The sequence below is a fragment of the Camellia sinensis genome, chromosome 3, assembly GCF_055761805.1.
Source record: "Camellia sinensis isolate YWXY chromosome 3, ASM5576180v1, whole genome shotgun sequence".
Classification (NCBI taxonomy): Eukaryota; Viridiplantae; Streptophyta; class Magnoliopsida; order Ericales; family Theaceae; genus Camellia; species Camellia sinensis.
This window is the reverse complement of record NC_138963.1, coordinates 83747494-83819582: the sequence shown is the minus strand read 5'-3', so window position 1 is coordinate 83819582 and position 72089 is coordinate 83747494. Positions and strand designations below refer to the sequence as shown.

Here is a 72089-nt window from a genome sequence, read left to right as displayed (position 1 = left end):
AACCTACTCACCTCAACGTCTGCCGAGATACCGAGCGTCGTCATCCGCTTGGCAGCCGCCGGTCAGTCAAGCGGCGCCGTGGTCGCCCTAGCTTCTCCAGCTGCCAGGTAGTCAAGCCAAGAAACATGCCGGGCTGGCAAAAGAGTTCGCGCGGACCCGTCTGCCGAGCTGATTACCGAGCTAACCACCGAGCAACCTACCGTCACAGCTGACCCAACACCAATCTGGCGTCCGCCACTCAAGCATCGGGGTAAAGACATCCCGGCGACAGCTTCGATCAAGGGCGACAAAGAGCACCTGCTTGCCTACGATCTTTCCAAGGCCCTTCTCCTATCGAGCGACGTGGTCGGCAGCGACCACATCCCTGACACCCGGTTGGTGAAGTCGTCTGTCAAGTCCATGGCCAGGGTAAGCTTCAATCTGCCTTTGAAATTTTCATAAGTGTTTGCACGGTTTCTTCTCTGATCAAGTTTCCTTTTTGCAGGCCATCCAAAAACAACACTTAGTCATGGAGTGCATCCACCGACTTCGGTAAAAGGCAGCCGACACTACCAGCCAAGTCCAAAGCCTCCAAACCGAGCTTGGCTGAGCAAAGTCCTCGCTTGAAATCGCCAACACCGACAACAACCTGTTGCTTGGCCAACTCGACGAAGCCGAGAAAAAGAGGGACGAGCTCCAGGCCGAGCTGGACGCGCTCAAGAAGTCCAAGGAGAAGGATTGTGAAGACGCCAATAATGCCGGCTTCAAAGAGGCGGAAGACAACTGTAAAAAACAAGTCTTCGCCACCCAGGACATATATTTCAAAGCTGGATGGAAGGCTGCCTGTCAACAACTCGGTCAAGGTCCTGGTACTGACGTGTTTGCCTCTCCACCGGCTGTCTTCTTACCAACCTACCTCATTCCATACGCCAATGACGTCTTCAGCGCGCTGCAGGCTGAGACCGAGGAAGGACTCGAAGAAGCCGAGGCAGACGTTGAGGGAAATGACCAACCGAGCAGGGGCAGCCCGGCCAGACTGGAACCGGTGTCCAGGACCAGATAGCAACGGTTAACCTGGAAGCTGATGAGGAATTCCCAGACCTCTCCCCCTTAGCTTAGTTTTCTTTTTTCTTTGTCTGCAAATGTAAACGGGCTAAGTTCCCCACCTTTTGTATTAACTTTTTATCAATGAAAAGCTTTAATTTCATCAAGTGTTTGCACGGTTTTCTCTAACTCTATCTTCAGCAAAACATCTCGGTTTGAACCACCTGGCCTGACCGGAATTCACATCACGGTATAAGTAGCAGAATTGAACTTCTTCAACCGGAATAACCATCTCAGTTGGAACAACAAAGTTGGACAAATCACCAAGTCTCTTAACCGGAGTGAATCATCTCGGTTGGGAATCCTAAGTTGAGCAAGTCATCAACTCTTCCAACCGGAGTGAATCATCTCGGTTGGGAATCCTAAGTTGAGCAAGTCATCAACTCTTCCAACCGGAGTAAATTATCTCGGTTGGGAATCCTAAGTTGAGCAAGTCATCAACTCATCCAACCGGAGTGAATCATCTCGGTTGGGAATCCTAAGTTGAGCAAGTCATCAACCCTTCCAACCGGAGTAAATCATCTCGGTTGGGAATCCTAAGTTGAACAAGTCATCAACTCTTCCAACCGGAGTGAATCATCTCGGTTGGGAATCCTAAGTTGAACAAGTCATCAACTCTTCCAACCGGAGTAAAATCATCTCGGTTGGGAAGCTCAAAACAGAGCAATAATCAAAATGCCAAAGCAAAGAGGACACCTCTATATATTGACAAAAAGAATTACATTCTGAAGTGTAAGCCAAAAAATTCCTTTGCACAAAAAGAAAGCTAAAGCTAGAAATAATACAGTTTGAGGTTGGCCGCATTCCATGGCCGGGGTATTCCTCTACCATCCAGATCCTCAAAGTGATATGCCCCCTTGCCCGCCAGACCGGTTATCTTGTAGGGTCCTTCCCAATTTGCCCCTAGTTTGCCTTCACCTGGCACCAGGGTGTTGCCCATAACTTTCCTCAAAACCTAATCACCTACTTTGAACGGTCTGGGGTGCACCGTTTTGTTGTACTTCCTTGAGAGCTCTTGTTGGTAGGCGGCCACGTGGATGAGGGCCTTCTCCCGACGCTCTTCCACTAGGTCTAGTTCCAAGGCGATGGCCTCGGTGTTCAGTTCGGGCTCAAAAATTTCACTTCTTAGGGTAGACATGCCAATTTCCAAAGGTATGACCGCCTCCATGCCATAAGCCAAAGCAAATAGAGTTTTCCCGGTAGATCGCCGCAGGGTCGTTCGGTATGCCTAAAGGACGATGGGTAGCTCCTTAGCCCATTTTCCCTTTGCCTTCTCCAGTCGTTTCTTCAACCCATCTAGGATGGTCTTGTTTGATGCCTCGGCCTGACCATTGGACTGCGGGTAACCCGGAGTAGAGTTGTAGAATTCAATCTTTAGATCTTCACAAAATCCTCTGAATAGGCGACCGTCAAACTGAGTGCCATTATCAGAGATCAAAATCTTGGGGACGCCAAACCGCGTGACCACATTCTGCCAGACAAACCGCTTCATGTCTTTCTCCTTGATTGTTGCCAAGGGCTCAGCTTCAACCCATTTGGTGAAGTAATCTGTGGTCGCGATGAAGAACTTACGGTTGCCTGGTGCTGTTGGTAGCGGCCCGACTATATCTAGCCCCTACATTGCAAAGGGCCAAGGACTGGTGAGGGGAAGAAGTTTCCTGGCCGGCTGGTGGATCTGATGGGTGAATTTCTAGCACTTTTCACACTTGCGAACATATTTTTGTGCGTCGGCCTGCATGCATGGCCACCAGTAGCCCTGCGAAATAGCCCGATAGGCCAGGAACCTGCCCCCTACATGATTGCCACAGATGCCTTCGTGAATTTCGTACAAGAAGACCTTCACGTTACTCGGGTGCACACACTTCAGATAAGGACCGGTGAAGGACTTTTTATACAATGCTCCAGATGGAGAGAGCCAAAACCGCTCTGACTTCACCCGAACTTTGTGCGCTTCTTTCTTGTCGGCTGGCAGAGTCCGATCTTTGAGAAACAGGGTTATAGGGTCCATCTAGGAAGGACCTAGCGCGGCGCAGAGTACATCCGTCTGCCTGGCTTCCTCTATGCTTGGCTGTGGAAGGAATTCAATTAACAGGGGGTTAGGAGATGTACAATCAACCATTGAAGCAAGGCCGGCCAGCTCATCAGCTCGGCTGTTTTCTTCTCGGCCAATCTGTTGAACTCTGATTGCCTGAAATTGCTTGATGTGTTCCCTGACTAGAGCTTGGTACTTTGCCATTCTGTCATCCTTTGCTTCATAAATCCCAGCGACTTGGTTAACCACAAGCTGGGAATCACTGTACACCATTAGCTCGGAAGCCTTCATCTGAAGGCCGCTCTTGAGTCCGGCCAAAAGTGCCTCGTACTCAGCCTCGTTGTTGGATGCTGGGAAGCCAAGGGTGATAGAATGTTTAATAGTTAGGCCATCAGACGAGATAAGAACGATACCTAGCTCGGCACCGTGACGGTTCGACGCTCCATCAACGAAAAGTTTCCACATCTCCCCCACAAAGAGCTTCCAACATTCTGAAGGGTCCTGAGAGTTTTGAAGGTCGATGAGATCACGGTTGTTCGGCTGTTCGGCTGCACGTTCTGTGCCGACTGGTTCCACTTCAGCCCCTCTTGGTGATTCGGCACTGGACTCGGCAAGTTGATATACAATGCCCAAGTTCGTAGGCGAATCTCCAGGTTGCGGTATTATGCCGATCGCAGGCTCTGTGCTGAGTGCTTCCACTTCTTCCCTCCTTTGTGATGCGGTACCGGACAGAGCAGGTTAGACGATGATTCCCAATTCCATTATCGCATCACCGTGCGGTGGATTTTTACAAACTGAGGGTGTGTCGGAGAGGCGCGCAAAGTCCGCGTCGCCAACTCTACCAAGTTGTTGTGTCTTGGTCGTGCTTGCGTTCACCTCATCATCTGCCATGGCAATGTCGACCGGGCACACCGGATGAGTTTCAGGTGAGAATTCCGCAATGAAATTGGCCAAGGTCTGGGCTTTTATAGCAGTGCGCGGCTGGAACTTAACATCAAATTGACCCAATTCGACCGCCCACTTGAGAATTCGGCCAGAGAAGTCTGCCTATTCAAACGAGGCCTTAAGGGGGAATTCGGTCAGAACAATGATGGTATGGACGTGAAAATAGTGCGCCAACTTCCTTGAAGCCATCATCAATGCTAACGCAAGCTTTTCCAACGGCAAGTATCTCGACTCTGCCGGTAGCAAAGTCTTACTGACATAGAAGATTAGGAGGTGCTTAATTCCTTCAGCTCGGACAAGCACCGCACTGACTGCATGCTGTGAGACGACAAGGTAAAGATAGAGTACCTCGCCTGGCTTTGGTGTAACCAACAGTGGCGGAGAAGACAGATACTCCTTGAGCTCGGCCAAAGCCCAGTTATAATCTTCGTCCCACGAGAACTTTGATTTCAATGCCTGAAAGAAAGGGCGGCAGCGATCTGATGACTGACTTATAAATCGATTAAGCGTGGCAGCCATCCCGGCCAGATGCTGCACGTCCTTAGTCGAGCTGGGCTGTTTCAAATCTTGCACAGCACTGATCTGAGTGAGGTCTGCTTCGATGCCTCAGTTCGGAACTAGGAATCCCAAAAATTTTCCGGATCCCACGCCAAAGGCACACTTAGACGCATTCAGGCGCAGCTTGTGTTTTTTGAGAATGGCCAACATTTCGGCCAAGTCGGATAAGTGGTCTCCTGCATGCCGGCTTTTAACCACCATAGCATCAATGTAGGCCTCCATTGTCCGCCCAAGCAAAGGAGCAAACATCTTGGTCACCATCCTCTGAAAAGTTGCCCCGGCGTTCTTCAAACCAAAAGGCATGACTCGGTAGCAGAAGAGTCCCCTTGGAGTCGTGAAGGAAGTAATCTCTCGGTCGGGCCCATGCATGGCAATCTAGTGGTAGCCGCGATAGGCATCCAAGAAGCTGAGCCGATTATGTCCAGCCGTCAAGTCCACAAGCTGGTCAATACGAGGCAAAGGGAAGCTATCCTTCGAACAAGCTCGGTTAACTGTCTTGTAATCGACACAAACTCGCCACTTTCCATTCTTCTTGGGCACCACTACTGTGTTGGAAATCCACCGAGGGTAGTGCACTTCCTGAATTGCTCGTGCCTCAAGCAAGTTTTTCACTTCCTCTACAACTACCTCGGCGTGATGAAGCGCCGATCTCCCTGTTCGCTGAATGAATGGCTTTGCTCCGGGGAAGACATTGAGGTGATGGTAGATAAAACTTGGATCGAGGCCGGGCATATCGTAAGCCGACCATGCGAAGACTTCGATGTTGGTCATCAAAAACTCAACCATCTCGGTCCTTTCTTGGGCCGTGAGGCTGGAACCGAGCAGGAAGAACTTATCCGGCCGCTCCATATCAACTCGCACCTCCACCAATTCCTCAACAGCTTTGTCCTCTGCCTTGGTGCCCACATCGTCAAGAACTCCCTAGTCTTCCGGTCCTTCTATCATTTGAACGAAGCCTTTGGCAGCTCGGCTCCCGTTCACTTCCACGAAGCATTGTTTGGACATGACTTGATCTCCCCAAATCTCCTCGATTGCCCCCACAGCCGAGGGGAATCTCATCACCTGATGGTAGGTCGACGCTACGGCTTGCATGGCGTGAAGCCATCCCCTTCCAAGGATTAGATTGTAAGTAGAAGGAACTTGTAACATCCAGAACTCCACTTGCTTGACCACGGATCCCGCTTTGACTGGCAGAATAATCTTTGCCAAAGGCCACTCCGGTTGTGAGTTGAAACCAACCAGTAGCGAAGTTGCCGCAGCCAAGTCTGTCTCCCGGAGCTTGAGCTGCTTGAACGCGTCGTAATACATGATCTCGATCGAGCTTCCCTAATCGATCAAGATCCGTTTGACATCGAATTCCTTGACGCGGAGTGTTACTACTAAGGCATCGTTGTGCGGCGTCTGAATACGCTCTAGATCCCTTGAGGTGAAACTAATCACATCTTTCTTTGCGGTCTTCCCTCTCTTGATGGCAGGCTGTACTGACAAAACCTCCCTCATATGTTCTGCCTTTTTTATCATACCCTGGAGTTCGCAAACACGCTCTGGTTCCACTATGCCGTGGATGACATTAATAACTCCTTGTGGTGGCGCATCTCGGTCATCCTGTACCCTAGGCTCAACCGGAGCTTGGTTTGCCTTTACGCCCCCATCAATGTAAAGGTCTAGGTGTCCGGCCGCGACTAGCTCTTCCAGGTGTTGCCTCAAAGGCAAACAATCCTCAGTCCGGTGGCCTCGCTCCCGATGAAATGTACAACGATACCGCGGATTGTAGCCCTTTTGTCCATCGCCCAACTTAGCAGGAAACCGGACATACTCCTTGTCTCGGATTTCACTAAGTATGCAATAGATCGGAATCTTGAAGACCGTGGTTATGCCAGTCCTTGCCTTCAACCTTCTGTTTGCCTCCGCTACGTCATCTCGGGGGTAGTCATCTCGGTCATTCCGACATCCTCTACCCCGATTTTTGCGATTCGAGCCACGGTCTGATTCCTCTGCTCGGTCACTTGAGCGGCTGGACTCTTGCCCAACTGCGTGCACTTTGCCTGCTGTCTTCTTGTCTGTTACTACCGAAGTTGCCTTCACGGTAGATGCTGATGCATCATCCTCGACTCGAATGTGCTCATTGATGCGCTGCATGAGCTGGCCCATGGACGTCAGTTGGTGCATGGTAAGCGAGTCCCGCAGTCTATGTCCGACCGGGAGACCACACTTGTATTGAGTGATTGAAAGGTTGACCGGGCAATCCAAGATCTCGTTGAAGGTCTCCCAATATTTGGAGTTGTACGCCTTCAATGTGTCGCTCGGTTCCATCTTGACACTCAGTAGGTGATCAACTTCTTTTGGTGTTTTGGTGTTGGTTTTGAAGTGCGTGACAAAGGCTTCGGCCAGCTGATGCCACCTCTCAATACTCCCCTCCGGCAGCCTTTCAAACCACTTCAAGCCCAGTTCGTCCAAACTTGACGGAAAGATGAGGCACATCAGAGCATCATTCCGCCTATGTCCGGCCATGACCTGTCGGAAATGACTTACATGCATGTAGGGATCGGTCTTTCCGTCGTACAATATGAACTTCGACTAGTGGAAGCCCGACAGGAGAGGTGTTGTTTCTATTTTCAAAGAGAAAGGGGTGGCACTCAACCTTGCCAAATCTGAATCCACTAGGAGTGGCGCTGCTTGGCGGGGTGGAGGCATTCTGACCTTCTCGCTGGCGTGAACCCCGTAGGATAACCGCTGGAATGCCGGTATCCTCTGAGCTTCCCGCCGGCAAGCCCGCTCCTTTAAGACTGCCCGTAAATCCTCTGAATGAGGGGAGTAAGAGTACCTCGACGTCGTCACTGGACGTGAGGGCTGGTAAGTGCTATCTTGTGTGCTAGACTTCTCTGTATGCATGTCGGAATCACCAACCTTGTAACTTTTGGTAATAGAAATGGACGGAGTGCGTTGCTGACTCTGATCGCTTGAACGACGAGGTTGGGTGCGCTCACTGTGGTCTCCCACTCCAGCTACACCCTTCCCCTTAACATACCGCTTCAGCTCTTCCATCTCCGCCGCCATTCACCAGATGACGGCGTCCTAGTCTTTTAGCTTGTGTTCCAGACGTCTGGCGTGCGATTCTCTCCGTCGCCGATGACCGTCGGGACTCCGTGAATGACCATGACTCCTACCGCGCTTATCTCGCGCGTCTCCCGACCCTCCTCCTGGGAATGTCTCCAGGTTCGCCATCGGAAGGATGTCGGGATGCCCCTCTCTCCGTCTGCCTGACTCCGGAGTAACTCCGTCGATAGCGGACAACGAAAACTCATCGTTGTTCGCCATGGACGGCGATCAGATGAGCGTGGAAGATAAGGTTTTGTCTGCAAAGTTCCCACAGACGGCGCCAATTGTACGGGGAGCAAATATTCCAGCAAGCCCGTACTCCTTTCTTCCAAGCTTCGTTTTTGTCCGATCGCCTGAAAGCACAACGGCGGTGAGCTACCCGGCGGTGTGTGGTTGGAAAACCCCTCTGACGACCAAGTTAGCACACACCTTGGGATAGAGGGAGAGAGAGGAGAGAGTTTGAGGGTAAGAGTTTCTTACCAAATGTTCGTCCGTGCGCGTATTGGGGGGCACAGACATGCTTATATACCTTCTGCGCCCCAAATCTACTCTAAGTGATCTCTCGACACGTGGCTCTGCTATCCCATCCGTCAGTACAAATCTTGCTGAGCATCACCTAATCCCAACTGCCAGCCTACTCTGCTGGGAGCTCGGCAGCCGGTCAACGTTATCTCGGCTACCAACGACCATTCCACACTTAAGCCCAAGCGCTCCATAACCGAGCTACTCCAGGCCATGTTCAATATCGACCATGCTCGGCTACATTTCGGCAGAGCCGAGCTCGGCTCAGCTCATGCTGGTTGGACGTCGGCGCTCCCACGAAGCTAACTCTCGAACCGTGGAGCCCAGTGAGGCAGCGAACAACTCAGCTTAGCCCTCACTTGACCGGTCCTTGTGCCGTGAAGCACCGCCTTGTCAGTGCCTACCCTTGACCGAGCAACATTCTCTAGACAGGCCCAAAACTTCCACGGCCCAATGTGTTCAGCCCAAATCTGTCCGACCGTTACCACGGCCCAATTTCAGATCATAAAACTCCCTCTCAAGCCTCATGAGTTCGAACAGTACCTTCCAATTCAAATTATGAGCTAGAAGAAATTCACTTCCTAATTTCAAACTTTATTGTAAGAAAAGAATACAATGGGACAAAAAACAATTTAGTTTATTTTCTTCTTTTAATTTATCTTTTCTAACATGCACTTTTGGTACTGATATTTTTAGGTAAAAATATGTTACAGAGACTAACAAATTTTATAAATTATTTTATATTAACTGATGTATCATATAACATATGAACTTCAAAATTTAAAATACAACTCACTTCAAAAATTGGTAGTTGCCATATCCATAAGTTAAAAATGAACTTCAAATTTAGGAGTAATTTCAATGAATCAATCTAAGAAAAAAAATTAGGAGTAATTTCACATCAGTGTATGTTTAAAATAATATTTTTAGATTCGTGATAAACTTTATAAATATCAAAATTAGGTTAATTTAATAATTATAACTACATGATTTATTTGTTAAAAATTAAATATATATATATATTTAGTCTGTAGACTCAAGATCTTTGCATTGCACCAGTTTCAAAAGAGACCTATTTGGTGATCCTGGAATAACACGCTGTATACCATTCACTTTATGACATCTAGATCACGATTCATTGTATCTTTTTATGGTTTAAAAGTGGAGCATTTTATTCTTTTTTGTTTATATCTTTTTAAATAATGTTATATATATATATATATATATAGATATTAATTGGTATATCAATTAATATATTAATAGATAATGTAATATAATTTTAGAAGTTTTGAGTCTTTGTAATTTGTGTAATAGGTGTGGTCATAATCTTGAAATGACAATATCATAACATATGTCGGTATACTAATTGGTGCATGTAGCACCATCATATATGTTTAAACTAAAGTGCAACTATTGACTCCATCAACTATATATGTGAAATGACTATAGCACCTTCAAATTATATGCTTTTTTTGTTCTTTTCTCTCTCTTTCCTATCCCATACATATAATTTCTAATTTCTAACATTAATTCAATTAAATCACAATTAATTATAAAATTTTAATTATTTATTGTAATTCTCAACTTTTTAATCTAATTTTAAGTTAATTATATTTTGATAAGAAATAATTAAGGCCCTATTTGTTTTGGGGTATAATAGATGGGAGGGGATTAGGATGGAGGTGGGGTTATTTAGTATTGTGTTTGTTTGTAGAGTTGGGAAATGGATTAGGATGGAGGAGGGGATATAGATGAAGGTTGGAAGGGGGATTGAGATGGAGGTGGTATTAGAAAAATAGTGAGGGATTAGAAATTTTTTTATTTTTTTATTTTTTATATATTGGGAATTTTTTTTAAATATTAATGTTTTATTTTTTATATTTTTTTATTTGTTTTATTATTTTATATAAAAATAATTTAACAATTCTTACACTAACAACTTTCATCAAAACAAATACAATTTTACTTAATCTCCTCACTAACAATTCCCTCAGTATTAATCCCTTTACTATGAATCTCATCTATTCTGCCTTTCAAAACAAACGGGCCCTTAAATCCTTAATTATATTGTCTTGTTATGGTCAATTGGTAGGTGCTGCTTAGGCGCTTTTTTTGCAGTTCAATTCATTATCGATCTTACATGTTTATGGAGAAAGCAATTATGTGGCTTATTATTTAGGTTAGCCTTTGACTTTGATTCACCACGTATTTGAACGGAGGAAGTTCTCCATCTTTAATGGCATGGTAACTTTTGAGATTCCTCTTTTGTATAATTGCTTTTCCTATTTTTTTTTTTAAATTCTTAAGTATTTATTATAGTTCCTAACATTTTAATCTAATTATATTTTATGTCACAATTAATCCAAAATCCTTAATTATTTATTATACATCTGAATATCTTAATTTGTTTTTAATTTAATTATATTTATATCAATTCTTAATTATGATTTATTTTATATTTTAAATAAATCCTTAATTATATTTTATATTTTAGATCAATCATTAATTTAATTTAATTTTAATTAACATCTTAATCTATTTTTAGGTTTGGAGAAGATGAGGGTAAATTTATGTTTTTATTGTATTAATTTCATTTTATTTTTTTAGAAAACTAAGCTCACTCTAAAGAATAGTGTGTATGATACATTTTTCGTTAATATATAAAAACTAATGATGACACTTTAATCCAAAATTACATAGGAACTTTACTATATTTGAACCATAAAAAATAAAATATTCTAATCTCAAATTACGAGAGAGCAAAATAAATTTTACCTAGCATTTATCCTGTTATCTCCCACAATACATACAAAAGTGATAAGTTTCACAATTTAACTAACTAAAAAATCAAAAATTAAAACACCGTCTTAGATTACTATAATTTTCACTGTTTAACCCACATAAGCTTGGCCCACGTTTTTCTCTTGTTAGGCTTAAATTGAGGTTAGTAAGAGTATCTTTTAATATCTTTTTATTAAATTTAAATTTAACATCTTTAATTCTTTCATAAAATGTTTATTACATTGAGAATTCACCAAATCTTTTATCAAATTTAAATTTGATGAAAATTTAAAAAGATGTTGAATGTAATTTTCATTATCAAATTTGATGAAAAGAGAAATTTAGGATAAAAATCAATTTTTTTGATAAAAAACAATTGATGAAAAATTGATGAAACAATTAGTGTAATTCATATCAAATTAATTTTTTTTATTCAAATATTAAATTAAATAAAAAAAATCAATAAAAGATCATAGATGCTACACTAGAACAATTGTAATGGGTGATGCACACCATTTACAATAGTATGCATTTTGTGATAAATATTATGCAATTTTTTAATAGAAGATATAACAATGAGTCATTCAAAAATGAAGTTATGCATTTTGTGATAAATAGTATGCATTTTGTGATAAATATTATGCATTTTTTTATTAGAAGATATAACAATTAGTTATTCTAAAATGAAGTTATGCATTTTGTGAAGTGTTAAGCATTTTTGTGATAATGTTACATTTTTTTTATCCAAACATTTTCTAATTACAAAATGTATAACAATACTACAAAATAAAATTTCCCTATACATATAGGTGACAAAAATAATTGACTGCTTCACTAGAAAAGTACAAGGTGTACACTGAGATTTCTTTTTACAAAATTAATGTTAGAGATTTTATACAAATTATCAAAGTTTTTATTAAATGTTCCACACGAGTGTAGGACCTACATTACTCTTTTAGAGGTTTTTTTTGGACAATGCAATCAAAACGTGAATGATGATGCGCTGCTGGCTATTTAGAAGTTTTTTGAAAAGATTAAAATAAGTATGTTTTTTATTTTTTTAGAAAAAAAAAATGTACAGAAAAGTATAGAGATAATGTGACTCAAATAAATGCGCTTATTTAGTTTATGGGCCTTGTTTGGCTAGTGGCTTTTTTAGCTAAAAAAGTCAAAAAGTTATTAAAAAAGTCAAAAAACCAACAACTTATACTAAAAAGAAAAAGATTTTATTTTCTTTCTACTTTTTGTACATCTTTTCGTAAAAAGTCAAAAAGTCATCCCAAACATAGTAGATTTTTTTAACTTATATTTTAGCCAAATAACCAAAAAGTTACTAAATTAGCCTGTTCCCAAACGACGCCATTTTGAGAGAAATATCACATCAATAGAATTTCATAAAAATATTTATAAATTAATAAAAACTTTATACATATTAGTAACAAGATATACACTCAGATTGACACTGTATGTCAATAACAATGTCACAACTTTCTTATGCAATCAAAACGTGAATGATGATGAGCAGCTAGCTACAATGGATCTGTACGGGAAAGGAATAATTCTCCTCGTATAATTCTGTTGACTAAGTCCGCGCTCCTCCGTACGACGTCGTTTTGTCACCTGAAAACACAAACGTGAGCTAGCCGGCGGGTGGGTGCCGGAAACCTCTCCGATGCCTAAGTCAGCAAACTTGACAAATAGACAAAGCTCAATGTATTCAGAAAGCAAAATTGTGTGTTACCTCTTCCAAGGTGATGTTTGTGAGCTTTTATAAGTTTCGAGTAGCACAATCCTAGTAGGACTTTTATTCCTCCATGCAGAGTCCTCCTAGGATTCATACTCCTAAAGGATAATGCTTATTCTTTAACACCCTCCACTGCTTAAACCAAGTGGGATGGTTTTTTTCGTGGCCGAACTACCATATGACCGAAGTACCCACGGCTATGCTGAGCCACAGAATAAGCCGTACTATCATTGGTTCGGTTCTGCCTCTCGTTACACCTTATCTCGGTTCTCCCTTGTATGAACCATGGTGAGTTTGGACCGAACTACCGAGTAGCAAGGTCCTGACCGATCTATCCAGAATACGTCATGACCGGACTAACTCTGAGACCGGACTAACTCCAAGTTGTCCAGACCGAAGTAACTTAACATTTTTTCTGTGCCGGAGTAACTTTATCTCTCTTGGGCCGGAGTAACCTTTCGGCCCTTTTTATCCAGTCTTTCGTATTTTCGGCCATATAGTGGGCCATATAGTCCATCTCATAGCTCGGCCCAATTTTCTCCAAAATTACCCTCTCAGGATCCAATATTTAATTTTCAGACAAATATCATATCAGTGAAATTTTACAAAAAAATAATTATAAATTATTGAGAAATTTTATACGTATTAAAAATTATAATTATAATTTTTTTCATGAATATATATATAACAAACACAAAGGGAATAATATTTAATAAAATTTGGCTAGACTATTATTTTTAAAATTGTCATATAATTGTTAGTTTAGAGATGTATTTTTTTGTAATTTTAGAATTATTTTACTAATAACTAATAGGGCAAGTTGCATCGATAATCCTTATATTTTGAGCTTTATTTTATTTTGATTCTTGTAATTTTAATTAGATAGATTTTGATGCAAAATTTACAATTTTTGGCTTAATTAGGCCCAATTGATTACAATTATTAATATAATTTTTTTAATAAAAATGAACACATGAGCGATATATGTTATGTTTTTATAAAAAAATTATAAATTTATTCATTCAATGCATTAATCTCAACCAACTTATAAGTAATTATTTTGTCTAAAAATTATTATTTTATGTTATCAATTGAAACAAATTAATACAAAAATTAAAATTAAAGAATATCAAAACAACTAACTATTTAATTTGTTTTTATTAATATAACATTTTTTATAAATTTTTTTTAAAATACCTTCGCAGCCCCTTAAACCCATCAATATATATATATATATATATATTTTAATAGTAAATCCATCAATGATTGAGCTAGAGAAAATGCAACATTTCCGCCCATATGTACAGGGGAGAAGATAGTCCAGGGTACAGTCATGTGGTGTCTCAGGTGTATTATGATTGATAGAGAAAATGTTACATTTCTGCTCATTTATAGTGGAGAAGTTATTTCATAGGCCTAAGGCATAGTTATGTGATATCTTAGGTGTAATGTGATTGATGAAGAAGATATGACTCATAATTTTACGTTGAGTGATTGAAAAATAATATAGAGTATAATAATTTATGATTGGTTTGAGACATGAATATATAATGCCCTAGACCTAGAGATGACAATGTATAACATATCCCGTGGATATCAATGGAGACCCGACCCAAATACATGGGGTTTCTCTATTTTTTCTATCCGTTGGATCAGGTAGGTGATATTATTTAAATCTCCATTGTGGATGGATAACCCGCCCATTTCCCCATATCCTTGTCTACAGCTATTTTGTCGATTGTTCAGATCTCTGGTTATTGTACCATTTTGGTGATCTGGTTCTGACTCATGGCCATCCCTCACGATTCTAATCCTTTCGCTGATGGGAAGTAAACCTACAAATAACTTTTCTATGATACAATCATCTCACTACACGCCAATACTTAATTCCCATTAATAATATTTTAATTTTTTTAACTTTCACTCAACACACACCATAATATTACTCTTTTAACCTAACTCACATAACACAATACACACAAACATAAGATGATGTCACTACAGGAAATTACATTTTTATCGAACCAAATTTTTTTGTTGCCAAAGGTTATTTTTTAGTCGCCAAAAGTCAATGGTGACTAAAATTCTTCATCGCCAAAGCCTTGTCGATAATAGTCAATGGCAACGAAATTGATGTTGGTCACTAGTTATCTTTTCTTCGGCTACCAAAACGGACATAGTCGCTAAACATAACATTTTGGCGACCAAATATTTAGTCGGCCAAAGTAATAAGATCAAAATGAAATTCTCTTTCAGCAACTAAAATATTTAGTCGCTAAAACATTTTAGTCGCTAATAATAATACATTTACCGACTAAAAATTTTAGTCACTAATAATAATACATTCAGCAACCAAATAGTTTAGTCGTTGTTAGCTTTCACGACTAAACATATTAGTCACCAAAAGAGTAGAAATTTTCATTTCATGGTATTTTATGACCAAACATTTTAGTCGTCGAAGGATGCCATATTCTTTTGTGACTAAAATATTTAGTCGGCAAAACTTTTTTCCCTCATCTTGATTTATTTTGGCTACTAATTATTTGGTCGCCAAAAGTTTTTTGTTTCTTTTTTACCATTAAATATTTAGTCATGAAAAGCTTTTGCTTGTATTTTTTACTACCAAAATATTTAGTCGCCAAGTATTTTATAATTTTTTAATTAATTTCTTGACCACCTGTATTTATTCCATTATTAGTACAATTCTTACCCTGTATATAAATAAAATAATCCATATATTGAAAAAATTTGGAACCATTCCACAACATGTACACATTTCACTTTCAACTATCAAAAAAATTCATATTTAACATCATATTAATATTTCCAATAGAAATTCTATACAAATCAAGTATAATCCAATCTCAAAAATATAATTTCATATATAACAGAAGATTAATCAAAATTAATATTCAAAAGTTAATCTGTATCACCAAAAACTAATTTGTATCACATCAAAAAATAATTTATACTATGTTAAAAAAGTAATCTGTACCACGTCAAAATGGTAATATGTGCCGCATCAAAAATGAATCTGTACGACGTCAAAAGATAAGTTGTACCACGCCATAAAACTAATATGTACGAAATACTAATCCGTAAACTAAAAATAATATCTTTTGTACTTGTCAAAAAAAGTTGTATCTACAATTCTATGCCAAAAATCATCAGTACAAATATAATTGATTATTAATATTGACTAAATATGTGGCACATTTAAAATTATAAAACAAAAAAACATATATATTCCTCAAATATAAGGTGATTATAACCACTCACAGAATAAAGTAAATACATTGGTTGTTTGGGATGACCTAAATAAATATATTTTTTGTCTTTTTACAAAAAGATGTCTAGAAAAGTAGAGAGGTGATGTGATGGAAAAAAGATAAAAAGATAGATTATTTTTGAGTTGCCAATCTATTTAAGGGTTGTTTGGGGTGTCCTAAATAAGTGAACTTTTTATCTTTTTGGACTAAAAAGTTGAGAAAAAAAAGATGGATGTTTGGATTAACTTTTTGACTTTTTACGAAAAAATGTGTATTAAAAATTGTATAAATAAGTGTATAGGAGACGTTAGTGGATTCGGCCGTACATGTTGGGCAGGCTAGCGGGTTGGTTATGAGATGAGAAATGATTGCCTACTTTTTGGACTTGAATTGGACGTTATTGTTCGGCCCGTGGGGGCTCACCACAGGTCCTGTTTTGCTAATCGAAACCGTTCAATGTGTAGAATTCGTCGAGTATTATATGTTTGTAAGAAATCACGTTGATTGGATATCGATAACTATCTAATCGTGTTAGCTTTTCTTGTCAACTGTTAACTATAACACCATCCATTTTTTATACAAAACTGATTTGATCATGTAGTTAATGAATTTTGATCAACGTGATTTTTTTACAAGCATATAGTTCTGGACGAGTTTTACATATTGACGGTTCGGATTATCAAAACGGGACCTGTGGTGGGCCCTATGGGCCCAACATTTCCGTCCAACTTAGTAATTTTATATATGTAATTCCTTTTTTTTTCCCTCTCACGGTACTAAAGGGTCAATTCAGCCCCGAAAATTATGTAAAGTTTGTTTGATTAAAATATTATGTATATTAATTTTTTAATATTTTTAATTTGTGAATAGTGATAACTTTTTTATTTTTTATAATTTTTTGACTTTTTAACTTTTTTGAAACATCCCAAACTAGTCCTTAAATACCATGTTGTCAAAATCCACAGCCTAGATACTAGAGAATCTTACATGAACAAATATTGTCTACGAATTTGCCCCGAAAGGCTTCTTAGGCCCCGTTTGTTCTAGGCTATAGGGAGGGTATTGGGACTAGTAATACCAAGGTATTACTAATGCCCTTGTTTGTTTGCAGAGATAGCCTTGAGACTATTAGTCCCTTGGTATTACTAATACCCTTGGAAGGGGGATTAGTAAGGAGGAGGTAGAGATGATATTAGAAAATAGTGAGGGGATTAGAAATTTTTTTATTTTTTATATATTGGGAATTTTTTTTAAATATAATGTTTAATTTTTTATATTTTTATATTTTTTTATTATTTTATATAAAAATAATTTAACAATTCCTCGTTATTAATCCCCTCACTATCAATCCCCTCACTAACAATCCCCTCACTATTAATCTCCTCACTATCATTCCTCTTCATTCTATCTCCCAAAACAAACGGGGCCTCACTATCAATCCCCTCACTAACAATCCCCTCACTATTAATTTCCTTATTATCAATCCCCTTCATTCTATCTCCCAAAATAAACGGGGCCTTATAATACAAAGCCATTCCCTCTGTTTGTGGCAAGAATCTTTTAGCAAAGGTAACATAGCATGCAGTGGCTGAGCCACACGGTGACTAGAATCACATGCTCCCTGAAATTTTATTTATTTATTTATTTTTATTATTATTATTTTTTTACATATGTATATAAATAAAATTTTAAATAAAAATAATATTTAGAATAAAATATAAATACTATTTTTAAATTTATGAAAATAATAGTAATTCTTTTATTGAAAATGAAATTACTACAACAAATTATATTTTATGTATAAAAATTTTGTGAAAAAATTTCAATATAAAGGTAATATTCATCATTATTGATATGTAAATATAATTAATCTCACTATATAAATGTAAAAATCACTAGAATGTTAGTTATATTTGCATGTTGATTTACTATTGGTTGTGATATCATATGTGAATAATGACGTGATATCATTATTATATGAAATTTTTACTCAAATTTTGTAAAAAATGATTTATCTTACCATTATATGATTTATTTTCCGATTTAAATATGACTTTTTTACATTATCCATGATACACTAGTTACATGTAATACTTTCTTTTTTACTTTACTCAAAATTAATTGTAAAATTTTATGTGAAATACTTTTGTAATAATTTATTTAAATTTTTGTACTTGATATTAATTTAAAAATTATTATTATCTTCTTATTGTTGGTTATGAAAAAAAAATATTATAATTATAATTAATAAGTGTTCCTTCTGATTTAGTTTTCTCGCTCCGCCATTGATAACATGGGAATGTGTATCCCTTCCAAAATAAACAACTTTCTAGCTGCAAATCATAAGTTGATGTAAAACATGCACATCGTCAATACAACATTTTTCTATACACAAGATAGTAACAACAGAAAGACTTAACGAATGTACTTTCATGGGGGTGACTAAAAGCACCAACTTCCTGTTTGGTAACACAATTAAGCACTTAGAACTGAACACATTTAGTGAATTCACAATTAAGTGCGTTTAATAACATATAATTGTTTACCACTTAAAATCTGAAGATTGTCTCAAAATAGGTCTAAGTCAGAAAGACTCGACTTATCACTAAGGCCATGTTTGTTTGGGCGGACTGGATTAGCATTCCCATGACTAATAGTCCTAGGACTATAAATTTGTTGGATTATGTATCCTATCTTAACTAATAGTCAAGTTTAAAATAATTAATTCCTACTTCAATTGTTTAACCAAACATCGGATTAATAATTTTATTGGACTATTAGTCCAATCCCAAGCTGATGTCTACCCAAACAAACATGACCTAAATGTATTCAACATTTAGTGAAAGATTTTCATTTTCATTTTCATTCTCAACTAATAATACATTTAAATATTTCAGCACTAGATCTGGTGTTTAGTAAACTTTTCAGTACATAAATTTCAATTTTATCAAAAAGACTCAGCAAGGACTTTAGAAACTATTTTGCAATCCTGTGCCTCAGTAACTGAATTAATTCATTTCACTAGTCTGTTAGTTATATCCTAAAAGGAGAACCTTACATATTTTGATAAGTGATTAACATGAAAAAATAAAATCGAAAGTTATTTGACCATAAACCAGTTAAAGCAGAGGAAAAACAAGCAGAAACCACTCAAACAAAAGCCTATATTGCAAGTACAGCAAATAAAGAGGGCCAATAATATAAAAGCTCACTTCACTCCTCAATGTAGCTGTGGCAGTTTGACGTTCAGCAGAGTCAATTGTGAGAAGTGTCTCAATTAATGGTTGTGATGACAGTGGAAAATCTTTAAATGTCTCTGCTATACATCTTTCGTATGATTGTTGGGGCTTAAATATGGTTGTATGTGGCAGCTTCAACTTTTTCCAATATTCTTCAGAAGGAGAGCCACATAGCTTGAATGTTTTGTGCAGCTACTCCACCTAATTAAAAAAAGACGGAAAATATATATATATATATATATATATATATATATATTGTCATGGAAACACTAGGACTCACAAAAACCATTTAATCGTCAATTTTAACATTCAACAACTAAATCAACGTGTATAATGTTATTAAAATCCTGTCCTTTTTTAATTGTTGTATGCAACCAGCTTCGTAAGCATACCCATATCCAGATAAAGCCACTGTATATATCTTAAATTGTGAGAAGCAACAACATCAAATGGTTAAAAACATGAGCATCTAGAGGAATATTATGGTATTATAAAAAACTAACTCTTAATAAAATAAAATAAAAATGAAGCACTAACCATAATGCTTACGAGCATGTATTCCTAATGTTCCGTGTCATGTTCTAACTAACATTGGGGAAGATTCAGTATACCTTATTTGACTAAATTGATGTCGGGCGAGGCTCAATAATATCATCATCACAATAACAAACATCATAAAACAGCAGAAACACCTCTTGCAATTATTCTTTGTGCATTAAAACAAATGGAGATAAGACATACACAAGACACTTTTCAATATCATCAACCTTCTCAAATAGTTAAAACAAATTGTCATTTCATTCATTTGTCAACCAGGACTAGGAGTAGAAAAATGAATTACTCAGAGCAAACAACATAACCTAGTACTCTCCAAAGAGTCAAACTGGTTGAGGTATTACTCAAAAGGGGTAAAGTAAAAAAGTTTCAAAGTTACCTCTGTTCGACCAGGCATGATAGGCTTTCCAGCCAACAGCTTGGCAAGAATGTAACAAAGAATAACACTCAATGGTGTTCTACACAAAATTGGAAACCAATATGATAAATGTCAAATATCTTCCTCAAATCATTCTAGATGATCTTCATACACTATCACCACAAGCATATATATATATATATATTACATTCATCCAAGAAAAGAACTTGCATGCAATTAAGTATACTATCATTTGGTGTCATAGACAAACCAGTTTTTTTTTTTTACAATTCATTTATGTATAGCAGGTTGAGTCTTCTGATCAAATTTTGTTTAGTAGGTTGAACGTTTAAAAACAAAATTTTCTGCAGCAAGTGCAGTAAGGGAAAAATAAAATATTTGAACTAACTATCAAGTATTCTACAAATGGCATAGAAAACCTAAACAAAACTAACTCAACACATTGAAAATACAGTCGGACATTCCCAAATCTTAGAAACACAAACACAACCATTAGCAAAAACAGAGAGAAAGGGAGAGAGGCAAAAGCGAACCTCCAATGACTCATTAGGAGAGACTTGAACTTGACACCTTAACTGTTATGTTCAAACCTCAAATTGAGACATCAAAACCTCATCAATCCTATTAACTCATGTCTGACTCAATTGACATTAATATTAGTCACTTTTGCACCAAAAACCAGTAGGAAAAAGAATACTGTTCATTTTTATTCACATGCCATTTTAATTAATAGGCCTGATTTTCCAATGAGATTACAAATGAGAACAGCTATTCTTCATATCGATCATTTCAAGGGGTCATTAAATTCTTGTTCTTTATTTTATTGAGAAAATAAAATTGATTTGGATCTTCCCCAATCATCCTATTGACAGGAATCAATTAAAAAAAAAGAGGCTTGTTTAGACTGTTGTAATGGTGTTCAAGGGGTGAAAGTCCCCAATCACTCATGTAACTTTCTATGACAATGTTGTGGGTGGAAATGAACATTGGAATATGAATAACAATTGTGGGATACCAAATGATACTAAAATTGAAGGTGTTTGCGTAGATGATGAAGGGGAATGTTAGTCAAATAGTGAAACAGATGGTACTGAAATTGAGACCGATTCAAGCACTGAAGAAGATGAGAATGAAAGTGATAGTGAAACTGATGCAGACCAAGCCCAAGACTTGAAGAAAATAATGAATGTGAAGTTGGAGGTACTGATAGTGATGATGTTGACTATGTAATGTCTAATCCAGAGTCTAAGGAGAGTTCAAGTTATAGTGATGATCTAAGTTGGCTTTTAAAGACTTAAAGGCTGCATATTATTTTCAACTAATATGGAGGCTCAAAATGGCAAAGAAGTAGAAGTAAGAAATGATGAAGTAATTGAGGAATGGTGAACAGATCCAGAAGATGATGAGCAACTTGATAATTTGAAAGGTTCCTTAAATGAGGAGGGAGATGCTTACCCAGAATACAATGAGCAAATGTTGAAAAAACCAAGCCTTGTCATACGAATGAAATTCCCTTAAGCTCAGACATTTAAAAAGTTACTGAAGGAGTATAATTTAGCCCAAGGGTATGATATCAAGTTCTTGAAGAATAAGAATGCAAGGATCACAGCTGTTTGTAGATATGGTTGTACTTGGAGGATTCATGCTTTACTCATTGGTGGAAATAGGCTATTTGAAATAAAAACTCTGACTAGGATGCACACTTGTGGCATGCACTATGACAACAAACAGGTGGATTCTATTTACTTGGGAAAGAAGCTGATTGATGAAATAAGAGACAATACCTGATAAGAATATATATACGTGACCCGCATTGCCTCTGATTTGTTTCTTTCTCAGCATAAATATGCCACTGATGTTCTCACTAAGGTTGGTATGATCAATTGTAAACCATGTTCTTCTCTCATGGCCTCTAAATCCAATCATCCTTCAGACACTTTGGTGCTCTTTTCTCAGCCATCCTTGTATTGAAGTATTGTTGGGGCCTTACAATATCTCACCATTACCAGACTTGACATCTCTTTTGCTATCAACCATACATGCCAGTTCCTGTATGCTCCTACTGTTGCCCATTTCAATACTATCAAGCGATTACTTCGTCACATTCAGGGTACTCTTCATCATAGTTTACTCTTCACTCCGAGCTCTCTGGATTTACATGCTTTTTCTGATTTGGATTAGGCCGGCAATGTTCTTGATCGTAAATTTACCACTGGCTATTGTGTTTTTCTCAGCCCTAACTTGATTTCATGGTCTGCAAAGAAACAATCAACTGTTTCTCGGTCCTCCACTGAAGCAGAGTACAGGGCTCTTGCTCAAGCTTCTACTGAACTTCAATGGCTTCGCATGCTTCTTCAAGAGCTTTCTCTTCCTTCTGTTACTCCTGTTTTATGGTGTGACAACCTCTCTGCTATATCTCTTGCCTCAAATCCTGTTTTCCATGCCCGCACTAAGCATATCGAAGTGGATTATCATTTCATACGTGAGCAAGTTCTTTCTCACAAAGTTGTGGTTAAACATGTGTCTTCCTTTGATCAGGTGGCTGATCTGTTCACCAAACCCGTTCCTGTGGCTCAATTTTCTTATCTTCTTCCCAAGCTTATGGTGCGTTCCTTACCCATTCGCTTGTGAGGGCCTGATAAGAATATACCAAATCAAGCTCAAGCAAGTATAACTCATTGAAAAACAGAGGAGAACTTCCCTCTGTCTAATTGATTCAGTTAGAGAGGTATATGAATGTATAGATTGTATAGACAGTAGCTAATAGTTGGTTAGTTGGTTAGGTTGCACTCTTGTATCATAAATACTGATGTACTGACTGATTGTGAAATAAGATTGAAGATTTCCTTTTCTTATCAATACTGAAATCAATGTTGATTCATTTAAGAGAAGATAAAGAGGAAGATGATGGTCAATGTTAGCAAATAACAAGCATGCAGGGCAAAGATGAGGCTAGAGAAGAGATTGAAGGTGGTTTGGTTGTTCAATTTCATAAGTTGTGGGATTATGCTGAGATCCTAAGAAGACACAATCTATGGAGTAGAATTCAGATTGGGGATGACCCACACACTGAGAAACTTACATTCTAGAGAATGTATTAGAAGGTAGGAGCAATGAAGGAGGGCAGGAGTAATAAAAGAGGGCTTTATAGCTGGTTACAGATGTTTGTTATTTGAAGAGTGTATATAGTGGCCAATTACTAAATGCAGTAGGAAAAGATGAAAATGACAATATATTTCTTATTACGCTAGCATTTGTTGAGATAAAAAAGGTTAGTGGAAACATTTGAGGAGATGCTATGGAATGGACTTTCATTTCTGATAGACATAAAGGGTTGGTGGAAGCATTTGAGGAGATGCTACTGACAACAAACCATAGGTATTGTTTGAGACATATGTTCAACAATTTCAAAGCAAAGTTTAAGGATATGGGAGATATGAAAGATTTGTTTTGGAGGGCTGCTTCTACTGCAAATGTAAATGAGTTTAACTATTGGATGGGAAAGATAGAGGAAGTTGATCCTAAGGTTAGGGAAAGGCAAACAACTATGGAATGGTTAAGGGCTATCAATCTAGCACTTTGGACTAGATCACATTTCTCCATAAGGAGCAAATGTGATGCATTAGTGAACAACTTGTTTGAGTATTTCAATTCATACATTTTGGAAGCTAGAGATAAGCCTGTCATTACAATTTTTGAGTGGATCAAGAAGAAGTTAATGGCTAGACTTCAGGTGAAAAGGAAGGGGATGGAGCAGTATAGTGGTGATATTTGTCCAGCAATTCAGAATAAGTTAGAATTTTTAAAGGAAAAGCCTAGGAATTGCTTCCCAACATGGTGTGGTCAGATGGACCACTTTGACAGGACTTTCATAGTTGACCTAGCATCAATGACATGTATTTGTATGAGATGGGATCTAAGTGGCATACCTTATTCCCATGCAATTAGTGCCATACATGAAAATCATCAACAACCAAAGGCACATGTGCACAACTACTACAACAAGACTTCATATTTGCAAGTGTATTCTCACATGATACATCCAGTTCATGGTATGCATAATTTCATTGCCACTGGAATAAGCCCACTAAAAGCTTCATTGGCTATGAAGCTAGCTGGAAGGCCAAGAAAATTGAGGAAGAAGGTTATTGTCATATTGATGAACCAAGAAACACACACAAAGCAACAAAGGAAGAGTTTGAATGTCACATGTCCCAAGTGCTTACAGGCTGGCCATAACAGAAGATCTTGCAAGAACATAATTCATATATAGAAATTCAAAGATGTTGAGAGTATGTATACAAAAACGTTGGTCTTAAAGTGTGTTAATTTTTAATATTGAATTTATCTTACTCTAATGCTAATAAAATATGTTAATAATAACAGAGAAGGACAAGTGCAAGGAGTTCAACCACTAGGTCACCACCAACCTCTGCAACAAGTCAGCCATCACCAAATGCAACTCAGAGGCCAACCTCTCAGCTACTACCAGCTACCACTGTAAGTACAACCACTCTGCCACCAACTCAGAGACCATCCTCACAAGTATTTGAAGATTTACTATTTTGATTGTTAATTAATTTTTTTCAGGCCTGCCATCTCACATAATTGTTATTTGTTTGGTATCATTTGGTTATTTGTTTATTATTTTAGAGAAGAACTGTAGACACCCCATTTTTGACCGTCCTCAAGACTTGGACATCACCGCTTGAACACCTGGTGATCATCCTTGTTTGTGTTCATCTTGAGTTCTTGGAGGTCTCGGCTACGCGCCTTGCCTCAGGACCTCTCGACTCGACTATTTTGTGTCTAGTTTTGCACCAAACACTTGTGTTTTGCCTTGGAGGGGCAGGGAATGGCTTGTGAGCCATCCCCACACATCACCGGCCATGGCTTGAGGCCACCAGCTGTGTTTTGCTTCCACCGGCCAAATGTTTAGCCGGCCGACACTATAGATGGTCGACCGGCCATCTATTTTGGCCAAATTGCATTTTTGGCTGGTCGACCACTGTTCATCTGCTTTTGTAGATATTTTATGCTAGCTGGCATACACGTGTATGGAGGGATCTCCCTCTTGTTAGCTTGCCTTGGAAGCTTTACAAGATTGAATCCTCTATAAGAGGAGGTCTTTTCTCCCTTTTTTAGGTTAGACAATTTAGACAACATTTTCAGAGCTTGAGATTTAGGGTTGGGGTTTACATATATCATCTATCTCTATATCTCTCTCTCTTGTGTTTAGTGTGTGTTTAGTCTCATTTTTGTGCACAAACACCCACCATCACACCTTTTCTTAGTTGTTGAGGTACCAGAGGTCTTTCCTTGAAGCTTTTGGACTGGTTTGGAACCAAAAGAGCTGCTGGAACATTGTTTGTGAAGAGGGTCTACAAGGGTAAGACTTTTGTCCCCTTTTACCCCATTTTTGCAAAGCTTTTTAGCCTATCTTGCATCTATTTTTGAGCTTAGCATATAACATATAAAAGTCTTGTTTTTGTCTACTCTAAATAGTTTGTTAAGGGTGTTTTAAGCTTTGGGGTTGTTTGACCCCTCTTAAGGCTTGTTTGGCCTTTGTTTTGTGCCATTTTGGTTGAGCTCCAGGACCATAGTGTTTGGGCCTCCTCACCACTGAAATCTTGAGGGATTTCAGAGGTGAGGATGGTGCCTTGAGGTCCTAGGAAGGAGAGGGCCACCCCCTCTCCTTGTTGTCCTTGAAAAGGGCTATTTTTGCCTCTTGAGGGAGCATCTAGTTTAAGTGTGTGTTGACCATGTCTTGACTGATATTTATGCTTATTTTGCCATGAAATAGCATTGTGTTGAGTTGGTTTGGACACACCTTGTATGCTTAGCATACATGCTTTGTAATGCCATGATTTGCCTCAATACATGCATAGCATTTAGACTACCATGCTCATGTGTTTTGGTTAAGCTTTATGAAGCTTATATGCATATTTTGATGTGCTAAGGGACTATTTTAGGTCATTTGAGTCATTCATGTCTTGCTTTGTATAGCTACCATGCAATCCCTCTTGAATGTCTTAAGCTTTGGCCTTTCTAGCATGCCATCCTTGCTTTGTTTCAGTGGTTTGGAATCACTTGGTATGTTATTTCAGACCTCATGATGTGCTTATATGCTTGCATTTTCCATCCCTTTCATGCTTTGAAGAGTTGATGGCTTATGCTCCATGTTTAGGCCCTTGTTGATGCATATTTGTGTGTGTGTTTTCATGCCTTTATTGCATCATTTTGGCCACTGTTTTAGGCTTGCTTGAGGGCTGCCTAAATTAGTTTAAGTCCACCCCTTCGCATGTTGTTGCATGCTCACCTTGTGTGTTGTTGCATACTAGTGTGTTGTTGCATGATTGAATGAAGCCACATGCTTGCTTGCATGCTTGAACATCCATATTGTGTCTTGCATACTTGCAGGTTGCATTTCTTTATGCCTTACATGCTTCTTTACTTAGGTTGTGTGCCTAACCTAGATTACATATTGCATTGCCATGTTGCATACTAGCCTCCATACCTAGGATGCATTGCATTGGCATGCATGCTTCACCTCTTGAGTTGAGTATGATAGAGGTTAAGCCCCCTTTGCTTGATTATGTGCATTACATTCCATATCAAAATGCATACTTGGTTCCTTGGGCCATCATGTATGGAAATGCGCAATTGGTGGTCCGAGAATCGAGAATCATATCCCTTTGAGTCATGAATATGATAAGGGGTGTGATTGGTGCATACATTGCTTGAAATGCATTGCCATGCTATGTTTTGCCCTCTGCTGCTGTCCAAAACAGATTCTGCAGGAAGATTTGGCCGGCCGGCCATCTGTAGTGCCGACCGGCCATCCATAAGCGGCCGATGGATTAATTTATGGCCGGTGACCATTCTCCATGGCCGGTGACCAATTCCCTCAGCCGGTGGTGTTCCACAGAATTCAGGGAAGCAACCCTGAGATTTGTGCAGTCTTCAGAGAAGGATAACAGTCAAAGCAGAGGCAACTTGTGCATAGCAGTGACTTTCCGAGCGGAGCTGAGCGCGCATTGCATTGGGTCCTCTTCCCGAGGCTGTTTATTGCTTTCATTAGATTAGTCAATTTGTTAATTAATTAATTGGTCTGTAATATTTAATTAGCCTGTAGGTTAATTAAGTTGTATTATTCTTTCAGTCCCTCCGAGTGAGGGCAAATTTGTAATAAGTGTGGGTGCGTGTGTGCATGTCTTCCAACCCCCACTTCTTTTTCCCTTTTACTTACCTGCTTTTGATGGTTAGTATTAGGACATGTTTACTTTAGCATACCTTATGCTATGCATGCCTGCATCATTCATTAGTCTTGCATGCACCAGGCTCGGCGCATCATGCTAACTGCATAAAGTATTTCAAATCTAACTTGAATACATATTATCTGTGCATTTTCACATGTCATCCTTAGATTAGCCGAGCCTATTCTAGATTGCATTCTCTATGCGTTGCATTAGCCATTTAACATGGACTTGGATCATGCATTGATTGCTAACATGTTCTTGTCTTGGTTCGGAGTACATTGTAAGTATTTTCATGCTTTAGCATCTCGCATGAGTGTGAATGTCAACATGACAGCATGCTTACCATGTGGCTAGATGCTTATGTGATATAAACTGCTTGAATGCCTGTGGGTGAAGGTTGGGTTGTTTGAGTTGGAACAACTCGTTGAAATCCGTGCTTTAGCCTACTTGCGAGTAGCAAATTTCAAACTGTTTTTCAAACAAACGGATATACAATGCTTCATTCCAATTTAGGCGATTTGGTCTATACTTGTTTGCTGTGCGCATAACATAATAAATCTAGGCTAATAACCGGAATAAGAACACATAACGTTTTCAAAAACGGATATCACGGTTAGTAGAGGCCGATCTTCGGATTGGGCGAGAGGGGGTGCTCATAGCTGACCTTCCCTAATCGTACCCAAGCTCCCGAGACGAGGCAACTTTGGTGATGACGGACACGTGGCCTTTGGCATCGAGTCAGGGTTTCCTAAATTCGCCCATAAAAAAATATTTAGGTGGCGACTCTGTATCTGGCAAAGAGTCCATGTTTGGCACTTCTTTCAAAATCTGTTTTTCTCAAAACAATTTGCCGGATTTGGACTCTTTGGTTCAGATTTAGAACCGTGACAATTTGAGAGTCCTGAATTGTAGTGAACCCAAAATGAACAGAACGGGACTTGTCCTCCCGGGGCGTTCGAGGACGTCTACAGTTTCTGGAAACTCTACTGGGTAGTTTAGAGAGATTGACTCGAACTCATGATATCCTATTTTTATTTCATTTATGTGTCTCTTTGCATTGCATGTGCATTGGTGTGCCTAGGACACCGTGTTTGCCATCTGCCATTCCTGAACGGTTTGCCGGAGGCTTGACTTTGTCAAAGCATGCCATAAGGCTGACCGGTTGTGGGCTCTGACAATATGGGAACACAAACCCCGATTTTACCGAGGCACCCTTTTCGACCATTCAACCTAGTGCATATCGAAATCCATAGTGACTATTCCAAACTAGGACAGATTGCTTACTCAATGTTAGGTTGTTTGAAAACTGCTGTGTGCATAGTGAAACCCTAGCTCCTGACAAAATAGGACAGGGAAACCCTACCCCAACATAAGGGTGTCTTGGTTCTCATTTGTTTGCTATGTGCTTTTAGAGTGTATCTCTACAGGGAATGCGCATAACAGTTTGCAAGTCTGAGTAACAGGCTTGCGGGCATCACTATCAGTATTTTGAGAATCAGTTTTACTTGAGGGTATCAGTTTACAGGCAGAATTTTGGGCAGAATTCAGTAGAGAGCACAGTTGTTCGGCTATGTGCATACCTGTTCTGGTGAAATCAAACTGAGATACTGTTTGTTTTCTCTTTTACAAGGTAGTCGTGGAACTATAGCTTCAGAGGCTCCAATATCCCCCGCGGTTCATTGGATTTGTACTGATAGACTTTGTCAGGTCAGAGACTCAGTTCAAGGGTAATCAGGGCCAGAGAAGGCTAGTCAGGCACAGATCACCAGTTCAGCAATTCCCAGATCAGTGGCCCTTATCCACCCCATCAGTGAACAGTCAGGCTGAGGCCTCAGTTTTTATCACAGAGATAGATATACCAGTCAGTCAGTCGGAATAACAGAACATGGCAGGAATGGAGGAAATGATGCGTCAACTCCAAGAGAGCATGAAAACCATGCAGCAGGATGCTGCTCATCAAGCAGAATTTGCCAAACAGCAGGCTGAGATCATGGCTCAACAGGCAGACTTAATTGCTCGGCTGTAGTAGCAAACAGGAGCATCTGCTTCACATCAGGCTCATCCCCCACCCAGAGTTCCAACACTCGGGGAGACAGCTAATGTCCAGGAAGATACGGACATTCCGACAGGGCCACCTCCGCCCCCGATCCTACCCCAGCTATCTAAAGCACCGATCAACCTGCCGGATTCACCCTTTGAGTTTGAGTTAGACCCTACAGTGTTGAAGGTGAGCAAGCTGGAAAAGATGTTCAAGAAATCTCAGAGAGTAAAGTCCATTCCGGACATTGAGGACGGGTATACCGACGCAGCTGTGATGCTGCCGGACAGATTTAAGATGCCACACATCGACCGATTTGATGGATCTGGGGATCCCATGGTGCATCTCCTGTTGTTTTCGGACATACTAAGGCCGATGGGCCTCACCAGACTACAGAAACTTTCATTATTTGGCCGGACCCTGTCGGGTGTGGCAGCTATCTGGTACGCAAAATTGGAAGATGATGTCAAGAGAAATTGGGATGAGATGGCCGAGGCCGTCATTGCACAATACTCGTATAACACGTAAATCGAGATTATGACCCGTGATCTTGAGACGACAAGGCAGGAGCTTAAGGAGAGCTTCTCAGAATTCGTGGCCCGCTGGAGGGCCAAAGCCTCAATGATGACCATTAGGCCAACGGACAAGGATCAAATATGGATGGTTGTGCGTAACCTCCAGCCCAAACTAATGTAGAAAATGATCGTGCTCCCCTTCCCTACCTTTTCAGATTTGCATGAGATGGGAGTACAGATCGAGGATGCCATGAAGCAGGGCCTTATTGACCAGGAGAAGGAGCAACCTAGGAGGGCATTTTCTCGCAATTCGAATGCGACCACCAGTGGTGATGCGACCGCAAGATCTTCTGAAGTGGGCATGGTCACCACCACCACATCAAAAACAGCTACCCCATTCACCGGTGCGTCCGGAAGTAGCTCACAAACGGCCAAATATCCACCCCAAGTCAAGAGGGTTTTCACCCCACTTTATATGCCTTTGTCAAAGGCTCTAGAGGTCTTAATCCGGAAAGGACATCTGAAACTATTGGAACAACGGCCTCTACCCGATCCTCTCCCTCCAAAGCATGACCGGACTAAGTATTGTGCCTAACATCAACAAACCGGTCATGAGACCGATAGCTGCTTTCGTCTGCGCCATGATGTACAAGATTTGTTTGACAACAAGGTCATCGCTGCACCAGCTCAGCAAAGTGTAGACACCCCATTTTTGACCGACCATAACACTCAGACGTCACTGATTGAGCACTCGGTGATATTGTATATTGTGCTCGTTCAGAAGTTTCAGAGTCCCGGCTGCAAGCCTTGCCTCCGGACTTCCGAACTCTTTCGTGCCTTGCCTCGGTTTACGAACCAGGCTCTATTTTCTCTATTTTCTCTTCCTGAAGGGAGGGAGAGGTCTCGTAGACCATCTCTCAGTGGCCGTAGGCTACGTTTCGTGGTCGTAGGCCATTTTTCCCATTTGGAGCCCGGTTTCTGATTTTTCGGAGCTGACAGCCGTGTGCCTCGATTCGGGACCGCCTAACCACCTCCGTTTGCTCCGGTTTTTGGCATACACCTTATTTCCTCCCTTTTGAGGGACACTGTGGTCTGAAAGACCAACTTCGTGGTCAAACGCCACCTCCGGTGCTTAACAGTCAGTTTTCGGGCCGCCCAGACCGCGTGTTTTGGCCCCCGAACCTTCGTTTTGCATCGGTTTGGGTTCATTTTTGGTGGAGACCTTATTTTAGTTGTTAGAGAGGTTGTAGGAGAGTGGGAGGCCAGCAATTTTTCTGAAAAATCAGCTTTTTTTGGTCAAAAGTGATTCAGCATGAATCCGGGAAGGAGGAAAACACTACGCGGCTTCACCAAAATGAGAATAACTCTTTGCATACTTGGATTTAAGGTATGAGGTTACCACCATTGGAAAGATTACTTCTGGGGCTTCATTTTTCACTCAAGAATCTCTTATGGACAAGTTCGGGTGGGGGAGATATGGTTGGTTGAAGTCCGTTTGCACCGAATCTGCGCGGCTTCACGAAAACTGGCATAACTTTTTGCACAGGAGGAATTTTGATGCAAGGTTTGCGACATTGGAAAGATAACTTCCGGGGATTCATCCTAGGGGGTGGCCGACCACCTTGACCCTTTTGACCTGGTTGGCCGGAAACCTAAAACTGGTCGGCCGGTCACTTGCCTGATCGGTTGACCACTTTGGTCCTTTTGAGCTGGCCGGCCATTTTTGCCCTCCTGAGTGTGTTCCAGCTGTGCCAGCTATTCTGTATTTGACCCACTGTCCGAAGGTCTTCCCTTTTGGGGGGAAATTTGAATTCATTTTCCCCCATTTTTCTCCACTCGTCTCCCTCTATATAATCAGCCTCTCCCCTTCATTTCTGAGGGTTACAAAACTTGGTTAGGGCATTATACATACAACTTCCATATCTCTCTCATCCAAGCTCCACAACCCTAATTTCTTGGCCACTTTTACCCTACAACCCATAACACCACACCTCTACACTCTATTCCAGCACTTTGGAGGACATTTGAAGAGGTTGGAAGCTCACAAATTTGGTCCAAAAGCTGCTAGTTTGCTGTTCTTCAAGGGTGAGTTCTTCTTTTCCCCTAAACTAGTCTTTTCTTGCTTCATTCATAAGCCTTGCTTGCAAGCATTTTTGGGCTCCGACCCAAATTGTAAAATAAATTTTTTTGAGCCCCTCTTCAACATTGTTGAAGGGCTTTCCTCTGTTTGAGGTCTCTTACTATCACTTGCCTCTTTATCTCTCTTTTAGGCCAATTTTTGCATAGTATTTTAGGTTTATTTGTGAGCTGTTTTGGAAATTTCCATAAATTGTGAAATATCTTGTTTTGAGCTCCTCTTCAACTTTGTTGAAGGGCTCTCCTCTGTTTGAGAACAGCAGCTACCACTTGTCTCTTTACCTCTCTTTTAGGCCTTTTCTTGCATGATAGTTTGGCCTTATTTGTGATTATTTTTGTGGCTTTATGTAAACGGTAAAGTGACTTTTTTTGAGCCCCTCTTCAACTTTGCTGAAGGGCTCTTTTCCATTTGGGGTCGGCTGCTGTCCCTTTGTGTTCAATCTCTCTTTTAGGGCCATTTTTGCATGATAGATTAGCCCTATTTGTGTTTATTTTTGAGACTTGTTATAAACTGGAAATATGCATGTTTTGGGACTGTCTTGCATCTGTCTTCATGCTTCATGATCAAATAATGCATGCTTTGTATAGCAGTAAGTCATTCCATGTGCCTAGTTTCGAGTTTTGGGGTTCATTCCATGCATCGGGTGCCATGTTTCCATGTTTCGGGGCTGTTTAGCATCACATTTCAGCGCTGAAATTTGCATGTTTGCATACCATATTCCATGCCTTGCCATGCTTTGGTAGAGTGGCATTTGTTGCCTTAAGTTCGGTCCTCGGTTTGCGTGCATGCGTGCATGTATTTTGAGAGTCTCATTTTTCATCTAATGGCTACTGATGTGAGTGTGGCTGAGGTCCACTCATGTTGGTGTAAGTTCATTATGCATTGTGTATGCCATTTCGATTCATAGCATTGCGTATGCTAGGTTGTATGTTAGAGCATTGTGCATGCCATGTTACATCGTGCATTGTGTATGCCATCTCATAGCATTGTGCATGCTAGGTTGTATATTAGTTGCATTCATGCATTTCATGCATATTGCATTGTGCTTGGGATAGGAGTTAGCCCGAGCACGGGAAACGAGAGACATTTCGTACTTCGAGTGACGGAACGTGTCTTAATTCCCAGTCACCGACACTCTGGATTATCCATGATGGAGTTTAGGTCTTGTTGTGTTTATATGTGCATTCATTTCATATTGAGTCATGCAATTCGACTCCTCGGCCATCGTGCATCGATATGCGTGATTGGTGGCACGAGGATCGAAGACTACACTCCCCGAAGAGTAATCATGCATACATATGTGAAAATACTTTGCCATGCCCCTTTGTTGCTCTCTGTTGTAGCAAATCAGAAATCGACAGCCTTCCGGAGCTTGGCACGCATTCCAAGAACAATTACAAACAGAGGCAAACCGGGGCATCACAAGGGATTTTTCGACAAAGGTAACCAGAGCATGCATCATTCATCATCCGGAGCAGATTTGAGGCAGTCCCTGGCTTGCATGCCAATTTATTACTTTCCTAATTTAATTTGTTAATTAATTAGGGTTGTGTACATATTTGGACTGTAATTATTCATTTAGGACTGTATATTATTTATTCGGACCGTCTGCGCGAGGGCAATGTTGTAATAAGTGTGCGTGCGTATGATGTATGTCTTCCAACTCCACGTCTTTCTCCCTTTTATTTACCAGCTTATGATGGTTAGATTAGGGCATGTTTCAATTAGCATACAGTATGATAGCATGTTTGCATTCATTTCATCTGTCTTGCATGCACCGGGCTCGGCGCATCATACTAACTGCATTGTATTTTCAAATCCAAGTTGAATACATGTTAGCTGTAGCATTTCATATGCCATGTCTAGAATAACCGAGCCTGCTATAGTTGCACTTTTGCATGTGTTGTATTAGGCATTTCTGTATAATTAGGATCATGCATGGATTTCTAATTAGCTTCTGTTTTGGCTTGGAGTACTCGGTAAGTTTTATGCTTTAGCATCCTTGCATGCGTGTGAGTGACTGCCATGATAGCATGCTTAACATGAGGCTAATTGCTTATGTGATATATCTGCCTGAATGCCTGTAGGTGAAGGTTGGGTTATTTGGATTGGAACAATTCATCAAATGTGTGTTTTAAGCCCACTAGATAGTGGCAAAATCATGTTTTCTAAGCCCACCTGAGGGTGGTTAACCCACGTCTTAGCCTACTTGCGGGTAGCACCATCAAACCATTTTCAAACAAACAAACATGAAATGTTTTGTTCCAATTCAGGCGATCCAGTCTATACTTGTATGCTGTGCGCATCACATAGTAAATCTAGGTTAATAACCGGAATAAGAACACATAATATTTTCAAAAATAGATATCATGGTTAGTAGAGGCCGATCTTTGATCGGGCGAGCGGGGGTGCTCATGAAGTGACCTTCCCTAATCGTACCCAAGTTCCCGAGCCGAGGCAACTTTGGTGATGACGGACACGTGGCCTTAGGAAAACGAGTCAGGGTTTCCTAAATTTCCCCAAAATAAAACATTTAGGTGGCGACTCTGTATCTGGCAAAGCAGTCCATGTTTGGCACTTCTTTCAAAATTTGTTTTCTCAAAACGATTTGCCGGATTTGGACTCTTTGGTTCAGATTTAGAATCGTGACAATTTGAGAGTCTGAGCTGTAGTGACCCCAATACGAACGGAACGGGACTCACCCTCCCGGGGCATTCGGGGACGTCTACAGTTTCTGGCGACTCTGCTGGGGATTTAGAGAACTTGACTCGAACTCATGATATCTTGTTTTGACTACACTTGTGTGTTTCTTTGCATTGCATGTGCATTGGTGCGCCTAGGACACCGTGTTTGCCATCTGCTATTCCTGAATGGTTTGCCGGAGGCTTTTCTTGTCAAGGCATGACCATAAGGCTGACCGGTTATGGGCTCTGCCAGTATGGGAACACAAACCCCGGTTTTACCGGGGCACCCTTTTTGACCATTCGACCTAGTGCATATTTGGAATCCATAGTGACCATTCCAAGCTAGGACAGGTTGCTTACCCGATTTAGGTTGTTTGAAACTGCTGCGTGCGTAGTGAAACCCTAGCTCCTGACAAGATAGGACAGGGAAACCCTACCCCAACATAGGGGTGTTTTGGCTCTCACTTGTCTGCTATGTGCTTTTAGAGTGCGTCTCTATAGGAATGCATGTATCAGTCTACAAGTTTGGACATCAGGCCTGCGGGCACCAGTTTAGTAGTTTGGGCATCAGGCCTGCGGGCACCAGTTCAGTACTTTGGGATTCAATTCACCTGAGGGTATCAGTTTACAGGCCGAATTTTGGGGCAGAATTCAGTAGAGGGCACAGTCATCCTGTTATGCTCATATCTGTTTTGGTGAAATCAGGCTGAGATGCTGCATGTTTTCTCTTTTGCTAAATAGTCCTGGAACTATAGCTTCAGAAGGCTTCGATATCCCCCGGGTACATTGGACTAGTGCTGATAGACTTTGTTAGGTCAGAAATTCAATTCAAGGGCAACCAGTGTTCTTTCGCTGAGGCAAGGCAAAGAAAAGCCAGTCAGGGCTCACCGGTTCATCTGATCCGTCAGTCGCCAGTCACATCACCTTTGTTCAGACTCAACAGACCGTGATGGCACAGGGTTCAGAAGAATTTGTGGCCGTGATAGCAGCGCTAAATCAGGGAACTGCCATGCAGGTTGAGACCAGTATTGAAACGCAGCACCCATCTGGGGCGTCTGCTTCACATCCAGCTTTGGGACCCCAGCCGAACTTTGACCCACTTCCACCAGCTGAAGATTTGCAGGGTCCAGATCCTTGAGAAAGGTTAGCTCAAGCCCGAGTTTTCAGACCCCTGGTGCAACCTAATGAGAGACTTTATCCCCTTGATGCTAATGACCTCGATCTGACCGCAGTGAAAATTGCGAACCTTGAGAAGCAGTTCAAAAAGGCACAGGGCCTTAACTCCATTCCCGACATTGAGGATGGGTACACCGAGTCTGCCGTACGGCTCCCAAACAGATTCAAAATGCCATATATTGACCGTTTCGACAGGTCTGGGGATCCAATGGTACATATTAGACTTTTCTTGGATGTCCTAAAGCCAATGGGTCTGACTAAGCCACAAAAACTCTCTCTGTATGGAAGAACCCTGTCGGGTGTAGCAGCCACTTGGTACGCTAAGTTGGAGGACAAAGTGAAGCAAAATTAGGAAGAATTGGCTGAGGCCTTTGTCGATCAGTATTCCTACAATACCCAAGTTGAAATGACCATCCAAGAACTTGAAGCAACCCGCCAGAACCCAACAGAGCCTTTTGTGGAATTTGTTACAAGGTGGAGAGCAAAGGCAGCACATATGACAGATCGTCACCCTTCTGAGAGGGATCAAGTGCAGATGATGGTGCGAAACCTCGAGCATGATATGTTGCAAAAGTTGATAGTCGCACCGTTATCCACTTTCAAAAGTTTGCACGAACTGGGGGTCCAGATCGAGAATGCGTTCAACAGTGGGATCATTCCTAGAACAAGTGAACCAACAAGGAGGGTGATTTCAGGGAGTACCAACGCTGGTAGCAGCTGTAGACACCCCATTTTTGACCGCCTTTAAGACTTGGGCACCACTGATGTTTTGCTTGGCGGAGAAAGGTGTGTAGGGCAAATGTTCAGTTTCTTCGGCAAGGAGAGAGGCAAATCCTTCAAAACACTTTGTTTAGGGGTTTGGAGTTGAAGAAGAGAGGAAAGGAGAGGAGAAAACTAGTTTGGGAGAAGTTCGGCATGAATCCGGGTAGAAGAGAGTCGAGCAGTCCTCGCTGAATCAGGCTTATTAATCTGCATACTTGGATTTTAGCTATGAGGCCACCACCGTTGGAAAGCTTACTTTCGGGGCTTCATTTTGCACTCAAGAATCTCCTAGAGCCAAGTCCGGGTGGGGGAGATATGATCAGTTGAAGTCGGGCATCATCCCGGTTGGATCGAATCTGCGCGGCTTCACGAAAAAGGGTATAACTTTTTGCACAGAAGGAATTTTAATGCAAGGTTTGCTCCATTGGAAAGCTAACTTCCGGGGCTTCAATTTGGACATCAACCGGTCATTTTTTGACCTTACCGGCCATCCACCGGAACTATATTTATCCGACCGGCCAGTATAAATTGCAGGTCGGCAATATATTGTGCCAGCCGGCCATTTATTTTGCCGATGACCTCCTTTCATGGCCTATGTGCCCCCTTTTCATCCCTCAAGCATGGTGCATGCCAGCTGTGCCAGCTGGGATGCACAGACCCTACTCCCCGTGCATATATGTGGCTATTTTGCACCTTGGACCACCCTTTGATCCCTTTTCTTGCACCCTTTGCTCAAGGCTTCTTGAGGAAGCCTTGACCCCTTGTCTTGGCTTCCCCAAGAAGCTTACCAGCTGTCCTAGCTTCTCCAATAAGCCTTGACCTCCCCTTAAACCCCTTTGACCCTTTGTAGCTTGTCTTAGAAGCTTAGTCTTGCCTATATAAGGGGCCTCTCCTCCTCCATTGTTGAGGTTGGATTTTTGGAACAAAAAACCAGAGAATGGATTTTTGGATTTTTGCCTATATACATACATATATCCCTTCATCTCTCACCATATCTCTCCCATTCAACCATCAAACACCCTTGTTCTTGGGCCATTTCTTCATCAACTCATAGCACAAGGCATCCTTACTCCATTGCAGCAACTTGAGGCTGTTCTCCAGAGCTTAGGAGCACCTAAACTTGGTCCAAGAGGTGCTGGTTTGCTGGTCTTCAAGGGTGAGTCCTCCTCTTCCCTTTTCTAGTCTTTTCTTGCTTCATATCTAAGCCATAGTTGCTTGCATTTTTGGGCTCCGACCCAAACTGTAAATCATCATATTTTGAGGTCCTCTTCATGTTTGATTGAGGACCTCTTGCTGTTTGAGGACAGTAGCTTGCACTTGCTTCATTATCCTCCTTGAATGCCATTTTCTTGCATGCTTTGGCAGCCTATTATGCTTCTGTTTTTGGTCTTTTTACAGGCCTATAAATAGTCTTATTTTGGCCCATTCTTCATGTTTCATTAAGGGTCTTTGGCTGTTTGATGAATATTTTGTATACTTTGTGTTATAGCCTCTTTTGAGCCTCATTTTGCATTGCATTTCTAGCATGTTTGTATACTGTTTTGGAGTTTTTACAGTTCTGTAAATATGCTTATTTTTGGTCCCTCTTCAATGTTGTAGAAGGGAATTTTTCAGTTTGGGCTTTGCATATACCACTTGCCTCTTTGGCCACCTTTTGGCCCTTTTTCTTGCATAAGAGCTTAGCCATATCTATGTTTGTTTTTAGGATTTTTACAGTTCTTTAAATGTGCATATTTTGGGCCCCTCTTCAATGTTGTTGAAGGGCCCTAACCCATTTGGAGTCAGCAGCTGTGAGTTGCTTCATAATCTCATGTTTAGGGCCATTTTTGCATGCCATTGTTGCCCTATCTTTGCTTGCTGTTTGGCCATGATTTGTACTAGTAAAATGCTAATTTTGGGGCTGCCTTGCTTCTGTATTTTCATTCCATGTACCAATTATGCATGCTTTGTATAGCTGTAGTTCATTCTATGCGCCTAATTTGCATTTCGGGAGAGATTCCATGCATCGGGTGTGCTTTCGCCTCATTTCGGGGCTGTTTTTCCCCCACATTTCAGTGCTGAAATCCCATTAGCATGTTGCATATCATTTTCCATGCCATTGCATTGCATATGCCATTGCCTCGGTTTGCGTGCCCGTGGGCACGCATTTCGAGGCACTCCATTTTCATCCATCGGCCTCTTATGTGAGTGTGGCTGAGGCTCTCTCATGTTAGTATAAGTCCATGTTGCGTTCTATATGCCATTTTAGCCATTGCATTGCATATGCCATTGCCTCGGTTTGCGTGCCTGTGTGCACGCATTTCGAGGCACTTCATTTTCATCTTATGGCCTCCTATGTGAGTGTGGCTGAGGTCCACTTGTATTGGTGTAAGCCCATCTTGCATTGTGTATGCCATGTTTCAAAGCGTTGCGCATGTTATGTTGTTAGCATTGTGTATGCCATGTAGTTGCATAGCATGCTTGTATTCTTGTTTACATACCTAGGTTGCATTGCATTGGCATGCATGCCTTGCCTCTTGATCATGTGATAGAGGTTGGGCTTTATGTGTTTGTTTGGTCTGCATGACATTTGAAATCAAAGCGCATACTTGGTTTCTTGGACCATCACGCATCGAAATGCGCAATTGGTGGTCCGAGAATCAAGGAACATACCCCTTTGAGTCAAAAGCATGATAAGGGATGTGTTGGTGCACACATTTGCTTGAAATTCCATGCCATACACTGTCTGTTCTTGTTGCTGTCAAAAACTGTCTTCTGTAGGGAGTTTCTGCCGACCGGCATCATTTAGTGCCGACCGGCAATTGGTGGCTGGCCGATAATTACATCATCTGCTGATGGAAATTATGCACTGCCAGTGGGCATTTCCCCCAGCCGGTGGCACTCTGCAGTATGCAACAAGCCTGTCCCAGTACTTTGGCACTGTTCAGAGAAGCAGGGCAGTGTAAACCGAGGCGGCAGTGGTATGGTACGGACTTTCCGGGCAAGACGGGTTCAAGCTTGCATCGTTCGCGCATCCCGAGGCGGGGGCTGTGGCCACCTTTCTTCTTTTTGCATTCATTTTGTTCAGTAATTAGAAATTCTATAATAATTAATGTGGTTAGTTATTTATTCGGACTGTAATATTTATTTGGACCCTCCGAGTGAGGGCAATTGTGTAATAAGTGTGGGTGCGTGTGTGCATGTCTTCCAACCCCCACTTCTTTCTCCCTTTTTATTTACCCGCTTATGATGGTAGACTAGGGCATATTTAAATTAGCATAACAGTATGATAGCATGCGTGCATCCATACATCTGTCTTACATGCACCGGGCTCGGCACATCATGCTAACTGCACTTGTATTTCAATTCCAAGTTGAGAACTTGTTAATTGCAGCATTCCACATGCCATCTTTAGGATAGCCGAGCCTGTTTAGATTGCATCTTTGCATGTGTTGCATTAGCCATTTTTAACATGAACTAGGATCATGCATATGATTACTGACTAGTTTCTGTTTTGGCTCGGATTACTAGGTAAGCTTTTATGCTTTAGCATATCGCATGCGTGTGAGTGTTGCCATGACAGTATGATTACCATGAGGCTAGCTGCTTATGTGATATAACTGCTTGAATGCCTGTGGATGGAGGTTGAATTACCTAAATTGGAATAATGCATTAAAACTGTGAGTTTTTAAGCCCACTAGATAGTGGCAAAATCATCTTTTCTAAAAGCCCACTTGAGGGTGGCAAAATCTGCATTTTAGCCTACGTGCGAGTAGCAAACCATTTTCAAAACAAACATGAAATGTTTTGTTCCAATTTGGGCGATTTGGTCTATACTTGTTTGCTGCGCGCACAATATAGTAATTCTAGGCTAATAACCGGATTAAGAACACATAACGTTTTCAAAATTGGATATCACGGTTAGTAGAGGCCGGTCTTTAGACCGGGCGAGAGGGGGCGCTCATAGCTGACCTTCCCCGATCGTACCCAAGTTCCCGAGCCGAGGCAACTTTGGTGATGACGGACACGTGGCCTTCGGCACCGAGTCAGGGTTTCCTAAATTTCCCCATTTTAAAATATTTAGGTGGCGACTCTGTATCTGGCAAAGCAGTCCATGTTTGGCACTTCTATTCAAAAAATCTGTTTCTCAAAACGATTTGCCGGATTTGGACTCTTTGGTTCAGATTAAGAACCGTGATACAAATCGAGTTCGAACTGTAATAGCGAGGTCCCCCTCCGCGGGCGGGTCTACAGCAGCGCTATTCCCAAACCCACTGAAATCAATACAGTCGCCACAGCTGACCTTTTTGCCAAACCACGCCTACAAACAGCTGGCCCAGCCCAAGCTCAAGGCAGAACTTCCACCCCCCTCTATATGAGACTGACTAGCGCACTAAAAGCCTTGATGGAAAGAGGGCATCTCAAACCCCTCGATCCTCAACCTCTTCCTGACCCACTCCCAGCCAGACATAACCCTTCCAAGTACTGTATGTACCATCAGCAGCGCGGTCATGGCACCGACCGTTGCCACTGCCTTCGTCATGAGATCCAAAATCTCATCGACAATCAGACGATAGCTCCACCTCCAGACCCCAATGACCAAACATCTCCTGCCTACCTCAATCTCATCCATATACTGCCATCCACCTATGACCCCAGCATATACATCACCCCGGCCCATCTATCTAAGCCTGAGGTGTTTATCCCAGAAAACATGGACTTATGCATGATGGGTGCACCTGAACCTCAACCATCTCAAACCCGTGAACCCACTACTTCTAAGTTGATGGGAATAATTAAAGATCTTCAAAGAACCGTGACAGATCTGGCCTCCGGGACATTGGCTTCATCATCGACCACACCACATACCGGGAACTTCATGTCAAAAGGCTCCCCGATCTTGGGACGGGCTGCATTTGAGGAAGGCCAATCCCATGGCAAAGTGGAAGCGAGTGGAAAGAACAAGGTAGGGGCGGACATGGATCCCCATGAACATCTCCTGTTCGCTGTTAAGGCTTTGCAAGCCGAGGGACTGAACAAAGAGCAAGTCCTCGCAGTTGTTGCAAAAGCTGTGGATGACACTTTCACTATTCAAGTTGGGGGCAGTCTAAATCAAAGGGAACATCGGGAGAATGGCTGTCATACCAGAGACGATCCTGTTATCTTTAATCCTCCACTCGGAAGAGATCGGAAAACTAGGCCAGCACCTGCCAATCCCTTTGCTGGTGCGCCCAGTAAAAATCCACAAGCCTTGAAGTACCAACCCCGAGATCAGAGGGTCTTCCATGCCCTCTATATGCCTTTGTCCAAAGCTCTCCAAATCCTTATTGGACAAGGCCATCTCAAACCCCTTGAGCCTCGGACTCTCCCAAACCCTCTTCCGGCTACACATGATGCTACCCAGTACTGCGCGTACCATCAACAAACTGGCCATACTACCAACGACTGCTTCCGTCTTCGCCATGAAGTACAGGATCTATTTGACAAAGCGGCCATCCTCCCGCCAAGCTCAGCAAAGTCTATCGGCACTGGATCGGTGAATTTGGAGGGATAATGTTATGTGATCGGGGGATGAACCACCTGCAGGCAGCGCTCGATTAACTCCAGACGTGGGAATGGCATACACTGTTCTGAGCAATATGCAAATACCAGTTTTTGTGCTTTCTGACTTGGGTATTGGGTCAGTCTTGTTGTGTCGTACAGAGTCAGTCTTTTCTTACTGAGTCAGTTGGGTCTGTCTTGTTGTACCGAGTCAGTCCTGTTTTGTTAGAGTCAGGTGATTCCAGGGGTATTACCTCGGGCATCACTGTTTTGTTTTGTGTTTGTCTTTTTGCTTTCTTTTGAGTCTGTTTCTGTCTTGGAGCCAGTAATGCCAACAGATTTGAATGAACAGCAGTGATTTTCACATTCTTGTGTTCGCTTCTGCCTTGTGCCAGTTGTGCCAGAAGTTCTGAATGAAACGACAGTGCTTTTCACCTACTTTTCTGTGCTTTGAAAATCATTGCATTGACCTAAGTTTTTCAAAACCTTTTAAACATTGTGATGAAAACAAAGGGGAAGGAATTCCTCGGGATTTGTAAAACTTTGATCAAATTGAGAAAAAAAGAGGCGTGCTAAGCCCTTAATGAATGAAATCATGTTTGTTAACATAAGTACTGAGAAGGATCTTGGCTTGATCCAGATTGGTCCCACACCGTCTTCAGCACGAGCGATTAGTCACTTTCTTAAAAGATTTCAAAAAAAAAATGTTTTACGCGGTCCTGCGAAGACCTGTGTGGAATCGCTCTTGAGATTGTGCAGCTTAGGATCGCTCTCAGCCTCGAGACTCGACTCCTTATTTTCAAACCTTGGACTAGAACTTAGAAAGTTCAAAGGTCAACTACAATGTAAGGCCTGTGTGGCCGGATCCAGAGCAGCCCGTGAATTAGCGGCAACAAAGTCAGATCAAGAAGCTTGCGAAGCTAGATCAGGAGCACCCCTCGAACTAGGGGCAAGAATTTCAAATGTGCTCGAAGAGTCCAAGATGAAGATCGGCAAGAATGCTAAACCCCAGAAGGGTGGAAAGAAGAAGACATTGTTGAAGGACAACTGAGTTCCTATCCACAAACACTAGGGGCAAATTCACCCTCCATTGGATGGACTCTTGCATCGTCAGCGAACAACAGCCATTCTCTTGGATTCAAATGACTTCGGGATCTCAAAACCATTTGACATGGACAAAGCTATACTTTTACCCTTGAGAGGCTCGCTGGGCCGAAAATCCGGAAGGGCGGCCCAGGCAAAAGTTAGAGCAAGAAAAGAAGAAAAAGAATAAAAAAGAGAAAAGAACAAAAGAACAAAAAAGAAAGATGCAAAGAAAAGAACAAAAAAAAGAAAAGAAAAGAAAAGAAAAGAAGACAAAAATTGAAAAGAAGAAAAACATAGCTCACAAGGTTAAAAACCTGCAAAGGGCGGCCCTGGCAAAAGTTAGAGCGCAAAAGGAGAGGTTAAATACCCGAGTGTACCTTAACCCCGAACTACGTGAGGCTTGATTTCCATTTTTGGGATACGTAGGCAACTTCATTTTGAAGTCCAGCCGTAAAACACTGTGTCCATGTAATGGTTTTGATCATCTTTGCTTTCTCTGAATCCGAAAATTTGGTTGTGTTCGTCACTCTGAGGACTGACTACAATGCGCCGCGGTGCTATCCAAACAAGGGGCAACTTTCCGTTGCCATTCAATACGCTGCGGTGCCGTTCAAACAAGGGGCAACTTTCTGTTGCCAGGAAGCTCTCTTCAAGCACGGGGCAATTTTCCTTCGGATCTGAAGTTGTGCATCTGAAGAGCGGGTTCTGTGCTCGTTGAGCAGTGGCCGTTTGCAAAAATAGTTTTTGAGAATTTTTAATGAGGTTGACTAATTTTCTCTCAAAAATTATTCCATTTTTCCAAAACTGGACCATTTCTTGGACCCAAAAAAGGAAAATTTTCGGTGCTCATAACCTGACTTGCATGATTTTAAATCAGAAAATTGAACAAGCCTGTTAATCGAACTCTCATTTTAGTCAAAATTGTCTTAGTAGAAAGCCAAAAACAAAAAAATGGTCGAAATGATGAACTAGGGGCACAGTTGAGTTAGGTGTTCTGTCTTTTCCCTATTGCCACAATACTTGCCAAGAAGGGCACTCTACCTGCCAGAAAAGGGCACAACTGATGTTCACAGCAAAAGGGCTAAAAGCTCTCTCACCCTCCGAGCAACGAGGTATCAAGCCAAGTGCGAAGCACGAACTGGAATGGATCAAGATATTCCACTCCCTCATCTGGACAGATCTGATCACGTCCAAACTCCCCAGAAGAGCATCGTCAACCGATGTCAGTTGCAGATTTGCTACACACCCAGTTGTAGCACAGCCCCTCTGTGGGAGAAACTCACTAGCCGCGTGCAGAAGAAGAAGAATCTAGCGGAATGCTACAGGCAAGAGCCCGCAACTTTCTGTTTATCCATCAACCACCCAGGGGAGGGATAAAAAATGAGAGATTGAAGAATAGAGAGATGTGCGCTGAGAGAAAAAGTGAGGAAAGGGCTTTTTCAGAAAAATAGAGCCTGAGGGCCGAGTGATGTGAGAATCACAAATAAGAAAATGGTGGGAAATAATACCCGGAAAAACTGGCTCCTCGTGCACCAAGAGGTCTCTTGTCTTTGTAACACAATTGAGTGTTGTGTTTGTGTGTTTTGTTTGTCTCGATTCTTGTTTTGAGTCGTTTAAGTGTCAATAGATGTGTTTAGGTTGTTCTACCTTTGTTTTCCATTGTTGAGTCATTTTGGCTGTAGTCAGTTGTAGGCTCAATACCCGGTTAAGAACCCTTTTCTCATTTCAATTTCAAAAATCGTTTTGTGCTCAGAGTGCCGTGTCGTTCTCCACATTTGTGCAAATCAGGATTGGTTCTTTCATAAAGCCGCGAGATTCAACCCAGGTCATGTAAAAACAATAAAACCAGGACCCATCTGAAGATGTGAAAGTTTCGGGCTACAAAGCAAAAAAAAAGAGGGAAAATGTCGGGCATCCGAGATTGTTTCAACTTCGGCAAGTTTCGTCATTGCATCCTGTATGTTCAGAATGAGCAATGTTTTGTATGAGCTGTGTACCGAATAAACAAAATACTGTGTTATGGGCTATGAGTTCAGAATGAGTTGTGTTCAGAACGGACCGTGTGTTCAGAATCAGCGGTGTCCTGCGTGAGCCGTATGTTCCAAAATAAGTAGAATATTGTGTTATGAGCTGTGTGTTCAAAATAAGCAGTATGCCGATACGAGCTGTGTGTTCAAAGTGAACAGAATACTGTGATGACTGTTTCACTATTTCAAGCCAGAATGGTGATCAGAAGTGCTATCCCTGAGTACCATTCCCCGCGAGAGTAAAACGGTTTACCGCCACTCACTCCATGAGGTGCTTTCTAAAGTGCCGCTTTGTTTGTTTATTGCATTCCTTAAACATCACGCTCTGCATTGCTTGTAACATGTATCGTATCATCACACTTATTGCATTTATTTGCATCTTGTGTTATCTCTTATTGTTTATCCTTTTACGCTGAGCAGCGTTTAGGATCGTTGTCCCCCGGGACTCAACTTAGGTTGCGTGGAACACGTTCCCGAGTTGTTTACCTCTTCTCATGGTTTCAGTATGGTTAGAGTGTTCTTTTCCTCACACGATTTCAGCGTGTTTGGAATTTATCCCAGGTTGCGTTGTAAACGCGCTGGGCGGGTTATTTTTGGACCTCTTCTCACGATTTCAGCATGGTTTGAGTGTCCCGTCCCTCACACGATTTCAGCGTGTTTGGATTTTATCTCAGGTTGCGTTGTGCGCGCACTTAAGCGGTTGTTTTCGGACCTCTTCTCACAATTTCAGTGTGGTTAGAGTGTTCTTTTCCTCACATGATTTCAGCGTGTTTGGATTTTATCTCAGGTTGCGTTGTGCGCGCACTTGAGCGGTTGTTTTCAGACCTCTCCTCATGATTTCAGCGTGGTTAGAGTGTTCTTTTCCTCACACGATTTCAGCGTGTTTGGATTTTATCTCAGGTTGCGTTGCGCGCGCACTTAAGCGATTGTTTTCGGACCTCTTCTCACGATTTCAGCGTGGTTAGAGTGTTCATTTCCTCACACGATTTCAGCGTGTTTGGATTTTATCTCAGGTTGCGTTGTGCGCACACTTGAACGGTTGTTTTCGGACCTCTTCTCACGATTTCAGCGTGGTTAGAGTGTTCTTTTCCTCACACGATTTCAACATGTTTGGATTTTATCTCAGGTTGCGTTGTGCGCGCACTTGGGCGGTTGTTTTCGGACCTTTTCTCACGTTTTCAGCGTGTTTAGAGTGTTCTTTTCCTCACACGATTTCAGCGTGTTTGGATTTTATCTCAGGTTGTGTTGTGCGCGCACTTGAGCGGTTGTTTTCAGACCTCTTCTCACGTTTTCAGCGTGGTTAGAGTGTTCTTTTCCTCACATGATTTCAGCGTGTTTGGATTTTATCTCAGGTTGTGTTGTGCGCGCACTTGAGCGGTTGTTTTCAGACCTCTTCTCACGTTTTCAGCGTGGTTAGAGTGTTCTTTTCCTCACACGATTTCAGCGTGTTTGGATTTTATCTCAGGTTGCGTTGCGCGCGCACTTGAGCGGTTGTTTTCGGACCTCTTCTCACGATTTCAGCGTGGTTAGAGTGTTCTTTTCCTCACACGATTTCAACTTGTTTGGATTTTATCTCAGGTTGCGTTGCGCGCGCACTTGAGCGGTTGTTTTCGGACCTCTTCTCACGATTTCAGCATGGTTAGAGTGTTCTCTTCCTCACATGATTTCAGCGTGTTTGAAATTTATCCCAGGTTGCGTTGTAGACGCGCTGGGCGGGTTGTTTTTGGACCTCCTCTCACGATTTCAGCGTGGTTTGAGTGTCCCATTCCTCACACGATTTCAGCGTGTTTGGATTTTATCTCTGGTTGCATTGTGTGCGCACTTGAGCGATTGTTTTCGAACCTCTTCTCACGATTTCAGCGTGGTTTGAGTGTCCCATTCCTCACACGATTTCAGCGTGTTTGGATTTTATCTCTGGTTGCATTGTGTGCGCACTTGAGCGATTGTTTTCGAACCTCTTCTCACGATTTCAGCGTGGTTAGAACCTCACACGATTTTAGCGTGTTTGGAATTTATCCCAGGTTGCGTTGTAGACGCACTGGGCGGGTTGTTTTTGGAGCCTCCCCTTCCTCACACGATTTCAGCGTGTTTGGAATTTATCTTAGGTTGCATGGAACGCGCTCCTGATTGATTTTCTTTGTTCTTCCTCCACTCACGAGTCTAGCGTGGTTGGCGTGTCACTACAAGAGAACATACTTTTTGAGTCGGCAGGTTACTGTCGCAAAAAACATAATTGCCGTCGCAAAAACTTTTTGCGACGGTCTTTCGACGGCATGGTGAGGGACGAGAGTACGGGGGTCGCTAAAACTTTTTGAGTCAGCAACTGTGCCATCACAGAATATTTGCGACGGCAAAATGTATTAATTGAGACGGTATCCTGCCGTCACAAAAAATTTGAAAAAAATCACTACTACTATTTATGTCGGTACATTACCGTCGCTATAGAGTTTTTTGTGTCTGCAATGTGCCGACTCTAAAAAAATTCACCTGTACATTGCATAGGTTTTTTGAGACTGTTAGTTGCCGTCAAAAAAAAAAAAAAAAAAAAAAAAATTATTTTCATAAAAAAGTTATTTCTTTTTTGTAATTAATACCTGTATTATGTTCATTGAAATCTAATAAAAAAAATGCATTCAATCAATAGACATTCATTCATTCATTCATTCAAAAACCAAGAATATTTATACAAATTCAGTCATCATCTTAGCTTCATTGACATCAAAATATTAACAAAAAATTTGTTACATCAATACAAAAAGTATGGTAGCAATATGTTATAAATATTAAGTACAAAAAGCTTGACATCTCAAGCCATAATATAATATGCCCAAAAATAAAGTTAGCTTCCATGCCACCATTAATTCATCTATCAGTCTTCATGCAAAACCTGAAAACAAAAACCAAAACAAAATTACCATCACTGTTTATTTTATATAATATATATATATATATATATATATATATATTATATTTGATTTATATGTATTGTCGTGAGGTTTAGGTAATGGGTTGGAACATCAACTTAATCATACATATGACATTGACCATGCACAAGATACTCACTAAAAAAAACACAGAAAAAGCAAGACATGGACACACTTTGTTATAAGACAATGTTTTGTTGTTTATGTTTATGTTTATGTTTTTTTTTTTTTTTTTTGGGTATTTAATCTAGACAAAAAAAAATGATGAGATATCAAACCTAATTTGATTTGCAAACTCCCAATAATTATTATCTTAAGTCAAGGACGTGAAAAACTATAATTTTAATTTCTAAATCAAAATCATTATGAAGCATGCCACATGACTCAAAATCAAGTTGACATGTCATTATAACAAATTAAATCAAATATTAGGTTATATAATATATATATAGCTTCACCAAGTCATAAACTCAATTTTAGTAAAACACTCCCTAGCTATACTATTAGGCCTCACTGAATATAATCAAATTGTCTAGCTCAGTGCTGGACAGTGAAGGCAATTGGGACATTGAAGTGCTGGAAAACTAGGTGTGCTCTTGAACCATACTAGAAATTCTCAAAATAAAATAGGCCCAGATTTGTGACCTTTACAAATGCTCCTTTTTAGGTTGGTTCCACTAGTGGTAAGTTCACTGCTGCTAACTATAAATTGCTAATCAGGACATGAGCAATGGAGATTGGAATTGGATCTAGAATTTCATCTGGCTTATTCTTAAGGGAAGGTTGCTCATATGAGACTCATAAGGAATATGGCCTCAATTGACTTGTGCTCGATGTGGATTAGCTAGTAATGACATGAATCATCTCCTCAGAGAGTGCAACTCCTCTAAATACATTTGGGTTCAAATAAAGGACACTAAATGATGGGAGGATGGATGCGGTCAGCCACTTTGTGAATGGGTTGCTGAGAATTTGAAAAATAAAACTGAGTTTTTTGGTAAAAAATGATACACTATTTTCATTGTTATCCTTTGACAGTTATGAAAAGATTGAAACAAATTTGTTTTTGAAAGCGAAATTACCCCTATTCAAATCAGTCTTAAGAACATGAAAAATTATGTCCATGAGATTGATGAGGCCTTCCAATCTATCCTCCACTCGAATCCCTCTCAACCTAGACTAATCAAATGGTTTTGTCCACCTGTAGGAAAGCTGAAATTAAATGTTGATGGCTGCTCAAAACGAATGCAAAACAGGTTCAACACTATTAAGAAATGCAAAATAGGTTCAACACTAATCAGTCTTACTTTAGGTTCAACATCAGGAAAATAGGTTCAACAGCAACAATAACACTAAATCGGGTTTTCAGTAGGCTAACCCTTAACCTCAATTGCGTGTGATTGTGAATATTACATTATGTAATAGAGATACCTGCATAGGAGAACCCAACAACTCATCATCTTGACTATCATGATCTCCTACAGACTTCCTGACTTGTTGACGTCCACTAGAGGCATTTGGAAGCTATATAACCAACACCAATACCATTTTATTAAATATGATACATAGAAATAAAAGAAAAGAAAAGAAAAGAAAAGAAAAGAAAAACAAACAAATTGCCCAAGTTATTCAGTTAGTCATTTTTACTCCACCTGTATACCACTTAGGCCACCTTGGGACCTTATGAAGTCCATCCAAGCTCTAACTTGCTCGAACTCTGCCTTCAACTTCTCAGTTACCCTTTGCTCAATCTCAACCGTCAGCCTTTGCTCGATCTCTTCAGTAACTGTTTGGCGTACTTGTTGAGTGATCTCCTCAACAGTCGATGATGAGGATGCTTGTGATGGACTGACATCTTTTTTGTACACTGCACTTCGAGGCACACCTATCCCATAAGTCTTGCAATATCCGTGTCCATCCTTTCTTACTAGGTTATGGAAAATCTTATCTTGTACCTCTTCTGTCCTGAGGGGCTCGTCTATCATTGAGAGTTGCTCATTATACTCATCCTAATATTTAAAGATATTAGTATACAAATAGCACAGTTAAAAAAAATATTAAACCAATATGCAAAGGCCCATACCAAAAATAATTTCACATCTGGATCGGTTATCATGCGTGTCTTCATGAAGACACTCATTTTGTTAGTGCTCTCTCCATCAGTCATCATCTAAAATTGCCAAACAGATAAGAGTTAGCATTTAGTTAATTTTTATATAATTGTTAATACAAATCATTACCTTATGTCGTACATCGGCAAAGGGTGTTCTCCCGGTCCTATGCACTGGACCACGCAGCTCTCGATTTTTAGAATTGCGACTAGCAATCTTCTGTAAAAGTAAAGCATTCACATTTTACGAAACTATTAATTAAATGTCACACAAGAGATACATGAATATATTTGTATACCATTGCATCTTTACTACTCCAATACTCCACCATCACCCTCCATTGTTCTGGCAAAATGTCCAAAGGCACTTTTTCATTGATATTTGGATCATTTTTAAAAGGCTTGTAGTGATTAGTCTTAGTCTTATGTTTGTGATCCTTCCATAATTTGTTACATGAGTCTATGACCACTTGCTTCAACCCTTCTGGAGCATATAACAAGTTATCCTGCACAACACAAGGTAATGGAAGTAAGATTAGCAAACATTATAATTAATACAGTGGAAATAAAATAGCAAACATTATAAATGTATAAGACATTTGAAATAAAATTATTAAGCATTATAAACAAGACAAATGGAATGTACAAACAATGAAGTTTGAAATACTTTATAGTTTCTTCATTTGGACCTATGCAAGCCTCATTTGTACTTAGATCATCATCCTCAACATTTACATGTACATGTGGATTTCTTAGAGTATCGTTTAGCATTCCAATCATATCATCCCTAACATTTGAATCCACCATAGTTTCCATATCCTCATTACCATGCAAAGGAACATATGATTCACCATGATTAGTCCAATTTTTATACTTCTTAAAAAAGCCATTACTGTAAAGATGATCCTTCACAACTTCTCGTGAAAAATTATAGCGATTCTCACAATTCCTACAAGGACAACTAATATATGAACCTTCAGGCCTATTAGTGTATGCAAACTTTAGGAATGTATCAATCCCATCCAAGTACTCCCTTGACATCCTAGTTCCTAAATCAATCCAACTTTTATCCATCGTCCCACTTTTCTTAACTTTGCCTGTGAAAATCACATCACATTAATTACTAAAGGTTTACAATTTAACACAGTGAGCTACAAACTACAATATATATTTATGCATTCCTAAATTATGAAGTTAGAACATGTGTATAACTACAATAAACCATTAGAAGTTATGCATAAGACTCTGCCAAGGACAAAAAATAAATCGTGAAATTAATTGGGAAATTCCTTCAGTATATATATATATATATATATATTTTTTTTGTAGAGCCATTTCTTGGTTTTGAACTGATTCATATATAGTAAATGGATAATCAATGAATAATGTTTCAGAGTTCATGAATGAATTTGAGATTATCACTTGTTTTTGCTTACTGCATCATCCAAGTTTGCCTTATATGCTCTCATACCTTTGTGATCTATACGGGCTTCCCTATTAGTGCCTATGTTTTGTTTGAGCTTAGCAATTTTTTTTTTTTTTTTGGTTTAATGACAAGGGATGTCCGAAAAAATTTATGCAAATCTTAACTAATCCCCTCTCTAGTTCGGTCAAAGATAGATGATCCACGCTAGAATTAGGAAATTCATGAAAAACTTCTTCCTCGCAAATTGGCATAAGAGTTGAATTCTAAACAATTGTATAAATAGCATACTTACTTACCAACCATTCAGGACAATTATAATTTAAGATAAAATAAAATAAAATAAAATAAAAAGGCTTCCCTTAATGTTTGCGGGTATGAGGATTAAAATTTAAGACCTTAAGTCTAAGGAATAATATTTTTATCATTTGAATGGCACACAATAAATTATTTATTTATTTAACTAGCATACGCAAATATGTATATATATATGGAGAGAGAGAGAGAGAGAGAGAGAGAGAGAGTATGCGTTTAACACTAGTAGGATAGGAAGTTACATTCAAGAGAGTGAGAGTGAGAGTGAGAGTGACAGAGTAGTAATTGTTTAACACTAGTAGCAAGTTATTTTCTTTGAATAAATATCTACTCACGAAGTTGAGTTCTAAGGGTTGGTGTGAAAACATTTTCCACCAGCATGAGCAATGGAGTGGACTACACTGAAAGGAACATACATATTCATATATTAAGCATGCTTGTGTCTATGTAAGTCAATCTTTTCGGCTATGTTCAATAAACTTGCCTATAAGTACTTTCAATGAGGCAAATGGCCATGTTTAGGCCATATAATATATCTATCTTGTTTGGTGGGTACCCTAGTTGGTCTGCCATTTCTTCAATGACAACCACAGTTGAATCACACATATAGGACCATTTGATGGGTACAGATCATCATGACCTGATGTTCAACAATGTACATCACTATTCATGATCATCGTATACAAAACAAACATGTCTTGCATTCCGAACTCTTATCTTTTAATATTCTGATATTAAATGGGAGAATATGCACTTTTTATGCATTTTTATGATATATATTATGTATTTTTGTGATTAATGTTACGTAACTTTTTGATAAAATTATAATAATTTGTAATTAAAAAATAATATTAACATAATGACAAAATATATAATTTTATTTTTAAATAACAAATTATTATAAGAAAAAATACGTCTGGGTTATCCTTCTTAAGTCAATGATCACTGTCCTCCAGCATATAAATAGAGGACCTAAGGATTTAGAGTGGAAAGAATTAAGTGGGTCAACCAAAGCATTTACTTTAAAAAATTTATAGATATATGAACCCCCAAAGCCATAGTCTACCAACCTCACAAATGCCATTTCATGAGTTAGTGAAGTAGTACTTTAGCAGAATTGTTGTTGTTAATCAAAAGTCCCTCCAGTCAAAAAGATAGGCACTGAAATTAGATATATTTCAAACCATATCCTTGTGTTTGTTTTTTTTTTCTTAATGACTTTCTTGACCGTTCTCAAAAGCTCAGTGCAATTTTCACCATATCCTTATATTCTTACAATTTTTTTGTATAAATTCTTCACCTTATGTTCTTACAATTTTTTTATATAAATTCTTCACCAGAATGATATATCATATATATGATGGTGATAGTTTTATTATTAAATTAGTCATTTATTTTAAAATGATCAAGTTTAAATTTAACTGCATATATATATATATATATTTTCTTATGTATGTGTAACATATATATATATATATTTTTTTTTCTCTCTCTCCCTCACTAATATATTTGTCTTTATATTTTAGTAGAAAAATCAATGGAGATGGAATCATGTGTCCCTCCTGGCTTTAGATTTCACCCAACAGAGGAAGAACTCGTGGGATATTATCTCAAGCAAAAGATTAACTCATTGAAAATTGATTTAGATGTCATTGTTGACATTGATCTCTACAGAATTGAACCATAGGACATCCAAGGTAAATTGGTTTTCTTTTCAAATTTTTTCCTATTACTTAGACCAATTGACCAACCAAAATTACCATGTAGTACTTAGGTTTGATTAAATTATGATGATGTGAAATACAGATAGGTGTAGATTGGGATATGAAGAACAAAGTGAGTGGATTTGAAAGACAAGGCTGTGCTTTCAAAGAATTGAAAGAACAGAATAATAGGGATGAGAAAGACCCTAGTTTGTTTGTATACACCATTAATCCCTCATACATAAACAAGCCAAATCAAACCAAACCCAAACCCATTCGGTGAAAAACAGAGAACAATTTTTGGGTACATAAACAAGCCAAATCAAACCTCATACAAAAGTATACACCATTAATCCCTCATACATAAACAGAGAACATTTTTTGGGTACATAAACAAGCCAAATCAAACCTCATACAAAAGTATACACCATTAATCCCTCATACATAAACAGAGAACATTTTTTGGGTACATATCAAGCCAAACCCATTCGGTGAAAAACAGGGCCGAAATGGAGAACCGGCGGTGAAAGAGGGGTGGAGATGGAACACAAATCAAACCTAAATTCTTACAGAGACTGATATATATATATATATAGAGAGAGAGCACTTACCCGCAAGAGGATAGTCGGTGGTGTTGGTGGAGAGGAGGAGAGTCGGTGGTGCCGGTGGAGATGGAGAATCGGCGGTGCCGGTGGAGAGGAGAATCAGCGGTGCCGGTGGAGAGGAGAAACAGCGGTGCCGGTGGGGAGTCAATGAAGAGTTTGTTTGTAGTGATGAACCAAAGATTGAATTTAGGGCAAAAAGAGAAAAGAAAAAAAAAATAAAGAGGAAGGGTATATATATTAGGTTCTAAAACTATGTCGTTTTAATATTTTTCAATTACTTTTTGTGACGGCAAATAATACCGACGCAAAAGCGACCTGAAATGGCGCCAAAAAAAGGCGCGCGATGTAGTTTTTGGAGCCAAAAAAAATGGAAAAAAAAATTAAATAATTTTTGTTTGCGACGGTAAAATTTGGCCAACGCAAATAAAATGTTTTTGTGACGGCATAGTCTGCCGACTCAAATAATAACACTAAGTAAATTTTTTTTGAGACGGTCCTACTTTGCCGACTCTAATAACACATTTTTGAGTCTGCAAATGTTTCTGTCACAAATAATGGGACTCAAATAGCTCATTTTCTTGTAGTGTGTGTTCACCCTTTGCATCTATTGCATCACATCTATTACATCGTATCTATTTTACTGTTTGGTCTAGGAGACCTTAAATCCTCCGGTCTAAGGAGACCTTAAATCCTGTATCTTTATTCGCACTATCTTGTGCACTCCCGGGTCTAGGAGACCTTAAATCCTCTAAAGGTGCAATTCCTTTGGTGTTTGTCATGCCCGAACGACTTCCAGTGGTCTGGTATAGCCACCTGCCTGTGTTAGCAGTGAGTTCCTAGGAGATCAACTGAGACGGTGGAAACTAGAGTTTGAATGGCTCTTGCCTAGAACGCAAAGGTTCAGGATTTCCAAGACTAAAGTCTGGTTTAAATACCTAGAGGTATATCCTCGGCTTGAAATCTATATGGCAGCCCCATAGATTGAGATAGCATGTGTATGCGCCTCAATTCTGGATACTGAACCAACCTAGTCTGTCACCCTGTTGGAGAATAGGGAAAGCTGCGACCATAGTCAGGGAGAAAAGTAGTACCTGTTCAAGAAGAAGCGAGAGATCCCCAGCAGCGTGAGGCATGATATTGCATGTACGGTTCATTCGAAGCTGGTGCAACCAGACGAATCGTGCAGGTATTGTATCTTCTCCGTGTGAAACGTGGCGAGAATTGAATAATTCTCTGCATTCTTAACTGCATGAAATGTAGTTGTTGCTTTGCATTCTTGTTTAAAACTGTTGCGTCTATTGTGAATATGTGCTTCATTACAGCTTGCTGCATTTGCATGATCATTAAGTTACCTTCGGCTTCTTGCATTGTCGGTTGCATTTTGCCCTTGCTTGCGGGCATGCCTGCGGGCGTATCTCTGTTTATCTCGCCTATTTGTCTAAATCTTCGGCCTCGTCAAAAATGAGTCGTCTCTGGGCTTTGACATTTACTCCCGTCACTTATGACTTCCGAGTTCTGTCAAAGAGGGGCAACTATAGACACCCTATTTTTGACCGACCTTAAGACTCAGACGTCACTGATTGAGCGCTTGGTGATATTGCATATTGTGCTCGTTCAAAAGTTTCAGAGTTAGGCTGCAAGCCTTGCCTCCGGACTTCCGGACTCTTTCGTGCCTTGCCTTAGTTTGCGAACCAGGCTCTGTTTTCTCTATTTTCTCTTCCTGAAGGGAGGGAGAGGTCTCGTAGACCATCTCTCAGTGGCCGTAGGCTACGTTTCGTGGTCGTAGGCCATTTTTCCCATTTGGAGCCCGGTTTCTGATTTTTCGGAGCTAACGGCCGTGTGCCTCGGTTCGGGACCGCCTAACCACCTCCGTTTGCTCCGATTTTTGGCATACACCTTATTTCCTCCCTTTTGAGGGACACTGTGGTCTGAAAGACCAACTTCGTGGTCGAACGCCACCTCCGGTGCTTAACAGTCAGTTTTCGGACCCCAGACCGCGTGTTTTGGCCCCCGAACCTTCGTTTTGCATCGGTTTGGGTTCATTTTTGGTGGAGACCTTATTTTCGTTGTTAGAAAGGTTGTAGGAGAGTGGGAGGCCAGCAATTGTTCTGAAAAACCAGCTTTTTTTGGTCAAAAGTGATTCAGCATGAATCCGGGAAGGAGGAAAACACTGCGCGGCTTCACCGAAACGAGCATAACTCTTTGCATACTTGGATTTAAGGTATAAGGTAACCACCATTGGAAAGCTTACTTCCGGGGCTTCATTTTTCACTCAAGAATCTCCTAAGGACAAGTTCAGGTGGGGGAGATATGGTTGGTTGAAGTCCGTTTGGACCGAATCTGCGCGGCTTCACGAAAACTGGCATGACTTTTGCACAGGAGGAATTTTGATGCAAGGTTTGCGGCATTGGAAAGCTAACTTCCGGGGCTTCATCCTAGGGGGTGGCCGACCACCTTGACCCTTTTGACCTGGTCGGCCGGCCACTTGCCTGATCGGTTGACCACTTTGGCCCTTTTGAGCTGGCCGGCCATTTTTTCCCTCCTGAGTGTGTTCCAGTTGTGCCAGCTATTCTGTATTTGACCCACTGTCCGAAGGTCTTCCCTTTTGGGGGGAAATTTGAATTCATTTTCCCCCCCTTTTCTCTACCCCTCTCCCTCTATATAACCAGCCTCTCCCCTTCATTTCTGAGGGTTATAAAACTTGGTTAGGGCATTATACATACAACTTCCATATCTCTCTCATCCAAGCTCCAAAACCCTAATTTCTTGGCCACTTTTACCCTACAACCCATAGCATCACACCTCTACACTCTATTCCAGCACTTTGGAGGGCATTTGAAGAGGTTGGAAGCTCACAAATTTGGTCCAAAAGCTGCTAGTTTGCTGCTCTTCAAGGGTGAGTTCTTCTTTTCCCCTAAACTAGTCTTTTCTTGCTTCATTCATAAGCCTTTCTTGCAAGCATTTTTGGGCTCCGACCCAAACTGTAAAATAAATTTTTTTGAGCCCCTCTTCAACATTGTTGAAGGGCTCTCCTCTGTTTGAGGTCTCCTACTATCACTTGCTTCTTTATCTCTCTTTTCGGCCAATTTTTGCATAGTATTTTAGGCTTATTTGTGAACTGTTTTGGAATTTTCCATAAACTGTGAAATATCTTGTTTTGAGCGCCTCTTCAACTTTGTTGAAGGGCTCTCCTCTGTTTGAGAACAGCAGCTACCACTTGTTTCTTTACCCCTCTTTTAGGCCTTTTCTTGCATGATAGTTTGGCTTTATTTGTGATTATTTTTGTGGCTTTATGTAAATGGTAAAGTGCCTTATTTTGAGCCCCTCTTCAACTTTGTTGAAGAGCTCTTTGCCATTTGGGGTCAGCTGCTGTCTCTTTGTGTTCAATCTCTCTTTTAGGGCCATTTTTGCATGATAGAGTAGCCCTATTTGTGTTTATTTTTGAGACTTGTTATAAACTGGAAATATGCATGTTTTGGGACTATCTTTCATCTGTCTTCATGCTTCATGATCAAATAATGCATGCTTTGTATAGCTGTAAGTCATTCCATGTGCCTAGTTTCGAGTTTCGAGGTTCATTCCATGCATCGGGTGCCATGTTTCCATGTTTCGGGGCTGTTTAGCATCACATTTCAGCGCTGAAATTTGCATGTTTGCATACCATATTCCATGCCTTGCCATGCTTTGGTAGAGTGGCATTTGTTGCCTTAAGTTCGGTCCTCGATTTGCGTGCATGCGTGCACGTATTTCGAGAGTCTCATTTTTCATCTAATGGCTACTGATGTGAGTGTGGCTGAGGTCCACTCATGTTGCTGTAAGTCCATTATGCATTGTGTATGCCATTTCGATTCATAGCATTGCGTATGCAAGGTTGTATGTCAGAGCATTGTGCATGCCTTGTTACATCGTGCATTATGTATGCCACATCATAGCATTGTGCATGCTAGGTTGTATATTAGTTGCATTCATGCATGTCATGCATATTGCATTGTGCTTGGGATAGGAGTTAGCTCGAGCACGGGAAACGAGGGACGTTTCGTACTTCGAGTGATGGAACGTGTCTCAATTCCCAGTCACCGACACTCCGGATTATCCATGATGGAGTTTAGGTCTTGTTGTGTTTATATGTGCATTCATTTCATGTTGAGTCGTGCAATTCAACTCCTCGGCCATCATGCATCGATATGTGTGATTGGTGGAACGAGGATTGAGGACTATACTCCCCGAAGAGTAGTCATGCATACATATGTGAAAATACTTTGCCATGCACCTTTATTGCTCTCTGTTGCAGCAAATCAGAAATCGGCAGCCTTCCGGAGCTTGGCACGCATTCCAAGAACAATTGCAAACAAAGGCAAACCGGGGCATCACAAGGGATTTTCCGACAAAGGCAACCGGAGCATGCATCATTCATCATCCGGAGTAGATTTGAGGCAGTCCTTGGCTTGCATGCCAATTTATTGCTTTCCTAATTTAATTTGTTAATTAATTAGGGTTGTGTACATATTTGGACTGTAATTATTCATTTAGGACTGTATATTATTTATTCGGACCCTCTGCGCGAGGGCAATGTTGTAATAAGTGTGCGTGCGTGTGATGTATGTCTTCTAACCCCACGTCTTTCTCCCTTTTATTTACCAGCTTATGATGGTTAGATTAGGGCATGTTTCAATTAGCATACAGTATGATAGCATGTTTGCATTCATTTCATCTATCTTGCATGCACCGGGCTCGGCGCATCATACTAACTGCATTGTATTTTCAAATCCAAGTTGAATACATGTTAGCTGTAGCATTTCATATGCCATGTCTAGAATAGCCGAGCCTGCTATAGTTGCACTTTTGCATGTGTTGCATTAGGCATTTCTGTATAATTAGGATCATGCATGGATTTCTAATTAGCTTCTGTTTTGGCTTGGAGTACTCGGTAAGTTTTATGCTTTAGCATCCTTGCATGCGTGTGAGTGACTGCCATGATAGCATGCTTAACATGAGGCTAATTGCTTATGTGATATATCTGCCTGAATGCCTGTAGGTGAAGGTTGGGTTATTTGGATTGGAACAATTCATCAAATGTGTGTTTTAAGCCCACTAGATAGTGGCAAAATCATGTTTTCTAAGCCCACCTGAGGGTGGTTAACCCACGTCTTAGCCTACTTGCGGGTAGCACCATCAAACCATTTTCAAACAAACAAACATGAAATGTTTTGTTCCAATTCAGGCGATCCAGTCTATACTTGTATGTTGTGCGCATCACATAGTAAATCTAGGCTAATAACCAGAATAGGAACACATAATGTTTTCAAAAATAGATATCATGGTTAGTAGAGGCTGATCTTTGATCGGGCAAGCGGGGGTGCTTACGACGTGACCTTCCCCAATCGTACCCAAGTTCCTGAGCCGAGGCAACTTTGGTGATGACGGACACGTGGCCTTAGGCAAACGAGTCAGGGTTTCCTAAATTTTCCCAAAATAAAACATTTAGGTGGTGACTCTATATCTGGCAAAGCAGTTCATGTTTGGCACTTTTTTGAAAATCTGTTTTCTCAAAACGATTTGCCGGATTTGGACTCTTTGGTTCAGATTTAGAACCGTGATAATTTGAGAGTTTGAGCTGTAGTGACCCCAATACGAACGGAACGGGACTCACCCTCCCGAGGCGTTCGGGGACGTCTACACAAAGTCTATCACCACTGGATCAGTGAACTTGGGGGATAGTACGAATATGTGATCAGGGGATGAACCACCTGCGGGCGGCACTCAGTTTACTCTAGATGTGGCATTTGGCACGCACTGTTTTGAGCATTTGCGAATGCTAGTTTTGTACTTTCTGACTTGGGTATTGGGTCAGTCTTGTCATTTTGTATTGAGTCAGTCTTTTCATACTGAGTCAGTCGGGTCTGTCTTGTTGTATCAAGTCAGTCCTGTTTTGTTAGAGTCGGGTGATTTCGGGGGTGTTACCTCGGACATCATTTGCTTGTTTTGTGTTTGTCTTTTTGCTTTTTTTTGAGTCTGTTTCTGCCTTGGAGCCAGTTATGCCAACAGATCTGAATGAAACAACAGTGATTTTCACACTCTTGTGTTTTCTTCTGCCTTGCGCTAGTTGTGCCAGAAATTTTGAATGAAACGGCAATGTTTTTCACCTGCTCTTTTGTGCCTTGAACTCATTGCATTGACCTAAGTTTTTTAAAACCTTTTGAACACTGCGGTGAAAACAAAGAGGAAGGAATTCCTCGGGATTTACAAAACTTTAATCAAATTGAGAGAAAGAGAGGCGTGCTAAGCCCTTAATGATTGAAATCATGCTTGTCGGCGTGAATATTGAGAAGGACCCTGACTTGATCCAGACTGGTTCCACACTATCTTCAGCACGAGCGATTTGTCGCTTCTTTAAAAACTTTCAAAAACAAAATATTTTGCGCGATCTTGCGAAGACCTGTGTGGGATCACTCTTGAGATTGTGCAGCTTAGGATCGTTCTCAGCCTCAAGACTCGAGCCCTTGTTTTAAAGCCTTGAACCACAATTCGGAGTGTTCAACGATCGACCATCAAGAGAGGCCTGTGTGGCCAGATTGGAAGCAGTCCTCGAACAAGAGGAACCAAAGTCAGATCAAGAAGATCAGATCTCATCAAACGAAGCCTGTAAAGCTAGAACAGAAGCATCCCTTCAAACTAGGGGCAAAAATGTCCGATTTGCTCGAAGAGCCGAAGATGGGTCCTTCAGTAAGTCAATGCAACAGCCACTCTCCTGGATACGGATGGCTTCAAAACCCTAAAACCATTTGGCATGGACTTGTTACACTTTTACCCTTTGAGCGGCTCGCTGGGCCGAAAAGCGACCCAGGCAAAAGTTAGAGCAAAAGAAAATATATACAAAAAAAAAATTAAAATATACAAAAGAGAGAAAAAAAGAGAAAGGGAAGAAAGAAAAATGAAAGAAAAGCTCGCAAGGTCGAAAACCCGCATCGGGTGCCTTGGCAAAAGTTAGAGCCTAAAAGGTGAAGGTTAAAATACCCGAGTGTACCTTAACCGGAACTACGTAAGGCTTGATTCCCATGTTTGGGATACGTAGGCAACTTCATCCCGAAGTCCAGCCCCCAACGCTCTCATAGTGCCTCAGCCCATGTGATGGATTTGATTATTCTTGCCCTCCCCGAATCCGATAGTTCGGTTGTGACAACCGGATACGTAGGCAACTTCATCCCGAAGTCCAGCCCCCAACACCTTCGAAGTAACTGCGTCCATATATTGGCCCAGACCATCTACGTCTTTTCTGCATCTGAGAGTTCGTTTGCAATCATCACTGATGAAGACTGTTTACCAAATGCTGCGGTGTCATCCAAACAAAGGGCAACTCTCCGTTGCCATGAGTTGCCACGAGTCACCTTTTAAACCAGGGGCAACTTTCCGTTGCCATCCACCCCTTCCAAGCCAGGGGCAATTTTCCATTGCCTAAGCTCTGCGCTCGTTGAGCGACGGCCATTTGCGAAAATAGTTTACGAAAATTTTTACTGAGGTTGACTATTTTCTCAAAAACTATTTCATTTCTCAAAAACTTAGACCATTTTGGACCCGAAAAAGGAAAATTTTCAGTGCTCATGGCCTAACTTGCATAATTTTCAAATCAGAAATCGAACAAGTATGTTGATCTAATTCTCATCTTGGTCAAGACTATTTTAGTAGAAAACCAAAAACAAAAAATGGTTAAAATGATGAACTAGGGGTACGGTTGAGTCAGGCTTCCTGTCTTTTCCCCATCGCCAACATACTTGCCAAGAAGGGCACAACTCAAGCTGTCATTAAAGGGCTGAAAGCTCTCTCAACCTCCGAGCAACGAGGTATCGAACCAAGTGCGAAGCACGAATCTGAAGGGATCAAGGTACTCCATTCCCTTACCTGGGGCATCGACCAAGCGCCACCGAAAGAAACAGCCGTGAGCTAACCATGTCGGGCGTGAACCCACAACTTCCTATTCACCCATTAAACACCCCGGGGAGGGATAAAAATGAGAGAATAAAGAATAGAGAGGTGTAAGTTGAGAGAAAAATCGAGCCAAAGGGTCTTGAGAGAAAAACTGAGCCTGAGGGCCGAATGATGTGAGAACCACAAATAAGAAAGGGTGGGAAACAATACCCAGAGAAACTGGCTCCTCATGATCTGAGGTCCCCCGTCTCCGTTAACACATCTGTATGTTGTGTCTTTTGTCTTGTTTACTTCAACCTTTGTTTTGAGTCTTTTCTTAGTGTGTCTCGTTGTGTTTAGGTTGTTTACCTTTTTTTTTTCCTTCGCTGTTGAGTCATTCTCGCTATGTCTACTACCCCGGTTTTAAAAAAAAAAAAACCCTTCTTCAATTTCAAAAATTAATCGTTTTGTGCTCAGAATGCTGTGACATTCTCCACATTTGTGGAAAAACATGATTTGGTTCTTTCATACAACTACAGGGTCCACCCCCGATAAGTGTGAACAGGAAAACCTGGGCCTCTTTGAAGCTTCTGGGTTTCAGATCGCATCTGAGTGTGATTCAACTTCAGTAGATTCAACCTTCATGGTCCGTCTTGTCAAATTTGGGCTGTTTGTTCAGGATCCGCTGTGTGCAAAATGAACCAAGCGCTGTGTTATGAGCTGTATGCAGATTAATCCCCAGTAGAGTATGAGCCGAGTGTTCAGAATGTGCAGTGGTTGGTATGGGTTGTTTTCCTGTTGGCTGGTTCGTTATCTGATTATTACAATGCAAGTGTTCAATTTTCAGACAACAGATCAATTTCATTTATATTGAGGTGCAACATGATGCAATGCGATGCAATATATGAAATGTACAAATGCAACACTTTTTTAGATAAAAAGTTTGTTTCATTTCATCATCTTTTTCAAGTACATGGTTTTGGAAATAAAAAATCTGCCTGCGGCAGTACAAGGTACTCTAGCTACCAGCAAAAGGTACAGAAGAAAAAGAAAAAGAAAAAGAAAAATAGCAAAAATCTGGATCAATGACAAAGGATCTCAGGCCTGGGAGTCCATCCTAGTCCTCTTCCTGGACGAAGGTCCAGGAGCATCATCAGCGCTGTCATCTGAGCCCGAGTCCAAGCCGTCTCCGGTATCCTCCGACGACGACTCTACCTCCGCCTTCGCCTCCGACTCCTCGTCATCGTCATCAGGAACTGGAGCCCGCGAGCTACTCCCGACGTGAGTGCGCCCCGCCTTGGTGCGAGGGAATACTCTGTCCTCTCCATCTCCTCCGGCAGGAACAGAAGGCTTGGCTGGAACACCTCCCACAGTGGGAATCTGGAAAGGAGGCTGAAAAGTATAAGAGGCAAACGCATCAGTATGCCGTGAGCAGTTTATCAGTGCAAAATGTAGTGTATGAGTACAGTGTGAGAATGCCGTGATCAGTTTATCAGTACAGAATGCAGTGTATGACTACAGTGTATGAATGCCGTGAGCAGCTCATCAAGTGTTGTGTTGTGCACCAGATTATGTGAAGTGGCTTGTGTGTATGGTTTGAAACCGTGGTCAGAAGAACATATCGGAATACTGTAGAGGGCCAGGAGGTCGAAAGTCTGCTGCAACATCCCCATCATGGAGGCATTTAGCTCCAAGGATTGCCCGGTATACTCGGAAGAAGCCTGCAAAAGTATCAGATGCATCAGTATTCTGCGGAATATCAAATAAACTGAAATGAAATGCCAATACAAGATGCATAAAATATAGTAATACATACCGGAGGCAAGTCATGGAAACCGACCAACTCATGGTCAACCAGAGGAGGAGCAAAGGGGATCTGGTAGGTCACCCCACCCTGCCCTCTATATGTCAATGAAGTGGGCAGTGCAGGCCAGCCACCCCCCCGCCCTCTCTGAACTCCACCACTGCCGCGGACCCGAGCTCTCCTTGATGCTCCTGCCCCAGCCCCCGCTCCTACGCTAGCTGCCGGCGCCGCGGGCCTCTCTTCCTCATCTCGACGGCCGTCGCTCAGAAGCCGTATAACATACGTCTGCACGTACTCTCTGTAGTCACCTATGCCTCTGAAGCGGGTCGCATCCCAGCCGATTGTGTAGTCGGCTATCTGCTCGGCGGTGAATCTCTCGGTATCCCTTATATGCTCAGGAGGGTGAACCGGGACTATCTGCTCTGGTAACCCTAGGGTCTGGCGTAGGAAACGCTCGCCCAGGTACCAAGCCTGACAGACCGGACCCCCCAGCAAAATCTGGAAATGCGAGGTCTCCTCATCACCGGCAAACTGATCCCGAATCACGGCTGGCAATGGAGCCCAAGGCTGCCAGGTAATCTGAAAATGAAATACAGATTGATATCTACTATTATTGACAATATAGTGTAAAGCGAAGCTTAAATGAACTACAAGTAAAACATACCTCTGCGGGAGTGATGGTGTCAAAATAGCGGCAGAAGAAGCTAAACGTCTCCTGAGGCCTCCGCATGCACCTCTCATCGAAACAGCGCGAAAATGGAACGATGAGAGGGGTCTCCGCATCTGGCACGGGGCCGAGTCTCGAAAAGTAGGCGTAGACCCACAACTGCAGAATAAATACCAATATGCTTATCAAATAAAGTAGAATACGGAATAAAACAGAGATAGCAGAGCCGTGTGCAGTGTATTGAGCAGAGTGTACAGTGTGAGCAATGTACAGTCAGTGTAAAGCAGAGTATGTGTGTGCCGTGTGTACAGTATACAGTCAGTGTAAAGCAGACCACAGTGTGCGCAGTGTACAGAGTACAGTACAGAGTACAGATAATAGAAAGCAGAAATGAAATGTTAAGAAGAAAAAGGAAACGTACCTCCCAAGCGCGCCAATAACCCCCGAGCAACTGTCCGCTGCCACGGGAAGCTGAGCTCATGTAGCCGTAAAGTGTAGCCAGAGCGGCGCCACCCCAGTCATAGCGCAGGATCTGTGTGACATCCACTAAAACGCTGAGCAAGCAGAGGGGCACGGTATTCGCCCGGTCGGCGAAAATAGTCGTCCCCAGCAGAAATATCAGAAAGCCGCGGGCGTACTGCTCCACCGCCTCCTGGGTCATCAAAGCCTCCTCGGTCAAAGCTGACTGGACCCTGAACTGGACCTCGAACCAGGAATATCGGACAAAGCTAGGATGTGCGAGAGGTGGCACCTCGCCAAGCAAATATGTCTGAGCGGCCTCCCACTCGTCCATGTCGGTATCAAAGGGGATCGAATCACCCCCTATCCCGATGCCGGTGAGCATCGAGAAGTCGTAGGGAGTCATCGTCATGTCTCCCGTAGCAGAGAAGTGGAAGGAATCGGTGGTGTCCCACCACCTCTCCGCTAGAGCGGCGAGGAGAGGCCTGCTCATGGTAAGTCTGGATAGTCCTCTGCAGAATGCGCCGAAGCCAGCCTGATCTACGATGTGGCGAGCCGCATCGGGTAGCTCAGCGTACCAGTCTTGGGCGGCGATGTTCCCATACCCCCGGACAGTATGGGAATCTCCTTGTTTTCAAACAAACAATTGCGAAGCAATGCTAAATATACCAGTTTTGAAAGGCATTCAGAATTCGGGCAAATATAGCATGTGTGCGTATTTTTAGATACAAACAACTATCGGTTGCCGGTGTGCTTACAGTGGACTACAATGTGTCAACGTGTTTGAGTGGTTCAGTACAGATATAGCGTGTGTGCACGTGTTCAGATTCAAATAGGTACCGAATGCCGGTGTGCTCGCAGTGAACTACAACATGTGATGTGCCAGCGTGTTTGAGTGGTTCAGGGCAAATGCAGTGTGTGTGCACATGTCAGTTTCAAACAGATATCAGTTGCAAGTGTGTTCACGGTTAACTACAGTATACAGTACATCAGTGTATCTGAGCTAAGCAGTTAAAGAATATAATCAGCTATGGCAGTTGGCGGTTAAGTGTTCTACGTCGCAGAAAGTAAAACAGATGAAGGAATGTTACCTCGGAAGCGCCGAAGGACAGATGAGATGTAGGCTCACGCAAGAGAAGCTCTGGAGGCATCGCCCTATCAAAGCTCCGAAACTGGCGAAGTCCGTCGGGAAGAAGCACGTGAACTACCGGCCGGTAGGTCGCCGAGTCGAATGGGCGGACGCTCAAGGGGAGGAGCTCTGCCTCTGGGTCCGTCTCGTGATCCGGGGGAGTCCCGCCCCGTGGAATATCATCTGTCATCTCAGAGAAAATGAGAAAATGACTGGGAAAGTGGAAACCGGATGAGAATACGAAAGGTCAACTAAAAAAGTCAACCCCGAGAGGGCGGAAAATGGCCGAAAAAGCCAGAATGTGGAAAAAGCACAGAAATCAAGGAAAACGTGGGGGAAACAAACCCCAAGAGGAAAAAATTGAAAAAACTACACCGAAATGAAGTTTCGATCGGATGAAAGTGTTCGAAACGCGATGAACTTCGCGAATCAAACAACTAAATGGGCCCTAAAATCGAGGAAGCGGCGAATGGGAGAGAGAAAAATACTCTAGAGAGAGAGGGGAAGGAATTTCAGCCAAGAGAAAGTGAAAAGAAAAGGGCTAGAGGCCCTATTTTATAAGACCCAAGGCGAAAGGACAAAACTACCCTGATTCAGCAACATTTGTCCGGTCGGCTACATATTTGTCCGGTCGGCCAAATATTTGGCCAGTGAGATGTTTTGATGGCCGGTGGATGGCCGGTGACCTCCCTTGATGGCCGGTGAGCCTCCAACAACCTTTTTTGGGTCAGATGTATAGTTTGGGGTATTTATTGCTCAAGATAGTGCAAGAAATGGCATTTTCGAAGCTCAACCGGCCTCCGTTTTGACCTCGGACCGTGTCTTCTGTGCATGGCACCCGAACATGTGCAAGGTGTATCCTTTTTGTATCCTTTTGTCTCTTTTAAGATTCGAAAGTTGCCCCACACGCATTGTTTTGCGAACACATGTTGAGTTATACGTCATTATGCTTGCATTATTATGCATTTTTCACGGTCTGGCGAGACGTTAAATACGCTCGGTCTAGGAGACCTTAAATCCTCTGAAGGTGCAAGTCCTTCACTATTTGTCATGCCCGAACGACTTTTGGTAAGTTGCATTGTACATGTATTTCAAGCGACTCGCGTCGTCGTATATTCAAGTTCACATGCATTATCGTGCATTTCAAGCGATGTGCGTCGTCGCGCATTCGAGTTCATAAGCATTTCGAGCGATACGCGTGGTCGCACATTCAAGATCATATGCATTTTCATGCATATCACAAGGCGTGCGTTGTCACGCGTTTACATCAGCATGCATCAACATGCATCATTTGCATTTCAAACAAAAAAAAAAAACAAAAAAAAACAACATGCATATGTCATGCATTTCATTGTAATATATTGCATATGTCATGCATCCCACTATATCCATTCCATTGCATATTGTAGATGTTGCATTGTAGCTTGCATGCATTTATTGCATCACCTCCATCTAGGGTTTGCACCTTTCCTTGTTGAGCTTGGTCTGGTATGTGCCCATACTTTTCACGTCTATACACTCATAGTTCTGTATGACCGTTCTATGTTAGACGTGGCTTGTTTGTGTCCATGCCTTTCCTAGGCAAGATAAGGTTTGGCCGTAGGCCTTAATCCACTATATCCATTCCATTGCATATTGTAGATGTTGCATTGTAGCTTGCATGCATTCATTGCATCACCTCCATCTAGGGTTTGCACCTCTCCTTGTTGAGCTTGGACTGATATGTGCCCATACTTTTCACGTCTATACACTCATAGTTCTGTATGACCGTTCTATGTTAGACGTGGTTTGTTTGTGTCCATGCCTTTCCTAGGCAAGATTTGGTTTGGCCCGCGCGCTATATCCATCATACATATTACATTGTAGTGTAATTTTTGCATCCTGCATTAGGATCATGTTCTTTCGTTAGCGGATCATTCCCCACTTATGTCATTCCACCCAATTACTTGTTCTTGCATCTGCCTACATCACTCATAGTTCTGCATGTGTACGCGCTTTGAGGGTTGCGGCACCTTTTCTATGGTAGACGGACATGTTACCTCCATCAATCTATTTGACATTCGTGTGGTTTTGAACCACTCATGATTAGATCATGATTTAATTACATTGCATTTTCTTTTGCATTATTGTACATAGTTTTGTATATATTGCATATCATTTTGCATGTTATGCATGGTGCTAACGATATCATACATGTTAAGTTTTCTTTCTCTTTCAGGCACGATATTGTATGCACGGTTCATTTAAGGCTGGTGCAACCAGACGAGCCGGACAGATATTGTATTCTCCGCGTGAAACGTAGCGAGAATTACATGATTCTCTTACATCCTTTCTGCATTGTAATGTAGTTGGATTTGTGTTGATTGCTTAAAACTGTCGCATGTTATGCTTCGTTACAGCTTTCTTTGCATGATTATAAGTTATGCTCGGCTTGGTGCATTGTCTTGCATTCTGCCCCTGCCCTCGGGCACATATCTTTATCTGCAGCTTGTATGCCTTGTCTAAGTCTTCGGCCTGATCAAAAATGGGTCGTCTCTGGGCTTTGACAATCACTTCCGTCATTGCTATGACTTTTGAGTTCTGTCAAAGAAAGGCAACTGTAGACACCCCATTTTTGACCGTCCTCAAGACTTGGACGTCACCGCTTGATCACCCAGTGATCATCCTTGTTTGTGTTTGTCTTGAGTTCCCGGAGGTCTCGGCTACGCGCCTTGCCTCAGGACCTCTCGACTCGACTGTTTTGTGTCTGGTTTTGCACCAAACACTTATGTTTTGCCTTGGAGGGGCAGGGAATGGCTTGTGAGCCATCCCCACACATCACTGGCCATGGCTTGAGGCCACCGGCTGTGTTTTGCTTCCACCGGCCAAATGTTAGGCCGGCCGGCACTATAGATGGTCGACCGGCCATCTATATTGGCCAAATTGCATTTTTGGCTGGCCGACCACTGTTCATCTGCTTTTGCAGATATTTTATGCTAGCTGGCATACACTTTTCTCCCCTCCATACACGTGTATGGAGGGATCTCCCTCTTGTTAGCTTGCCTTGGAAGCTTTACAAGATTGAATCCTCTATAAGAGGAGGTCTTTTCTCCCTCTTTTAGGTTAGACAATTTAGACAACATTTTCAGAGCTTGAGATTTAGGGTTAGGATTTACATATATCCTCTATCTCTCTATCTCTCTCTCTCTCTTGTGTTTAGTGTGTGTTTAGTCTCATTTTTGTGCACAAACACCCACCATCACACATTTTCTTAGTTGCTGAGGTACCAGAGGTCTTTCGTTGAAGCTTTTGGACTGGTTTGGAACCAAAAGAGCTGCTGGAACATTGTTTGTGAAGAGGGTCTACAAGGGTAAGACTTTTGTCCCTTTTTACCCCATTTTTGCAAAGCTTTTTAGCCTATCTTGCATCTATTTTTGAGCTTAGCATATAACATATAAAAGTCTTGTTTTTGTCTGCTCTAAATAGTTTGTTAAGGGTGTTTTAAGCTTTGGGGTTGTTTGACCCCTCTTAAGGCTTGTTTGGCCTTTGTTTTGTGCCATTTTGGTTGAGCTCTGGGACCATTGTGTTTGGGCCTCCTCACCACTGAAATCTTGAGGGATTTCAGAGGTGAGGATGGTGCCTTGAGGTCCTAGGAAGGAGAGGGCCACCCCCTCTCCTTGTTGTCCTGGCCTCTTGAGGGAGCATCTAGTTTAAGTGTGTGTTGATCATGCCTTGACCGATATTTATGATTATTTTGCCATGAAATAGCATTATGTTGAGTTGGTTTGGACACACCTTACATGCTTAGCATACATACTTTGTAATGCCATGATTTGCCTCAATACATGCATAGCGTTTAGACTACCATGCTCATGTGTTTTGGCTAAGCTTTGTGAAGCTTATATGCATATTTTGATGTGCTAAGGGACTATTTTAGGTCATTTGAGTCATTCATGTCTTGCTTTGTATAGCTACCATGCAATCCCTCTTGAATGTCTTAAGCTTTGGCCTCTCTAGCATGTCATCCTTGCTTTGTTTCAGTGGTTTGGAATCACTTGGTATGTTATTTCAGACCTCATGATGTGCTTATATGCTTGCATTTTCCATCCCTTTCATGCTTTGAAGAGTTGATAGCTTATGCTCCATGTTTAGGCCCTTGTTGATGCATATTTGTGTGTGTGTTTTCATGCCTTTATTGCATCATTTTGGCCACTGTTTTAGGCTTGTTTGAGGGCTGCCTAAATTAGTTTAAGTCCACCCCTTTGCATGTTGTTGCATGCTCACCTTGTGTGTTGTTGCATACTAGTGTGTTGTTGCATGATTGAATGAAGCCACATGCTTGCTTGCATGCTTGAACATCCATATTGTGTCTTGCATACTTGTAGGTTGCATTGCTTCATGCCTTACATGCTTCTTTACTTAGGTTGTGTGCCTAACCTACATTACACATTGCATTGCCATGTTGCATACTAGCCTCCATACCTAGGATGCATTGCATTGGCATGCATGCTTCACCTCTTGAGTTGAGTATGATATAGGTTGAGCCCCATTTGCTTAATTATGTACATTGCATTCCATATCAAAATGCATACTTGGTTCCTTGGGCCATCATGCATGGAAATACGCGATTGGTGGTCTGAGAATCGAGAATCATATCCCTTTGAGTCATGAATATGATAAGGGGTGTGATTGGTACATACATTGTTTGAAATGCATTGCCATGCTATGTTTTGCCCTCTGCTGCTGTCAAAAACAGATTCTGCAGGAAGATTTGGCCGGCCGGCCATCTGCAGTGCCGACCGGCCATCCATAAGCAGCCGATGGATTAATTTGTGGTCGGTGACCATTCTCCATGGCCGGTGACCAATTCCCTCAGCCAGTAGTGTTCCACAGAATTCAGGGAAGCAACCCTGAGATTTGTGTAGTCTTCAGAGAAGGATAACAGTCAAAGCAGAGGCAACTTGTGCATGGCAGTGACTTTCCGAGCGGAGCCGAGCGCGCATTGCATTGGATCCTCTCCCCGAGGCTGTTTATTGCTTTCATTAGATTAGTCAATTTGTTAATTAATTAATTGGTCTGTAATATTTAATTAGCTTGTAGGTTAATTAAGTTGTATTATTCTTTCGGTCCCTCCGAGCGAGGGCAAATTTGTAATAAGTGTGGGTGCGTGTGTGCATGTCTTCCAACCCCCACTTCTTTCTCCTTTTTACTTACCTGCTTTTGATGGTTAGTATTAGGACATGTTTACTTTAGCATACCTTATGCTATGCATGCGTGCATCATTCATTAGTCTTGCATGCACCAGGCTCGGCGCATCATGCTAACTGCATAAAGTATTTCAAATCTAACTTGAATACATGTTATCTGTGCATTTTCACATGTCATCCTTAGATTAGCCGAGTCTATTCTAGATTGCATTCTCTATGCGTTGCATTAGCCATTTAACATAGACTTGGATCATGCATTGATTGCTAACATGTTCTTGTCTTGGCTCGGAGTACATTGTAAGTATTTTTATGCTTTAGCATCTCGCATGAGTGTGAATGTCAACATGGCAGCATGCTTACCATGTGGCTAGATGCTTATGTGATATAAACTGCTTGAATGCCTGTGGGTGAAGGTTGGGTTGTTTGAGTTGGAACAACTCGTTGAAATCCGT

The 72089-nt window shown here is 41.3% G+C and overlaps 2 protein-coding genes across 3 annotated transcripts; one reads left to right on the top strand and one right to left on the bottom strand.

The window, feature by feature from the left end:
• Window positions 1–23504: 23504 nt before the first annotated feature.
• Window positions 23505–24479, top strand: LOC145821648 (uncharacterized). Its single transcript, XM_082918190.1, has one exon. It carries the CDS (start codon window positions 23505–23507, stop codon window positions 24477–24479), a length of 975 nt encoding a protein of 324 aa, XP_082774316.1.
• A 23611-nt stretch (window positions 24480–48090) lies between these two features.
• Window positions 48091–54840, bottom strand: LOC114314352 (uncharacterized). 2 transcript variants are annotated; one of them, XM_082920193.1, is made up of 6 exons: window positions 54497–54840; window positions 50575–50664; window positions 50418–50504; window positions 49987–50343; window positions 49766–49858; window positions 48091–48297 (listed from the first exon to the last, which is right to left on the bottom strand). In XM_082920193.1, the coding sequence occupies exons 3-6, from the start codon at window positions 50502–50504 to the stop codon at window positions 48280–48282; spliced, it is 555 nt and encodes a 184-aa protein (XP_082776319.1). In that variant the 5' UTR covers window positions 50575–50664; window positions 54497–54840; the 3' UTR covers window positions 48091–48279. The 2 variants fall into 2 exon arrangements, with proteins under 2 accessions (XP_082776319.1, XP_082776318.1); XM_082920192.1 differs by lacking the exon at window positions 54497–54840 and adding an exon at window positions 50744–50950.
• Window positions 54841–72089: the final 17249 nt, after the last annotated feature.

Bases quoted from the DNA above. Each gene is read 5' to 3' on its own strand.
- LOC114314352 (XM_082920192.1), bottom strand. From the start codon at position 50,776: ATGGTGGAGTATTGGAGTAGTAAAGATGCAATG. The intron at 50,505-50,574 runs GTAATGATTTGT...TGGCAATTTTAG, and splicing joins TTGCCGATGTACGACATAAG to ATGATGACTGATGGAGAGAG. The intron at 50,344-50,417 runs GTATGGGCCTTT...TTTAAATATTAG, and splicing joins CAGATGTGAAATTATTTTTG to GATGAGTATAATGAGCAACT.
- LOC145821648 (XM_082918190.1), top strand. From the start codon at position 23,505: ATGGAATGGACTTTCATTTCTGATAGACATAAAGGGTTGGTGGAAGCA.